Here is a 61,890-nt window from a genome sequence, read left to right as displayed (position 1 = left end):
CACCAACCTTCGCATTTTGTGATATGTTTCTTCGTGCAGTTGAGAATTTGTTACAGAACATTAGGGCTGGGTAGTGGCTTTTACACTTGAAAATGGTAGCTGTAATGTTGTGATGCTTATTCATTATCAATTGGACGAACTATGCTAGGTGGACTCCAGCCTACATATTGGATATGTTGAATCTGTCTGAAACGGTAAAATATGTCTTTATGTCAGGTGAGTTTTCAATAAGACATAAACATGGAGCCTTAAATAGTATTTGAAGTCATATGGCTACAGAGAAAACTAGTATCAAATATTCTGAAGGTTGTATGAGTTTGACTGTCCCTTTGGTATCTTTCGTCCCTCTTTTGTAGATGTATCATATAGAACTGACAAGGACAAAACCGCTGTACTTGGATCGATGCTTACAAGACACATCCAGATCGGGATTAGCCACAGATGCATCATTTGAACACGAAGAAAACAAGCCAACGACAATGACACGAGACGAGAAGAATGTCTCTGATTTGATAGGGTATATGCATTCGAATATGACCGATCCATTTAACGTTGCTGATCATCCTTAATCATTGATAAATACTAGTATTTCTACAGAAATAAAGCCTAAATAAATGTTCATGATTCTCTTCCTAAAATTTCTTGAACGTGGCAACTACGGGGCACCGAATGGGACTCTTGTGGTTTTGTACTCGAAATTCAATTTTGTATGGACAAAAGTGAGTTTTGTTCACCAAAAATGAGTTCAGTTTAACAAAATTTGTAGCATACCATTTAAAATTTTGTCATACAAAATTATCTTTCAGTGGACAAAAGTTATTTTTGTCACAAAATAAACACAAAATTGAATTTTGTAATGACAAATAAAGGCAACAGCAGTATTCCGCTGTTCAAATCTCGTAAATCTATGGACAAAAAACAAAATTGGGATAACAAACTAAAACTGAGGGAAACGCATTAAATATAAGAGGAGAACAACGACACAACATTAAAATGTAACACAAACATAAACGAACTAAGCATTAGACAAAATCCGATGAGAATAAAAAATATAACACCAAAACCAAATACATGAATTGGGGATAGAAAAGTACCGTGACACGTCTTATAGTAATGTGAATTCACACTCAAATATAAGAGAAAACAAACGACACAACGGAAACACAACGTTAAAATGTTACACACACAACAAACGAACTATAATATAACAATGGCCATTTTCCTGACTTTGTACAGGACATTTTTAAAGATAAAAATATGGTGGGTTGAACCTGGTTTTATGGTATGCCAAACCTCGCACTTTAATAGCAATGTTAAATATAACTTTGAAATGACAACATAATATTACAGGACTACAATACAAATAAATAGGAGAACGTATTAGACAAAGAAACACATGATTGATAGATAACAAAAGGCATCAGGTTTAAAATTCAATACGCCAAAAACGCGCCTCTTCCACACAAGACGCACCAGTGACGCCCAGATATAAAAGATCGAAAGTGAAAAAAAGTACAAAGTTGTACAGCACTGAAGATCAAAAGTTGAAAAAGGTTGTGTCAAATACGGCTATGTTTTTATGCTTGGGATAAGAACATCCTTATTATTTAGAACAATTTATGCTATGCAAACAGTAAATTTTATCAAATGAATATAAAAGATATACATAATGAAACTGAAGTTATTAACTAATTACAGAAAACAAAACCCGAATGCATAATGCAAAGACCAACACAGAAAAATAGACACACCCGACTTAGTCCAGGCCTCAACGCAAAAAATTATAAAAAATGACGTCACATACGAATGGTGAAAAGGTGCAAAAATTACGTCACATGAATTTCTGAAACATCACAAAAATGATGTCACATTTGAAAAACTATATCTCAAAAGTAAGATAGAATTTGGATTGATTTTAAAAATTCATTTTTGTCATGACAAAATTCAGTTTTGTGTTTATTTTGTGTTGACAAAATTGACTTTTGTGACACATAATTGAATTTTGTAAATGACAATATTTATCAAAGGTATACAAAGCTTATAACTTGATACGCCAGAGGCACGTTTCGTCTACTTAAGACTCATCAGTGACGCTCAGATCAAAATAGTTGGAAAGCCAAACAAGTATAAAGTTGAAGAGCATTGGGGACAAAAATTCAAAAAAGTTGTGCCAAATCCGATAAGTTTCCAAACGGGAGATAAGGAATCGCCGTTAACACTGGAAATGCATTTATCGCCTCATTGTATGATCCGAAGGGAAAGTACAGGTATCTTCACGATGATCTAAACAAGCTAAGGGTGGAGTTTGCCGCCACAAAGGATGCCAGTCTTGTGAAAATTCATCCAGGTGAAAACACGGTTTTTACAGCACATCCTACACGCAAGTTTAGATAAACTCTCATATTGCTAAACCAGTGAGCATACTTCCAAAGATTCTGATTGGTAAGAGGGTGAACACGGTTTGCTCTCGGTTTTCTTTGGGGGACCTATGTCAGTAGAGTCCCTTCAAGACGTTGTTTGTACGTATACGGACAAAGGAAAACAGCTTGCAATAACAACTACATGTGTATGCAACCAACAGAAATCCGCGTATATCAATATTTCTTCATGTGAAGGGTCTGATGGTTGTAGAAATTATTTAACTTACCGAGCAATATTGGAAGAAGACGACGATGAAAACGACGACTGATGTCAAGTTTTTGAAAGTTGTCATGCCCTTTGTTTGTTAACCCATACAACCACTCTTTCTAAGTGGTCCATGTGTGCAAAGGCACATAAAACCTAAATAATTCATAGAGCTAGAATAAACGCTGAAACTTTAGTCCATCATTAAACTCATTTGATTTAATCAGTGCCTTGTGAAATATTTGTGACTGGCAATAAATTTACATCAAAGCAAGAAAAAACAAATTGACTTTTTATGAATGGATTCTTTTTATGAATGCCGTAAAATTCAGAAATATATCTTTAGAAGTACATGCAATGTGAAAAAAAATTAATTGAGATTCGGTTGTTCCATCTTCCATTTTGTTGCTAGTCTGATTTCCCTATAAAATGTGCATTTGGTGGTTTCATTTTTTTCTAATAAAGTTGAAAATGAAGTATTACAGTTTATTTCATTATGAATTTCTTGTTTAGTATCAATTCAGATATTTGGAGACTTTTTATAACCTCTTGTGAAATAAATTGACAATAGTGAAAAACTCAATCCCTAACAGTAGTAGGGACGGTTCAGTTTGATGCACCCCCAAAACACAGGGCGCTAGGGCGCTGACGTCATATGCGTATGCCCCGCCCCCAATATTATATATGGGCATATACTAGCCCTAATGACGTCAGCGGAAGTAAGGAAGATGAGTCACGACGGATGGACGCAGGACCATATATGGACAGCAGGTCACGTGATCGTATCGAGGAACGTTAACTCTGGTACAGAATAAAGGGAAGCAACTCTGTATATATATATATCTCGTGGAGTGACAATTCAACGAGGCAAGGTCACGTGATCGTATCGAGGAACTCTGATACAAAAAAGGGAAGCAACTCTTCATGATGTGAACATCAATCACCGATTAATCGTATCGTGTTCGGGGCAAATAGAAAAAATACCAACGCAGATGTCAGTTTCATATATATTTATTACATTCATTCGTACAATGCAAGCAGTTTGTCGTCGTTACTCATCAAGTCTCTAGACGAAAAATCTTTCACAATGTCTTCCATGCTAATGTTTCTATATCTCATCTTCACGAAATGTACACAATAGAGTCCGCACGTATCGGATGATCCCGGTTGCACTTGAGTCGTACTGAATCTGTATTGAGGTCCATTGGCGATGAGCACGTTCCTGAAGCGACGAAGGTAATACTCCGGAGAACGTCCGAACGAATCGAAAAATTCGACGGGTCCCTCTCGCGGGAAGTGGAACGCCACCCAGTGAATGCCCTTGCCGTCGCAGTCGTCCGTGTTGACGACGAAACTGCGGGGCCTGTTCGAGACTTCATCCGGCAGTTCATCGGCACAACACACGGTCGCCGGCAGGTCTTCGAGATAACACTCCAGTTCGTATCCGTAGGTTCCCTCCACGCCGTCGTCTTCCGTTCTGCATCGTTTGGCGGATGGTTCTTCGCCACAGTCCCTCTCTTGATGGATCTCGAGTCCCCGGGCGTGCGCAAATACCAGTCCGCATGCGCGGCAAGCCATCAGGTCCGATTCGCTTCCGACGTCTTCTTCTCCGAATTCCATGGTGTCCGATTCGCTTCCGGTGAAATCGACGTCTTCGTCCTCGGCTTCGGCGTCGTCCTCGCCTCCGCCCAAGACGTCGCTACGTAATCTCAAGTGTTCGGGTGTAGCGGCCTTCAGATCCACCTGAAGGTATCCGAAGGGTCTCCTCGTGGCCTCTCGGAACGTTTGCATCAAGAGGTGTCTCTGACTCGGATACATCTGTCTACCTAGCGTGGCGACGGGCTGGCGATCGACTGGATTGTCGAAGAGGACCAGGTAGTGATAGTTTCTCCTCTGAGTCGGATCCTTCCCGAAATACAGGTTCTGATTCACAGCTACCACCGACAGGTTACGATGATGCGATCCTTCCGTGAACAAGTCGTTGATGCGACGGTCTTTAGCCGAGGTCGACATCAGGTCGTCCAGCACGAGTAAGTTTCTGGTCCGTGCATCGAAGAAGTGATCGGCTTCCAACTCGGTCGGGATACCGCGAACGAATTCCACGGTGGGCACCACCATCTTTCGAATCTCGTCGTAGAGGGGTTGCCATCGTCGGTACAGCCAGACGATCCTCTCCGGTACCGGGTTGCACGTGGATCTTCGCAATGCTTCCTTCACGAAAAACGTCTTGCCGCAGGAGGTCGGACCGGAGACGATCATGGTGAACGGGTGTTGAAAACGAAAACTTTCTTGCGTCGCATTTTGCGGTGGCGGTGGCGGCGGCGGCGGTGGCGGTGGTGGTACGCCAGTACCATGCTTATTTCGATGATGCCTCAACATGACGTCTCTTCTCGAAAACATTCTTTGACAGCTAGGACACTCCATCCTCACTTCGAGGGTGGAACTTTCCCTCTTATAACTTTTGTCGGAAATGAAGCAAGCAGAACACGTGATCATCTTTGCAACGGCACACGCGAAGTCGATCGTCTCTCAAGGTGATTTCTAATATTTCCATCTCGCCTCCCCTCGACGCGAGGTAGAGAGGTCTCTCGAAAATTATCTCCGTGGTCTCTTCTTTTCTGATGGCTACGGATTGAAGCAGTGGCAGGTAAGTGTCTCTGACGTAAGATTCATCCCTTACCAGATCGCAACACACGTACATTCTCTGCGTAGACGTTTCAAAAGCCGGTACAAAGGTCATCTCCAACAGAACACACTCCCACGTTCCTTTCATTAAGTGTGATCTAGGTAAACGTATTCTGAACTGTCCTCCCCTATTCTGGGGGAAAAGTTGGAGCGAGTCTCCACTATTGACGAATAAGTAAAACTCGTCCATGGTTTTGATTAAGCATTCGATCCTCTTCCTCTTATAACCATCGCCGCCGCCGCCGCCGCCACCGCAAAATGCGACGCAAGAAAGTTTTCGTTTTCAACACCCGTTCACCATGATCGTCTCCGGTCCGACCTCCTGCGGCAAGACGTTTTTCGTGAAGAAAGCATTGCGAAGATCCACGTGCAACCCGGTACCGGAGAGGATCGTCTGGCTGTACCGACGATGGCAACCCCTCTACGACGAGATTCGAAAGACGGTGGTGCCCACCGTGGAATTCGTTGGCGGTATCCCGACCGAGTTGGAAGCCGATCACTTCTTCGATGCACGGACCAGAAACTTACTCGTGCTGGACGACCTGATGTCGACCTCGGCTAAAGACCGTCGCATCAACGACTTGTTCACGGAAGGATCGCATCATCGTAACCTGTCGGTGGTAGCTGTGAATCAGAACCTGTATTTCGGGAAGGATCCGACTCAGAGGAGAAACTGTCACTACCTGGTCCTCTTCGACAATCCAGTCGATCGCCAGCCCGTCGCCACGCTAGGTAGACAGATGTATCCGAGTCAGAGACACCTCTTGATGCAAACGTTCCGAGAGGCCACGAGGAGACCCTTCGGATACCTTCAGGTGGATCTGAAGGCCGCTACACCCGAACACTTGAGATTACGTAGCGACGTCTTGGGCGGAGGCGAGGACGACGCCGAAACCGAGGACGAAGACGTCGATTTCACCGGAAGCGAATCGGACACCATGGAATTCGGAGAAGAAGACGTCGGAAGCGAATCGGACCTGATGGCTTGCCGCGCATGCGGACTGGTATTTGCGCACGCCCGGGGACTCGAGATCCATCAAGAGAGGGACTGTGGCGAAGAACCATCCGTCAAACGATGCAGAACGGAAGACGACGGCGTGGAGGGAACCTACGGATACGAACTGGAGTGTTATCTCGAAGACCTGCCGGCGACCGTGTGTTGTGCCGATGAACTGCCGGATGAAGTCTCGAACAGGCCCCGCAGTTTCGTCGTCAACACGGACGACTGCGACGGCAAGGGCATTCACTGGGTGGCGTTCCACTTCCCGCGAGAGGGACCCGTCGAATTTTTCGATTCGTTCGGACGTTCTCCGGAGTATTACCTTCGTCGCTTCAGGAACGTGCTCATCGCCAATGGACCTCAATACAGATTCAGTACGACTCAAGTGCAACCGGGATCATCCGATACGTGCGGACTCTATTGTGTACATTTCGTGAAGATGAGATATAGAAACATTAGCATGGAAGACATTGTGAAAGATTTTTCGTCTAGAGACTTGATGAGTAACGACGACAAACTGCTTGCATTGTACGAATGAATGTAATAAATATATATGAAACTGACATCTGCGTTGGTATTTTTTCTATTTGCCCCGAACACGATACGATTAATCGGTGATTGATGTTCACATCATGAAGAGTTGCTTCCCTTTTTTGTATCAGAGTTCCTCGATACGATCACGTGACCTTGCCTCGTTGAATTGTCACTCCACGAGATATATATATATACAGAGTTGCTTCCCTTTATTCTGTACCAGAGTTAACGTTCCTCGATACGATCACGTGACCTGCTGTCCATATATGGTCCTGCGTCCATCCGTCGTGACTCATCTTCCTTACTTCCGCTGACGTCATTAGGGCTAGTATATGCCCATATATAATATTGGGGGCGGGGCATACGCATATGACGTCAGCGCCCTAGCGCCCTGTGTTTTGGGGGTGCATCAAACTGAACCGTCCCTACTACTCCTAACCTCTGCAAAAAATTGCACCATGTTTCAATTCTACGACCAGGCAAAAATTAAAGAATAAACATTTCTCTTTCCAAAATGTCATATTTTAACCTGCAGGTATGGTGGTCCATTAAAGATGAAAAAATGTTAGCTTGGTCACTCCACTACTATGATCTACTATGAGTATGTTATAACGCAAACATATTGGAAGAAATATAGAAAAAAAATTGTGTGGCGCTAGTATAGATTTCCGTACAGGTGCATGTGCCATTAAATACATTTTACTTGCATGTATATGTATCACATGTAAACGAAGAAATAAATGACAAACAATCATATCGATTTAAAGTGTAGGAAAGTTTTACAATTACAAAAATCAACAAAGTCAAAGTCTAATTGATATAAAATCTGGATCATGATTAAATACAGAACAATCATTATTCATTATTGATATAATACTGTACAAGACACAAAGCAAACGCATGTACATTTTCTCCTTATTTGACATGCTATATACATACTTTCAGCCACTTATTACTGTCTATATCATATAATTATCATATAATGGTTAATTGATAAGTGGTTGCTTAATGTCCAGGGACAAATACTTCATTCATGTTCATGGCGAAAACACACTGATTTGAAATACAATAGGTATCTTTTTAATAGAGGCCGTCCGGGATAAAGGTCGGGAATTTTTTTAATGGCACTAGAAAAGGGGAAGTCTCGATCACCCAGACGCTTGAATTTTACAAATCAAACGTCTGGGTTTTCGCAATGGTAAAAATTCTTATGTCAGATTTCTGTCAGAGACTCGAAACATTTTGGATTTTTCGTAGACTCTATGAAAAGTAACGATAGTATCCGAAATAATATTTTGACCCACAACATCCAAAATGGCAGCCTCCATGAGTGCTTGTATTTTTTATCGACTTCAACCATTGAAAGAACATCAACATGCAGCTAGCATATACGTGTTAAAGGGTCATGGTGTAATTAATGTGTTGTCAAAAGGCAGTAGGTAAATAGAAGGTTATCATTACAAGTTGATATAGGTTTAAACAAAAACAGTAGAGTCGCGCAACATAAATTTATTGAAGTTGAACATCTGAGCACAGGGTCAATAATTTGCATGACTCAGTGTCGGATCCAGAACTTTTCATAAGGGGGGGGGGGGCGCTGACTGACCTAAGGGGGGCCCGTTCCAGTCATGCTTCAATGATTCCCTATATAATCAACCAAATTTTTCCCACAAAAGGGGGGGGGCGCCCCCCACCCTGGATCCGCCTATGTGACTATCCCTTTTATGATTAATACATTTCAAGTGATTTCAGTTCAGTTTCTTGTATATTCCCCCATTAATTGTGGAGCACTACCCAAAGGGTATAGTTTTAGCAACTATGTACACCTTAAAACATAAGGAAACAAATAATTATATACAGATGACTGAATTTGGTTATAATAATCACTAAATGACAAATATCATAATTAATTCATAGGATTGTCATCATAAAGTTTTAAAAGATATATAATAATTCATATATGCTGGGTTGTAAGAAAATTTTAAGAGACAACTGCATATGTTTACAAATAAGAATTAAAATGGTCTCAAATTAAATTTACTTATAATTATTAGTTAAGAGTGCTATAAATACATTGGGAACTATAATGAAATTTTTTTTTTTTTTTTTTTTTTTTTTTTTTTTGATGAATATTGTTTTTGTTGTATAAGACACTTTTTAGTACAAAATTTATGTCAAATGAGCATATATTTATATTTAATACTTGAAGAAATGTTTCCCATTGGCATTGTAAGAACTATTTTATACATCTATCTGGTGTTGTAAGTTCAAAACATGTCCACGACTGGCACAAGTTTTATAATAGGCTTGGATTTATATCTTTTGTTGTTATTATCAAATATAATGAATGTTTCCCCTCTTAAGTTAAAAATCTTAATTTTCTTTTTTTCTTTTCTTCAACAGTAAAATGACCCCTTGCCCTCATTTGGAGGGTTCTTCCCAACATGCAGTACAAGAATTCATGACAAGTCGCCCCACTGGCAAATCGCCCCACACCTAATCGCCCCACTTTAAAAAAAAAACGCCCCAACCTGGATTACCAAATCGCTCCACTTTTTAAAAAATCGCCCCACTTGTGAAATGTGTTAAATCCCGTTAATATTACTCCTGAAAACTCGCCCCACTGAATGGAAAACGATAAAATCTAGATTAACATATTATTAACCAGGATGAATTTAGTAAAGCCAACTCGCCCTACAGATATTATCCCGTTGTATATAACTTAAATTCCGTGAATATTACTCCGGCCAACTCGCCCCACTTATGGAAACGGATGTTATCCCATTGAAAACCTTATACATGTTATAGAAACTTCTTATATTATTCCTTTTTTTTTTAATATAGCAGTAAGAAGTGAGTATTAATATTTCGGTAACGTGAATGTCAACAAGCCCCACTTATGAATAGTACATGTATGAATAGAGTTGAAGGCTACCAACTAGCCCCGCTTACGAATAAAATAATTAAACTGAAATGTGTGTTGGCTTTTTTCGGTTTGTTTGTATTCTGTGTAGATTAGTTTTCATTTAAGTGGGTCGAGTTTTAATTTTTAATTTTATATTAATCTAAATATTACCGTTTTCCATTAAGTGGGGCGAGTTGGCAGGAGTAATATTAAACATGATTTAACCAATTTCACATGTGGGGCGATTTTTTTAAAAGTGGGGCGAGTTGGTGATCCAGGTTGGGGCGGTTTTTTTTAAAGTGGGGCGAGTTGGTGAAAAAGTGGGGCGATTAGGTGTGGGGCGACTTGCCAGTGGGGCGACTTGTCCTGCTTCCCAGTACAATACATGTAGTCCAAATAATTTTGACACTTTGAAGGACTTTTTTATATTTTTTGCTTTGATGCAAAAATTATAGGACGAGGCTAGTCCAAATAATCATGACGTCTTGAAAGGCTATTTTATTTTTTTCTGTGATGCCTTCCTTCTCTAAACATTCTTTTTTAAATTTGTATGGATCTTGTGTACCTTATTTGGTCTTCTGTCAGTCCTCTTTGATTTGAAGTCTTTAATATTGTATTTCTTTGTTACCCTGGAAATTGTTTATAATATGAATAAAACACTGCAAGTATACAACAGCTGTTAAAGGTCTTATTTGATTGTGTCAGACCTCAGACTTTTATTATAGACAATTTTTTACACAGGTGATTCAGTATTTAATGTATATTAATGCATTTGTTTTATTTTGTAGAGCAAAGCAGTATTGCATTGATCGATTGCTGTCAATATTCTTCTATGGATTTTTGCAGGATTAAGATAAAGTAACTCGTGATTTTATGTACATTGTACTGTGCATATGTGTGAATTGTAGTCGTATGCCTTTATATAATATACTGAGTTGCACATCAATCAACAGAATTTCACCAGATTTTTTAGCTGTGAATGGTTTTAACTAAAAGAACAGGAAAATCTGATTATTTTATTTACACAAATGAATTAAATAAATCTACATACATGTACATATATAGCCACATCATACGAGATAGTACTTGTTGACCTACTTTCCACTGTATTGTTATTCATTGCAATTTTATTTTAACTTTACTAAGTCTTAAAAATACTACAACATGAACAACAAGGATTAGAGGCTTGATAGACTTACTAATTCAGTTTACTAGGTTATTTCTTTTTCCTAGTATTTATAGTCATAAAGAAGGACACAACACAACAACAAAACTAAAGAAAGCAGCACAAACCCTACCAAAAAACCAGGGTTCATCTCAGGGGCTCCTTTATTGTGTATTTTCTGAGGAGTCAGTTGTTTGTTTGGTCAAGTGTTTTCACATATATTTTCAGTATCATAGTTCCTGATAACCTTTTATGAAATATTACAATTTCCACGATTGGCAATTAGATAGATAGCTGAGTATTTACAAATAAAGCCATAAAAGGTATTCTTTCAAATTAATAGTATTATTTAACCCTTGTCCAGTCTTATGCCTTAAGCTTTAGTTCAGTGGTTGTTGTTGGTTTTTAATTTTCGATATTTTTGTTTTGTAATAAATTAGGCCATCAGTTTCTCATTTGAATTGTTCATATAATTTATGTCTGGGCCTTTAACAGCAGACTATATGATATGGATTTTACTCATTGTTGAAGACTGTACAGTTGCCTATAATTGCTAACACCCACTTTATTTGAACTTTGATTGAGTTGTCTCATTGGCAATCATACTCAAATGTACCTTTGTTGTTGGGATAAATATATACAAGTACTCGGCCACGTCCACTCTATGTAGTATTCCTTTTTGTATCCAGCTGATGACTTCAGCCTTTTTCAACTGATTTTTTATAGTTCGTTCTTATTTTGTACTGTTACACCACTGTCCTAGGTTAGGGGGAGGGTTTGGATACCGCTAACATGTTTAACCCAACCACTTTCTGTATGTATGTATGTATGTGCCTGTCCCAAGGCAACAGCCTCTAATTCAGTGGTTGTCGTTTGTTGATGTTTGTTTTTCCTTCATCTTTATACAACTGTATATTGGTATTACGTTGTATGGGTTTTGCTCATTGTTGAAGGTTGTACAGTAACCTATAGTCGTTTATTTTCTGCATCATTTCGGTCTCTTGTGGAGAGTTGTCTCATTGGAAATTATACATCTTTTTTATACTCATCTTCTTATTTTTATACTTGTTATGTAGCCTTGTAGGATTTTCAATTTTAGTTCATTTATATGTTTTGAAGTTTTGTATGACATTTATTTTCACTGAACTAGTACACATTTAGTTTAGAGTCCAGCTAAAGCCTGCCTGTGTGAGCTGGATATTCTTCGCTGTGATGTAGACGCATTGTTGTCCTTTTGCTGTTTTCTTCTCCTTAGTGGTCTCTTTGACACATTCCCCATCTCTATTCTCAATTTAATATATTCAACACTAAAGTAGATTCTTTAATTCCTACTTGTTGTTTGAATGTCCAAAGTAGGCATTTGGAAAACTCCTAGATGGTCTTTAGTGTCCATGACAGAAAGATGATAAACTGACAGTGTAATGCCACTTATTTTCTCCATCATAACAATTGAACATTCAGTAATTTAGAAATATCAGTTAGATAAACAATGTTTTTTTTACCATGTTAAGAGCCTTTTAAAGCTTACTATAGGCTATGGATTTTGCTCATTGTTGAAGGTTGAAAGGTGAACTACAAATTGAATGCACAATATTTGAACTCTGTTGGATATAAATCTCAGTGGCAATCATACCATCTCATTATTCTGATAATTATAAGCATTCAATGTAATGATTATTTTTTAGAATCATATTAAGGTACACTTGATAGTGCTCTTTCTTCATTCTCATATTAAAATGCAATTTTTAGGATAAGTGTTTCTAGTTTCAAAATGTATTTTTTTAAGGGGGTTTTATGTCAGAAATAAACAAAACGAAATACAACAAATAGCTACAGCAAATTTATTTTCATGGTATTGTCATAGGTGGATTTAGAGGGGGCCCAGGCCTCCCCTTTTCTGGAAAAAAATTATGGTTGATTATATAGGGAATCACTGAAGCATGACTGGAGTGGGCCAGACCCCCTCTTAGACATTCAGTGGGCCCCAACTTATGAAAATTTCTGGATCTGCCACTGATTGTCTGATAAAGTGCTTATTAATGTACTGGAAACAAATAAGAAATATCTATTTTACATCGCTCAAACACCATACCAATTGTCTATTTAAAACTTTAAAAAGGTACTTGCACTTCATTCAATAATGATCTTTGTCATTTTTTTTTCAACATTCTACTCCATTAATAACAAACAAGTCTTTTTAGAAAATCATACAATCAAAATAACAAATGCAATTTATTAAGAAATAAGAGGCATTGACAACCAAGATGATAATTCTGTGGATGCTGTAATGTATTAACATATGATACTACAATGTAGTATGGACATCAATTACAACTATTTCAGAGGTATTGTAAGCACAGTTGGTCAAATGGTGTCTACTCTTCTTTCTCGATTTCTTCACTAGTATCTGAAAAGCAATGTAAATTCTGTGGTTATAATCAGGCTACACAACATTTTTGGTAATGGATATCATGAAATGGCTTATTTTTATTACATTTACAATTGTTACAGAAATATTAAGTTAATAAAGTCGATCAATAATCAACTGATAGAAGCCAATTGAGAATTTCACTAACATTTTCATTGCAATTAATCCCACCCCACATTGTAACTTTGGATCTCTAAGTCTCTTCCCTGGTCCCAATATGCATGCATGTATGTTTAAATGGAAAAGCCTTAAAACAATATGTTATGTATGTGTTACCTGTTAGATTAATTTGACCTGTCACCATCATCAGGACTGTTGTTCTTTTTCTTCCGAGATGAAATACATGTATTGGATGGCAAAGCCTTTTGCTGAAATATAATTTGCCCTAGTTTAATAAAATGCAATTTGTATGAGACCAATGTCTACAAAACTATACATTTGTTTAGAAATTTTACTGAATAAAGTAATTTTGCAAAACTAAGAAACAAGTTCAAGTAGATATGCAGGGTTCAAAAACATTTAGTCTGACTTCATGTATCTGTATTGGAATAAAATCAAAGAAATTATTTTTCTTATTGGTAATTCATGTCCTATCGGTATTAGGGTACAAAAAAAAATATTCTTAAAAAAACCATTGGTACAATATATTCAAGATATATTTCATATGCTAAAAAAAAAAAGTCAAAAAGTGAAAAACATATATAGTGTAATAATGTATGACATTTAGTTAAGTTCACATACATTTGTATGTCTGAGGAACATGTCAGTAACTGCTAGTAGTCCTTTGTAAATTTATGTATCATAATTTTGCTTAGTTTGTTTTGTTTCCTATTCTGACATAGGACTAAACATGACTTCTCAAAACTGAGATTTACTGTGCCTATTGTTTTTGTTTTTCTACAATGACTAGCTGGATACGTTAAGATCTTGCAAAACATGTTTAACCCCTACGCATTTTTGCGCATGTCCCAAGTCAGGAGCCTCTTGCCTTTGTTAGTCTTGTATGATTTTTAATTTTAGTTCATTTATATATTTTGTAGTATAGTATAACATTCATTATCACCTAGACCCCATGTTACTAGGAGTAGTACACATTTTTGTTTAGGTGGCAGCTGAAGCATGCCTCTGTGTGCGTGATTTTCTCAGTGTGTTGTAGATCTATTGGTGGTCTTTGGCTGTTTTCTGCTCTTTGGTCAGGTTGTTGTCTCTTTGACACATTCCCCATTTCCATTCTCAATTTTTTATTAATAATAAAATTACCCAATGACAGTCAGTTATATGTGAGGCCACTTCATTTCTCTGTATACATTTGTACTAGGTTTGTATTCTCCAGCCATTCAATACAGATAATTGACCTGGAAAAGATATAATATATAAAAAAGAAGATGTGGTATGATTGCCAATGAGACAACTATCCACAAAAGACCAAAATGACAGACATTAACAACTATAGGTCACCATACGGCCTTCAACAATGAGCAAAGCCCATACCGCATAGTCAGCTATAAAAGGCCCAGATAAGACAATGTAAAACAATTCAAACGAGAAAACTAACGGCCTTATTTATATAATATGTCAGTATTTTACTATTTCAGATGCAACTCAATGCAGATACTTTATACATAGATTACAATGTACATAGATTATAGATAGTTATAATTCTGTATTCTGTTGGACATATTTTATTATTTCATTCTCAATACTAATCAGCCTTTTATGGCAATCAACAATTGTTACAACAGTAATCCTGTATTTGTTTAATTGTTAGTTTCATTAAGTGCATTATAAATGGCATAATTTATATAGCATGAGGATAAATTGTCTTATTGTAAGAAGAATTTCATATTCTCTTGTACCGTCTCTTGATGATCTTTGCTGGCTGGACACAGAATCTATTATCTTTAAAAATATGCTTTTAAAATATATTTTAAATAATTTAGGAGTTTGACTCATCTGCATTTAGTACAAGAAGGGACTTACCTTTAAGCATCAATTCTTGGTGCTTACTGCTGATTATTCATATTAAATATCTTTTATTAACAGTAGCGGATCCAGAGGGGGGGTTCCGGGGGTTGGAACCCCCCTTTTTTTGGTCGATCAATGCATTTGAATGGGGACATATAGTTGGAACCCCCCTTTTTAAAATGGCTGGATCCGCCCCTGATTAAGTATCCTTGTGATTTGCAGTATACCTCGAGACTCAAGAGTCAACTGTGTGATTTTTTTTTATATTGAGATTTAAGCTGAGACTTCTGTTTTATTATAGTTAGTCTAAGATTTCAGTGATTGATGCATGAGGTAAAATATTTAAAACTACATACCTTATACAAACTGTCAAACATTTTATTTTATGATACTAGTTGTTACAAGGATTTTGCAATTTTACAACCTACTGTTTTTGTAACAAAAAGGTGTACAAAAACAGTAGGTTGTAACAACCAAGGATTAATTTAGTTTGCAATAACAACAACCCTCCTTTCTGAGTTAGGTGTCAAAAACTACCTTTTCCCTATCCTATTAAATCCTATTAATATCCTATTAAAAGACACATTCGTAAACATGAACCTTGATAAGTTAATTGTCTAGTTTCCATGCTGTTTAAACGTTTCATTTTACACTGAAACTCACAACTCTGGTCAACAACTGCCGCATGTTTTTGTCCATACTCCTAAAGTTTTTACCTTCAGGGAACATGACCACAAGGTCAATACCAAATTTTAAAACGCCATCTATGAACGAAATCCGAAGACACAAAAATCCAGACGCTATATTCATAATGTGTCTGGGTGATCGAGACTAGAAAAGGGGGTGTATTCGATAATTTTTAGAACAGAATTTTTTTACTTGTACAACTCGTACATCCAGCAAGGGTTTAGCTGTCGGTCTGAAGAAGATCAAAGTGACCTATCAGTATGGTGTAATGAAGTGTGTATGTCTGATAAGGATTGTGTTTTCTTCAAAACTAATCTGGTTTGTTCCAAATAAAATATATTTTATGGAAAAAGAAACCAAGACATTTTCAAAAAGCGGATTTCTAAAATTATGTAGAGCGGATATTCTAAGAAAAAAATGATTCGAATCTTCTAATGGACATCCACATCCATAATTTGCTTCATTTACTACGTTGATTCTGTTTAAATCAGCTTTTAACGGACTACATCTGTGTCATAATTCTGTATGCCATATATTTATATCCTATTTCCAATAAGGTAATATACAGGTATCGCAAGTGAAATGCCATTATCCTGGATTGTATTTTTGAAATTTGGAGACGATTACTAACGGCAAAAAAATCCATGCATTTGCACGAATTGAGGTAGTGAATTTTTTTTTTTTTTTTTTTTTTATATGCCAAATACTGCATCTCGGTACTTTATAGTAAGAAGGGTTTCTAGTAGTATATATATGTAGGACTCTAAAGTGCGATGGGGACGCTAAAGTGCGATGGTCTTCGCTAAAGTGCGACGGTCCGCGAAAGTATAGACGTAATAAACGTACTATGAATTATGAGGCGAACAGTCTTTTATACAAACAAAGAAATGAACATGCCGAAAGATAAATGTGAAATGTTTGATTAACAACTTTTAACCAAATTGTAATGACTTACTTTATTTAAACCTAATCGTGCTTTGTTGGCTTAGGCAAATACGTTTTTCTTTTCTTTTCTCGAGTGCTGGAAGAAGGACTTGTATCCTGCAGTCGACCATTTTACTATACAGATACAAAAGTATACGCATAAGTATCCTTTATCTTGTTTCTATTAGAAGCTAACGGATACATTGAAATCACTGTTTATGTTGCAGTTTACTTTGTGGTCCCAGTTAACATATTGTCGATTTTAAAAGTCGGTAAATAAAGGTCCATATTTTTATGCGTATAATATGAATTGTCAGCTATTAGTTTGTACATTGTATTACGATGTATTTGTACTTGCTGCAAAAAAGGAAAAAGGTCGGAGAACATTGCATTTCTTTCTCGTTAAAAATTAAGAACTAAACCAATAAAAGTTACACGATGAACAATTTGTGTATTTGTAATTTACAATGACGGCTGTAAGGAAGATGTTGACATTAGTGATATATATTTATACTGTGTGAACGGCAAGTTACGCCAATTATCCAAATACTTATTTGATACGCCCGAATTTAAATAAAAAATCATATACAGGATATATAGATTTTTGTCACACATAAATGACCATTTTAGCAAATATCACGTGGTCTTACTTTTAAATTAAGAAACAATCACTTTAGCCTACCGGTAATTGTAAAGCCTATCACATATGCTTTTAAACCTTAGCATACAAGCTTTTGCAAAAGAGACTGTTTATTGAAATTAACGTTTTAATTAAACCATTTAACATTACCCCTCTGCATGGTCCATCGCACTTAAGCGTGATATTCCATCGTACTTTAGCAAACAAACAACCATCGCACTTAAATAGCGTGATACAAAAGCGTGATACACCATCGTACTTTAGCGTAGACCATCGCACTTTAGCGTAGACCATCGCACTTTAGCGTAGACCATCGCACTTTAGCGTGACCATCGCACTTAACAGTCCTACATGTGTATGTATATACACATGGAAACAGATGTCCTATCTAGTATTATAGACATGTACACATGAAAACAATTGTCCTATCTAGTATTAAAACTTTTGTCGCAAGCTCAATAAAAATAAACGCATTGAATATATCTAAAAATGAAAAGTTTGATAAAATGAAACTGTAGATACTAGAAATTCCTTTAATATACAGCGTGAATTATTGTCGGAGTAATAAACTTATAATGTATACACGTACAAGTGGAAAGTAAACACTACATGATAGATAGGTAAAGTTTAATGATAATTTAATAAATACTGACCTGTTACAATAATAAACATGTTTCAGCACATTTTAAAATCATCAACTATTTCCTTCCATTTTAACAATGACAAACTCAGGAGAACCCCTATTTTCCGTTCATCAGTTCATTAAACAGCTAAAAGATGATGTAAACGGAAACCTTAAACACTATCGCCATTTTCAGGAAATTTCTAGAAGCGTATTGACTGCCGACATTGCAAGTATTCCTATTCCAAGTAGCCAATCGCCGATTCAGAAATTTATTCATGGAGATTTATTTGAATACGCAGTACAACAGGCTGCTGGACATACGTCACAGAAGGATGACCCTTGGAAAAAGTTCAAAGAGTTATACCCAAATATCAAACCGAAAGAGAAGAAACAATACAGCCTCTTTATGGAAAAAGCTGGAGACGCTGCATGGGAAATTCTTAACACAAATGTAAAAAAGTTATACGGCCGGAAAAGTAAAACCACAACTTACTCATTCGGACATCATATTAAAAACTACGACATTTTCCCGTTCTTAACAAAGAAGTTAGAAGCTGATGTATTTGTAACATCATCGCCGAGTGTGGTCTGTGATATCAAATACTCAACAATGAAGAAAGAGAAATACGAAGAGGATTATTTAGTTCATGCTGTAATACAAGTTCTCATCTACTCCCTCGCTCTTGATTTGGATCCATTAACATTACAGCTGATGGTTCTCGTTTTCTATAGCAAAACGGCAGAGGCAGTGTTATATAAATCAGATATTCATAAACAGGAACATTTAGTAAATGATATTTTAAAGAAGCTCACAAGAAACAAAGCTACGAGGAATCAAACGCAGCCTCGTAAGACGGGTCCCAAAAAAGAGACGACAGCTCCCGATGAAGTCAAAACTGTTTACAAAAAGACGACAGCTCCCGACGAGGTCAAAACTGTTTACAAAAAGACGACATATCCCGACGAAGTCAAAACTGTTTACAGGAAGATAACAACAAAACGTGTGAAGATCTACACTGATGACAATGAAAATGGCGAGGAGTTTACAGATGACGACGAAATTATCGATGAGTTAACGTCTGTCCATGTTGGGTATGTTTATATTATATGTCGTTGATACATATGAAGATATGTTTTAGTGTATACTGGAACCAATGGTGAAGCACCAATATAACAATGCAAGTATGTGCTCACAAATAAGATAGAATATTCTTTTTTCTGGTAAGATTTTTTCTATAATCGTTCAGCGTCTGCGGGCAGCAGCACACAATCTCCTTTTTACAATGTATTTATTATTTATTATAAGGGAAAGGCAGTAGCTATTTTGCCGGCTGCAGCAAAAAAACTCTTATAGGCTATTTTATTCTTTACTATAATAAAGTCTTTTAAAAAACATTTTGTACAAAGCATGAGTATTAAAATCGTTATTTTTGGTTTAATAAGAAGTATGTTTAAAAAAAAAGATACCCATTAAGCAATGTGTACAAAACCTTATAAACAATCGACATAATAACTAAAACTTATACTTATTATAAATACATGTACACAGGCAAATTTCACTCACATCAATAGCACGTGAAATACACGTGAATTTCTCCTCAAACGAGCTTATACGTGAAACTCACGTAAAATCGGTTTTTGTGAGTTTCACGTGAATCTCCTGTGAAACTCGTGCGAATTTCACATGCAAACCACGTAAATGTTTTTCATTTGAAATTCACATGAATTTTTGAAATAGAGTAATTCAAATAACATCTAAATTTCCAAATTTAATTAATATCATGAAAAATATCAAATTCTTTTTTGTAAATTTCACGTGAAATTCATATGAAAAATTTCACATCAGATTCATGTGAATCTCAATTCACATGATAGTCACACGAAAATTTGTACGCGAGTTTCATGTATAAGCTTGTTTGAGGTGAATCTCGCGTAAAATTTTTCATGTGAATTTCATGTGAGATTCATGTGAAATTCAGTTGAGCCAATTTTGTCTGTGTATATCTTATTAGTTTTGAAATAAAAAGTAACGTTCAACATTTAGCTGCCACTGCAGACATGAACTGCACATAACACTGGTTTCTTTTACGTCGGCATCACATTTGCCAAAATTGCAGATATAAACATTATATTCAAATATTGTAAAATAAATGTAGTCTAAAAAATTCAATTGTTCGTTATTAATCTTGAGACTTTTAAATTACACTTGATTATGTGCTCTGGTTAACCGTTTTCGTGAATGTTATAATCGACTCACATTTCCACAGTTGTACATAGTTGTTAAACGTGCCACAAAACTGTAGCTGCAGCAATTAAGTTTGTTTAATAACAAGTTGTAGTCTTCCATTTCTAGTCAATGTTCCACAGCAATTAACATACGTACATGTTATTAAATGAGTACTGCAGTTCACCGAAAGACAATAAAACCAGAGCCCGATGACAAAAGGTGTACCAAAAGGTTACTGACATCTAGCCGCACGTGTCACAAGTTTCTTTTTATAAAAGTCGATAAACCCAAGGGTTTGTAATATACAAATCTCGATATATGTAAAATATGTTGTTTTTTTTTTTATTTCTGTTAGTATATATATGCAATAACTTGTTCCACAAATTTCAGCGTGTCAGATATATTTACACAATTGTTCAGTTGTATTAATTTGCATATATTTTTTTTATCAATACCATTTTTTTTTTAGATTCCAGAATGTGAAGACATTAATAGTTCCAGTGTTTGTAGCCATCATTGCTGTTCTAACAGTTATTATTATAACAAAATCAATAGATTGAGGAACCGAGCAAATTAATTAGATTGTATCTTAGCATATATTACATCGATAAATTTCTGGAAATGTTCATGGATAGTATGTAAAGTCTAAGAATGTTATGATCAATGCACTATATTTTGTGTATCAAAAAATGTAGTGATCAGCCTTGGAAGATTTAGATATCAAGTCAGTACTATAAGGTTTTGATTGCATAGCATGCAATCTTTAACTAAAAATCAAATGGTAGCTCCCTTAGCTAAACAGATTTTTTTTGTTTTATGGTCATATGGTTCGTGTAACCTGTAATAGATATATTAAAAATATGTATAGGTATATTTCATTTCATTATGTGACTGTGGTATCAAACCATTGTGTAATAAAAGTGAGAATGGATATGGTGAATGTGTCTAAGAGACACCAAGCCGACCATATAACAGACAACAGCAGAAGGTTACCAATAGGTCTTTTATGCAGCGAGAAACTCTCACAACAAGAGGCGTCCTTCAGCTGGCCCCTAAACAAATATTTTTTGTTAATGTGAATTTCATGTTGACCAAGATTTTTAATACTGAAAATAACTCGACACCATATACAACTTGAACTGAAAGTCAGGAATGCCAAGAATAACTGTTACTTTACTCACAGAATATTGAAAAATATTTGAAGTGAAAAAGGAATTAACAAAAAGAATAACCCCAAGGTAAAAAGAAAAAGGTAAATTTCACAAAAACTGACAAAAGAGATTAATGAAATTGAGAAAGGAAATGGGGAATGTGTCAAAACGACAACAACCCGACCACAGAGCAGACAACAGCAGCCAAAGACCACCAATGGGTCTTCAATGTAGCGAGAAACTCCCGCAACTGGAGAAGTCCTTCAGCTGGCCCCTTAATAAAATGTATACTAGTACAGTGATAATGGACGCCATACTAGTATACATTTTATTAAGGGGACAGCTGAACTCCGAATTATACACAAGAAACTAAAATTAACAAGAATGTGTCCCCAGTACACGGATGCCCCACTCGCACTATCATTTTCTATGTTCAGTGGACCGTGAAATTGGGGGTCAAAACTCTAATTTGGCATTAAAATTAGAAAGATCATATCATAAGGAACATGTATACTAAGTTTCAGGTTGATTGGACTTCAACTTCATCAAAAACTACCTCGACCAAAAACTTTAACCTGAAGCGGGACAGACGAACGAACGAACAGACGGACGGACGCACAGACCAGAAAACATAATGTTTCTCGTTTTTTTATATTGATTAGACTGTTGGTTTTCCCGTTTGAAAGGTTTTACACTAGTAATTTTGGGGCCCTTTATGGCTTGTTGTTCGGTGTGAGCCAAGGCTCCGTGTTGAAGGCCGTACATTGACCTATAATGGTTTACTTTTTTAAATTGTTATTTGGATGGAGAGTTGTCTCATTGGCACTCACACCACATCTTCCTATATCTATTATGAGATCTCAACCCTCCCTCTAAACCTCTAGCCAATATAGAAAACTAAACGCATAACAATACTCACATTAAAATTCAGTTCAAGAGAAGTCTGAGTCTGATGTCAGAAGATGTAACAAAAGAAAATAAATAAAATGACAATAACACATAAAAAACAACAGACTACTAGCAGTTAACTGACATGCCAGCTCCAGACCTCAGTTAAACTGATTGAAAGATTATGTCTTCATCATATGAATATCAGGCACAATCCCTCCTGTTAGGGGTTTAGTATCATACTATTTTTTGTTTGCCAACAACTGTCTTTTTTTAAATAAATGTGTTTTAGTTCCGATGCAAAGACCCTATAAGTTAATCAATATTAAAGCCAAAATATGCAATCTTTAATGACCTGACAACAGTATCATAACTATATCCCTTCTTAAAAGCTTTTGAGGTGAATACTGACATTTTTGCCCTTTGTAAAGAATATTACCATAAAAGATTGGATGTGAAATACCTGAACGTATAAGATGTCTGCATGTCGAGTTATATTTACGAATTATTTCCTTATACCGATGATAAAATTTAGTAAATGTTTTGACTAGTTTGTGAAATCGAAAACCCTGGTGTAATACAATGTAATTTTTCAGTAATACATAAATTTCTCTAGCTAAAATCTAATACGCTGTTACATACACAAGCGAATGGTACAAGTTGAGATATATAAACACCATAAGATGGTGACAAGGGAACGTCACCATCTAAAAATGGATAATTAACAATAGGAAATGAAAAATCGTCTCTTATATCATAAATTTTTGTATTAAGCTTCCCGTTAATGATATAGATATCAAGATCGAGGAAAGGGCAGTGGTCATTGTTAGTATTAGCTTTAATTAAAGTAAGTTCAAAAGGATAAATTTCTTTAGTATACATACTGAAGTCGTCATTATTGAGAGCCAATATATCATCTAAATATCTAAAAGTATTGTTAAATTTTTGTATCAAATGTTGTTTGGATGGGTCTTTGCTAATTTTAGTCATAATTTGTAACTCACAACAATACAAAAAAAAAAAACCAGGTCCACAATAAGTGATGCACAGTTAGTCCCCATTGGAATTCCAATAACTTGACGATATACAGAATCTCCAAAGTGAACAAAAATGTTATCAAGTAAAAATTCAAGCGCATATATAGTAACAAAGCATGTCCAATTGACAAAGTTCTTTTGTTTAATGCTCCTAAAAAATGACATTAAAGAGTTTGAACATATGTACTGGCAGTCTGACATTTCAAATAACCTTACTAACCCACACAACTAGGAAAAGACTATTTTCAACTTGTTTTTAACTTGGTAATCTTGGTAGTCTTTTTTTTATGAAAATATCTGTTGTACAGTAAGCTTAACTTTCTACTTGTATGACAGAGCTGTGTTAAAATCAAGTTTAACAGTGAGCTTAACTTTCCACTTGTATGACAGAGGTGTGTTAAACCTCGTTTAAGAGTGAAGTTAACTTTCCTGTTGTATGACAGAGGTGTGTTAAACCTAGATGAACAGTGAGCTTAACTTTCCACTTGTATGACAGGTGTGTGTTTAACCTAGTTTAAGAGTGAGCTTAATTTTCTAGTCTACTTGTATGACATAGGTGTGTTAAACCTAGTTTAAGAGTGAGCTTAATTTTCCACTTGTATGACAGAGGTGTGTTAAACCTCGTTTAAGAGTGAGCTTAACATTCCTCTTGTATGACAGAGGTGTGTTAACCCTAGATGAACAGTGAGCTGAACTTTCCACTTGTATGACAGGTGTGTGATTAACCTAGTTTAAGAGTGAGCTTAATTTTCCACTTGTATGACATAGGTGTGTTAAACCTAGTTTAAGAGTGAGCTTAATTTTCCACTTGTATGACAGAGGTGTGTTAAACCTCGTTTAAGAGTGAGCTTAACTTTCATTTTGTATGACAGAGGTGTGTTAAACCTAGTTTAAGAGTGAGCTTAACTTTCTACCTGTATGACTGTGGTATGGTAAACCTCGTTTTCCACTGATATTAACCTAACCCTTTGCTGATATAGTATTATAGAAATGGAAGACTACTATTATAGAAGAGATCTGTTTATAAGAGTCTTATGAATAGTGTTTTAATATTACATGCTTTTATAAATATGTTTATACATTTTACATAATCATGATAATTGTATCAATACAATCACAACATTGAATAATAAAAATCTAATATAAAATCAGAAAAATAATTATTACTAAAATTTACATTGACTAATGAACCATGAAAAGGGTTAATGTCAGACAACACTGTCAGACAGACATGTTCATCCAACAATCATGTTGTACACCAAATTACGTTGACCTATTGCTTATAATATCAGATAACAGACATAACCATGAAAATTTAACTTTGACTAAAACTAAGGTCAAGTTCAGATGAAATCTGCCCACTGACATGACTGACAGACATGTAAACATTACAATAATTCAATTCACCAAAAATAATGGCCTTATTACTTATCACGCTTACAGTACCTGAGAAATAAATATAGAACATAAACAGGAAAAAAACTAACATTGTCCAACATGCACCATGAAAATGGTAAAGAACAACAAGCCAGAGAGACAAGTACATCTTACAATCATTTCTTAAATGAGTAAAGAACAACCAGCCAGACAGACAAGTACATCTTACAAGCCAGACAGACGAGTACATCTTACAATCATTTCTTAAATGGGTAAAGAACAACCAGCCAGACAGACAAGTACATCTTACAATCATTTCTTAAATGGGTAAAAAACAACCAGCCAGACAGACAAGTACATGTTACAAGCCAGACAGACAAGTACATCTTACAATCATTTCTTAAATGGGTAAAGAACAACCAGCCAGACAGACAAGTACATCTTACAATCATTTCTTAAATGGGTAAAGAACAACCAGCCAGACAGACAAGTACATGTTACAAGCCAGACAGACAAGTACATCTTACAATCATTTATTAAATGGGTAAAGAACAACCAGCCTGACAGACAAGTACATCTTACAATCATTCCAGATACAGCTGATCTCCTACTAATAGTATCTAAGAAATAGACCAAAGCACAATAAATTAACTTTGACCAATGAACCATAAAAATGAGGTCAAGGTCAGATGAAACCCGTCATTTGGACATGTACATCTTACAATCGATCCACATGCCACATATAGTTGACCTGTTGTTTATAATAGTATATGAGATACAGACTTCACCACCTAAACAAACTTTAACCTTGATCGCTGATCTGTGAAATGAGGTTAACCAATAAAAAAAATCTGTGCCATGAGAGCATGATACGCCAAATGCATTTTCAAAAAATACAGTTCCAAAACTTCTCAATGTCATATCAGAAGTTTATAAAAAACCAAAGGGAGGTTACTTTCATAGATATATTCCAGTAACCACTGCAAAGATTCATGAAAACTGCTCAGAGAACTTTTGAGTTATTGTCTAAAAACTGGAAAATCCTCCCTTTTTTATGAATAAAACCCCCTAACTCAGATATAGCTCCCATTGAGATTGTATTAACAATTCACCAAAATTTCATGAAAACTGCTTTGAGTTATTTTCCAAAACTGGAAAATCCCCTTTTTAAATAAAACCCTATAACTATAAAAGAAGTACAAGTTGGTAGACATGTAGATATACTGCAGATTCATTAATAGTGTAGAACAAAAAAGCTGTTTTGGTAAATACTGTTATTTAAATGCAAGAACTCCCAAAAAACAAAACACTAAAAACAACATAAAAACTAGCAAAACAAAAACAATGAACTCCCTGATATACTGTTAATTCACAAATTATTGAATGCATTTATTATAAAAATTAATGCTACATGTAATTTTGAAAAATTGACAAAACTGTGAGTTTAATTATTATAAATTTTCTGAAAAATCTGGTATCATATATCAAAAAATGAGTTCTTAGTATTGCAATTACCACACACTCACATAACTCCCATTATAAAAAACATTGCAATTTTTTAGAATTTTCAGTACTTTTATGGAAATAAAATCCTTACATCTCATATGTTTGACATACTGTATGGTGGTGGTAGCCTATACTGAGGGGGGTCTGAATGTTCAGGAGGGATATAAGATGGGGGACTCGTTACACTTCTCCCACTAGATGATAAAAGTCCAGTGTCAAAGTTGTCAATAATGATTGGAATCTGTGGTCGGAGAGATGTTTCTTCTTCATTGTATTCATTCTGAAATATGACAGGTTGTCGATCTGTAAGATAAACAGGTTTCTCAGAGTGCATTACATACTTGTTACGTTTGGTACATTTTCTAACTAGCATTATAATAATGATCACTAATATTACAATTGTTAAAACTGCAACAGGGATCAAAATATAGAACAAATACATTTCATCATTGTAGGATTCAGTGTTTGAATTTGTTGATGTCCACAACAGGTCTGTCATATTACAGACATCTTTGAAATCAACAAATACTCCAGTGACATTGAAAAACGGTGAAAAATAACAACTGAATTCATCCAAGATTGTACCATTTACATCTGCCATTTTGTAGTATGTGTCTAAAATTTGACTTCTTTCACAGAAATCAGTGGATAAGGATTTGTCTATCCAAGATATAATACGAAGTTCTGGATCCACATTTGAGACATACATCTGAGTGGAATCTGTGAACTCTAACCATTGACTAAGTCCAGTAATAAATTTGTAAACATCAAAACTAGAAGGACTATCATCATGATCATCTCCAAAATAAATAGTAAATTCATGGCTGTAGGTTTGGGAATTTTCCTTCACTTCTAACCTAATGGAATCAACAACACTTTGTTGACATGTATCCATGGCAACGAGACTGACAACATACACATTATCATTGTTTAAGGGAATTCCATAAAGGAACAATCCTGTTTTATCCAGTTTTAACCAAAAATTATCTTCCAAATCAAAGTTGAATAATGCCTTCAAAGTAATCTGTAGGTGTCTGGCATTTCCATCCTCTTTGTCAACAAAGGTCAGAGGGTTAAGGTCAAGCTTGAAAACATCACCAACTGTAGTCTGAATGTGGTTTACTGGATTGAAAACTTCTGGAGGACTGTCACATGAATCTGAAAAATAGTAACATGTTTGTCAAGTGTATGAAAAGATCTTTATACATTTGGTATGGTATCATATAGTAACTTGTTTGTCAAGTGTATGAAAAGATCGTTATACATTTGGTATGGTATCATAGCTTTCATCAGTAAAAACTGAGTGATGGAAAAAGGCTGTATATAATCATGTTCCTAGACCATCCAAATTCTACATATAATTTGTCTGTAAGAAACCCCCATTTTAAGTATATGTATATCATATTATGTAAAATAATATTACATGTATTATGTTCAGAAAGTAAAAGACAAGTTAGATCTAAAAAACGGTCACACTATGTAACATCACCAGGTGCTGTTAATTATGTGTATTGGCATATACTATATTTTTATGCCAAAAACAAAGGTTAGTCTTTAGGCAGTGGATAATTTTCATTTCCCTTGAAGTCATGGAAGTAGGAAGATATAAACATTTGATTACCTCTAGAACTAAGAGTTTCCAGAGGTTAAGCAATAGACTATGATTCATACCAGTTAAGGAAACAAGTACTGTGAAAGTACTTTTATTCGTGGGGTACCAATTTTCGTGGTTTTCGTGGATGACTTTATCCACGAATTTAAGTGTCCAACGAAATAAAATAACCATTGTCTAAATCAAGACCTGGAAAGATCCCAATCGGTAGGTTTGACTACTGATATGACATGTATGATCTAGTCTAAGAGAAGATATTGAATAGCACCAACTCTGAGAATACTTTAATAGCAGTCACAGAACTACAACCGCATGCAGGATTATACCCATTTAATCTTTAATAACCTAAAATGTACAACTTTTGTTTTTGATCAATGAAAGTCAGATTTCCGGTATTGATATGCTAGTATGATAAAGTGTTCATTTTATATCCTCATAGTTCTCGTACATATAAGCAATAAAAAAATTATGCTGGTCTTGATTTTGATAAGAATTATTTGACAATTCATAGCATTTGTTTATGTTACTGTTTTCTTTAGGTGACATGTTAATGGCCTAATTAACACCTTTGATGGTCTTTAATCTGTTGATCACTTTATCATGGGTTAATTAGTGTTGTCACTACGATTTACACGGGTCAATGTTTACTTTGCAATTTCCTTCAATCTACACTATTTGTAACCCTCGTTTCTAAAGGCTTCAATTTTTCAATTTTATTTTTTTTAGAAAACTAAAATCCACGAATTTAAAAACCCACGAACATGTAAATATTGCTCAAACCACGAAAATTGATACCCACGAATTAAAGTACTTTCACAGTATACTAAAAGAATGGCACAATTAGTCTCCATTATCATGATAAGAATACCATTTGTGGCTGATTTGAATATAACTTTTTTGTTTGATGAATTAAATGTTTTACTAATTAATATAAGCACTTGTTGCTTGTTTCTGAATCCTATTTGTGTATGTGTTTATAATTATACTTGAATCATTCATAATAAAAGTATTCTTTACAACAAATGCTATACTGTATGAACACATACCTACATACCAGTAGTGACTGCACTGCATTCTCATTCTGTAACACTCAGCATGCTTCTATATCTATCAATATTCTATTTATCATGCTTCATTCAAAATACAACAAGAAATTTCTGAAAAAAGAATCATGCCCTTTAAATCTCTATCATGTCTATGTTAATGTACATATATTAAGCACAACACATAAACAAGCAAGAATGGAAACAGGTTGACGTAACACCAATTCATTTAACATCTGTCTTCTCTGTTATCATATATATGTCATATATAGATATAGTCAGGTATGAATGCCAATGAGACAAATATCCATCCAAGTCACAATTTTATAAAGGTAAAGCATTATAGGTCAAAGTATGGCCTTCAACAAGGAGCCTTGTATGTATGACATTTATGTTTAATTAACATGTAGAATTGAATTGAAAATTAAAATAAACTGTTGTTACATAGATGTCTCACGCTTTATAATTCTGATAGTATAAGCTAACAAATGTTGAAATAAAAATCTCAATATTCAAACAAACTTATCCTTGTAAACCTTAAGAAAGTTTAAAAGTTGAAGAACTGTGATCAAGAGGTGGGGCCATATAATTCCCAGGAAATTCAGACTTGCAACTGTGTACCATATCACATGTATCATTAGCTTAACATAAGTATTTTACCTTGAACTGATATACCCAATAACATTTACATGTAAACTATGCATAACATTCAAAGTAATAAGACCATGGCTGAGGCAAAATAATCTCCATGGAAATGAAATGTGCTAATGCTAATAATCTGGATAGAAAATATAGTTGATCTATATGATCTACAACTAAATGGTTCCCCTTAAACTGACCTAATCATAAAGTAAACCATTGGTACTAAGCAAAGGTTTCAAAGTCAATAGACCATGACTGTGAAGACCAAATAAAATAATACCTATGGAAATGAGATGTGCCAACCGTATTTAAGTGCATACTATATATAATTGATCTACCAATAATCATTACGGTTCCCCTGAGATCTTTTTTACAAGCAGTCAATGAACCATGAAAATAAGGAAAAGGACAATGGACATATGTAAGACCTAAAGCATCCAGGTATTCTACCTTTTGAAATATAAACCTTATAAACAAAAAGTTAACATCACTGCAGCAACCCTAACAGTGGGACAAAGATCATGCATAGATGAGTTAAATATATAGTCTATTACATGCATTCATTCAATCATTTTATTTTACATTCTTATTTCAAGAAACTCCTTTCATCATGTTCATATGACTTTAACAAAAATAAACAAGAGTGCACACGCTGAAATGTCTCGCCTTCTATACTAATCATTGATATTATGTTGATAGTCCTAAGTATAAAGCTTAGTTTTATTACAACTGTTTCATAAACTTAACATTAACCAAGATAACTAAACAAAGACCAATGAACCTTGAAAATGAGGTCAAGGTCAGATGAACCATGCCAGGCAGACATGTACAGCTAACAATGCTTCTATACAACATATATAGTTGACCCATTACTTATAGTTTAAGAAAAATAGACCAAAACACAAAAACTTAACACTGTGCAATGAACCGTGAAAATGAGGTCACCGTCAAATAAAACCTGCGCGACTGACATAAAGATCATAAAATATTTCCATACACCAAATATAGTTGACCTATGGCATACAGTATTAGATAAAAAGACCAAAACTCAAAAACTTAACTTTGACCACTGAACCATGAAAAAGAGGTCAAGGTCACATGACATCTGCCCGCTAGACATGTACACCTTATCATCATTCCATACAACAAATATAGTAGACCTATTGCATATAGTATGAGAAAAACAGACCAAAACACAAAAATTTAACTATAACCACTGAACCATGAAAATGAGGTCAAGGTCAGATGACACCTGCCAGTTGGACATGTACACCTTACAGTCCTTCCATACACCGAATATACTAGCCCTATTGCTTATAGTATCTGAGATATGGACTTGACCACCAAAACTTAACCTTGATCACTGATCCATGAAATGAGGTCAGGGTCAAGTGAAAACTGTCTGACAGACATGAGGACCTTGCAAGGTAGGCACATACTAAATATAGTTATCCTATTACTTATAATAAGAGAGAATTCAACATTACAAAAAATTTGAACTTTTTTTCAAGTGGTCACTGAACCATGAAAATGAGGTCAAAGACATTGGACATGTGACTGACGGAAACTTTGTAACATGAAGCATCTAAATACACAGTATGAAGCATCCAGGTCTTCCACCTTCTGAATTATGAAGCTTTTAAGAAGTAAGCTAACACCGCCGCCGCCGCCGCTGTAGCCGCCGGATCACTATCCCTATGTCGAGCTTTCTGCAACAAAAGTTGCAGGCTCGACAAAAACCCAAACATTGAACATTTTCCATGTATACCCTGAAAAGGCCTGTATAGTCTGCCATTTTATTCTCAAAAAATTGATCATGCCAGACAGGGGTGCCGACTATAGATTACAATAAGCAAAAACTTGAGAAAAAAACGATTTTCCAGGTGGTTTATATACGTTCCATAATGTTTGTTATTGATATTGTGGTCACTGCATTACTTAAATCAAACAGGAATCCGACATACATTTTGGGGAACTACTAGTATATCACCAAGGACTGATTTACATAAAAAGAAGCTTGATCACTAAGGCCTGACATACACATGATACATGTAGGAATGATTTATCACCCAGGACTGACATGCATGTAGGGATGATTTATCACCCAGGACTGACATATATGTAGGGAAGCTTTATCACCCAGGACTGACATGCATGTAGAGAAGCTTTATCACAGAGGAGTGACATACATGTAGGAAAGATTTATCACAGAGGAGTGACATACATGTAGGGAAACTTTATCACAGAGGAGCAGGGTTGGCAAAAACCCAGGTTTTATGAGTGTTGCCCAGCCCAGTGGGAAATACTGGGAAAACCCGGGTTTTACTGGGTTTTACTGGGTAATATTGGGCAATACTGGGTAATATACGTTTCTGGCCTGAATTTCAAAGAGGATTCAGTAATCAAACACAAATGCAATACATTTAAGATATATGTAAACCTATTTTTATTTATAAATAAGTTTACTTGTTTGAGAGTCTTATGATACATACATGTACAAAAGTACAAGAGTATACATCTGAGAAAGAATTATTCTAACAACTCTGATAAAAAAATATTTTTTCAAATATATAACTAGTATAAAGAATTTAAGGATTACATGTACATGTAAATGTGTAAGAAAAAATACTTTGAAATAATTTATATATGTACAAATGTACAAAACTAATTAATAAGTAATTATTCAGATTAGAACACAGATATGTTTATATAACAATAATCAGTCTTTTCATTTCTATAAGAGTTATTAATGACAAGACCATGTAGGGTGTTTATTTAGCAATCATGATTGTGTATACATGTATAGCAATTTACTTTACAATTCACTTAAACACTGCAATAAAGTGTTAAGATTATTGAAACAATGCTTGGAAATTAATGAGGAGTCCTAAATTGTGCAAATATTGTATTTTGCCTACATAAAATTATGTGGAGAAGAGAATGAAATTGAATTTTTGATGACTCTCAATGGTTATCTGTATAAAATGTATATATTTAGCTACAATACTATAAGACTACAACAAGTCTTTACTATTTTATGTTGAAATAAGCTTAAAAAATCATATTGCCCAGTATTACCCAGTATTACCCAGTATTCCCCGTTTCAGGGAGTATTGCCCAGCACGGGAAAACCCGGGTTTTCCCGCCCAGTAAAACCCGGGCGGGTAATACTTTGCCAACCCTGCAGAGGAATGACATAAATGAATAACATGTAGGGAAACTTTATCACAGAGGACTGACATACATGTAGGAAAGCTTTATCACCCAGGACTGACATATATGTAGGGAAGCTTTAGGCAGATTTTACAATAAGAAGGAAATATTGTTTTTTTGTATCCATCAAAAAAGCAGTTGCTGAAACTGTGAAACAGACTGTGTAATGGAGTAATGCATTATGTTATTGAATAAAATGTGTCTTTCTGAGTAAATAAAAATAAAAATTACTCTGTGTTTGTGTTTTTTGTTAGAATTAGAGGGTTTTCAATTTCAAAATATTGGACATGGAATAGACATCATGACCTACTTTACTGACATCCAGCTTATTTGGAGTGGAATTTTGAAGTATTATTTATAAGTGGAGCCTAATAACATGGACTTATATTTTAATAAAAAGTCTTCTTTTGTGTTTTAATCATAACTTTAAGGCAGATTTTTATTGGTAAAGGCTAAAAAAGGTAATTTAATAATATTGTTGCTAACGTCACGTCTTTTCCGTCCATTGTGGTATGTCACGATCGCAATTTTCTTGATGGTTCTCAGATAGCCCATTGTAGTTATTTTTATCCCGGGTTTTATAAATAATTGAAAATAGCAATCATATTAAATTTGGATGACGTAAGGGGTTCAAAGGACTTGAGGAATCAATATCATTGGCTGTTTTATTTTTTGCGAACGTTACTCTCGACGTTTCCGTCCAAATCAGTGTCACGTGAGCAACATATATTTAGATCTGTAACTCACCTGTATAGGAGTTACGATATTGCCCTTTGCAGAAATAGATTCGGAGTCAGTTCCTTCACATGATGGGGAAGCAAAGATGGTAAGTTATATGTAATATCGTTACAAGAGGACCTTAAATGTATTCCGTCCACCAAAAAGACGTTCGCAACAAAACGTAATGTCATGATAGTAGATGTTGCTAATGTTACTATTACGAATTGGTTTCTTGTGTATTCATTTGATATAAAGTACACCTGCAAATGACATTCTGTATATTTAGAAATTCTAAACCAGACTGTACAATTTTATTACTCCAGGCGTATATTAAACATCACTGTGTGCATACATTTTAACTTTTAAAGATGTTGTTGCTCATGTGACATGTCCAAATGTCGCTAACGTTACTCATTTTTTGGTTTCTTGTGTATTCATTTGATATAAAGTACACCTGCAAATGACATTCTGTATATTTAGAAATTCTAAACCAGACTGTACTATTTTATTACTCCAGGCATATATTAAACATCACTGTGTGCATACATTTTAACTTTTAAAGATGTTGTTGCTCATGTGACATGTCCAAATGTCGCTAACGTTACTCATTTTTGTCTCTGTCACGTTAGCAACATGAAAGTAGGAGACAGAACACAATACTGTAAAATCTGCCTTTATCACCCAGGACTGACATACATGTAGGGAAGCTTAATCATAGAGGACTGACATACATGTAGGGAAGCTTAATCACCCAGGACTGACATATATGTAGGGAAGCTGTATCACCCAGGACTGACATACATTTAGGGAAACTTTATCACCAAGGACTGACATACATCTAGAGAAGCTTAATCACCCAGGACTGACATACATGTAGGAAAATTTATCACCCAGGACTGACATGCATGTAGAGAAGCTTAATCACCCAGGACTGACATACATATATGTAGGGAAGCTTTATCACCCAGGACTGACATACATGTAGGGAAGTTTAATCACAGAGGACTGACATACATGTAGGGATGCTTTATCAGAGGACTGACATACATGTAGGGAAGCTTTATCACAGAGGACTGACATACATGTAGGGAAGCTTTATAACCCAGGACTGACATACATGTAGGGAAGCTTTATCACATAAGACTGACATACATGTAGGGAAGCTTTATCACCCAGGACTGACATACATGTAGGAAAGCTTTATCACATAAGACTGACATACATGTAGGAAAGCTTTATCACATAAGACTGACATACATGTAGGAAAGCTTTATCACAGATGACTGACAAACATGTTACAAATCTATATATACCTGCTGTGGAAATGTGTTGGGGAAATTCTATAACAAATGTTACTGCCACTCTCCAGGGAACAGTTGATGTACAATGTTTAGATCTAAGCTTAATCTTAGAGGACTGACATACATGTAGGGAAGTTTAATCACCCAGGACTGACATATATATAGGGAAGCTGTATCACCCAGGACTGACATACATTTAGGGAAACTTTATCACCAAGGACTGACATACATCTAGAGAAGCTTAATCACCCAGGACTGACATACATGTAGGGAAATTTATCACCCAGGACTGACATGCATGTAGAGAAGCTTAATCACCCAGGACTGACATACATATATGTAGGGAAGCTTTATCACCCAGGACTGACATACATGTAGGGAAGTTTAATCACAGAGAACTGACATACACGTAGGGAAGCTTTATCACCAATGATGATTGACATATATGTAGGGAAGCTTTATCACCCAGGACTGACTTACATGTAGGGAAGCTTTATCACCCAGGACTGACATACATGAAGGGAAGCTTTATCACAAAGGACTGACATACATGTAGGGAAGCTTTAACACCCAGGACTGACATACATGTAGGGAAGCTTTATCACCCAGGACTGACATACATGTAGGGAAGCTTTATCACCCAGGACTGACATACATGTAGGGATGCTTTATCACAGAGGACTGACATACATGTAGGGAAGGTTTATCACAGGAGTGACATACATGTAGGGATGCTTTATCACAGAGGACTGACATACATGTAGGGATGCTTTATCAGAGGACTGACATACATGTAGGGAAGCTTTATCACAGAGGACTGACATACATGTAGGGAAGCTTTATAACCCAGGACTGACATACATGTAGGGAAGCTTTATCACATAAGACTGACATACATGTAGGGAAGCTTTATCACCCAGGACTGACATACATGTAGGAAAGCTTTATCACATAAGACTGACATACATGTAGGAAAGCTTTATCACATAAGACTGACATACATGTAGGAAAGCTTTATCACAGATGACTGACAAACATGTAACAAATCTATATATACCTGCTGTGGAAATCTGTTGGGGAAATTCTATAACAAATGTTACTGCCACTCTCCAGGGAACAGTTGATGTACAATGTTTAGATCTAACTGTGATAAATATACTAGAGCTGCCTACATCCTCCTTTTGAGGAGCACCAACAATCAGCTGATCTGTGCTTTTATATTCCAACCAGTCTGTACCATTCCTATCCTGTAATAATCAACAAATATAACATCAATATTTACAAACTATCATGACTATATATAGATACAAGAAGATGTGATATGTGTGTCAATGAGACAACTCTCCATCCATGTCACAATTTGCAAAACCAGACCATTATAGGTCAAAGATAAACCTTCAACACGGAGCATTGGCTGAACAGCAAGCTACAAAGAGTAAAGATCACAAACAAAAAGCTCATAAAATACTTTAATATGTCATCAATGATTATTTTTTCTTTTCAATATATACATTTGTATTACCATGATTAATAAGTGGCTTAAAAATGCCATTTAAATGATCTTTGTTCATGTTGTTTATAAATGTCTTATTTTCTTTAAAACACAATTTTTTAAAAACAAAAGGTCATTTTACTCCTTCATTTTTCATATTTCATGTATGTTCTATTTTACTCCTACATTTGTCATATGTCATGTATGTTCCATTTTACTCATACATTTGTCATACGTCATGTATGTTCCATTCTACTCCTACATTTGTCATATGTCATGTATGTTCCATTTTATATTTCATGTATGTTCCATTTAACTCCTACATTTGTCATATGTCATGTATGTTCTATTTTATATTTCATGTATTTTCCATTTAACTCCTACATTTGTCATATGTCATGTATGTTCTATTTTATATTTCATGTATGTTCCATTTAACTCCTACATTTGTCATATGTCATGTATGTTCTATTTTACTCCTACAATTGTCATATGTCATGTAAGTTTCATTTTATATTTCATGTATGTTCTATTTTACTCCTACATTAGTCATATGTCACGTATGTTCCATTTTACTCCTACATTTGTCATACGTCATGTATGTTCCATTCTACTCCTATATTTGTCATATGTCATGTATGTTCCATTTTACTCCTACATTTGTCATATGTCATGTATGTTCTATTTTACTCCTAAATTTGTCATATTTCATATATGTTCCATTTTACTCCTACATTTGTCATATGTCATGTATGTTCTATTTTACTCCTACATTTGTCATATGTCACGTATGTTCCATTTTACTCCTTCATTTGTCATGTCACGTATGTTCCATTTTACTCCTACATTTGTCATATGTCATGTATGTTCCATTTTACTCCTACATTTGTCATATGTCACGTAAGTTCCATTTTACTCCTTCATTTGTCATGTCATGTATGTTCCATTTTTTTCCCACATTTGTCATATGTCATGTATGTTCCATTTTACTCCTACATTTGTCATATGTCATGTATGCTCCATTTTACTCCTACATTTGTCATAAAAAATTATGTCATGTATATTCTATTTTATATTTCACGTATGTTCCATTTTACTCCTTCATTTGTCATGTCACGTATGTTCCATTTTACTCCTACATTTGTCATATGTGATGTATGTTCCATTTTTTTCCTACATTTGTCATATGTCATGTATGTTCTATTTTATATTTCATGTATGTTCCATTTAACTCCTACATTTGTCATATGTCATGTATGTTCTATTTTACTCCTACAATTGTCATATATCATGTATGTTTCATTTTATATTTCATGTATGTTCTATTTTACTCCTACATTAGTCATATGTCACGTATGTTCCATTTTACTCCTACATTTGTCATACGTCATGTATGTTCCATTCTACTCCTATATTTGTCATATGTCATGTATGTTCCATTTTACTCCTACATTTGTCATATGTCATGTATGTTCTATTTTACTCCTAAATTTGTCATATTTCATATATGTTCCATTTTACTCCTACATTTGTCATATGTCATGTATGTTCTATTTTACTACTACATTTGTCATATGTCACGTATGTTCCATTTTACTCCTTCATTTGTCATGTCACGTATGTTCCATTTTACTCCTACATTTGTCATATGTCATGTATGTTCCATTTTACTCCTACATTTGTCATATGTCACGTATGTTCCATTTTACTCCTTCATTTGTCATGTCATGTATGTTCCATTTTTTTCCCACATTTGTCATATGTCATGTATGTTCCATTTTACTCCTACATTTGTCATATGTCATGTATGCTCCATTTTACTCCTACATTTGTCATAAAAAATTATGTCATGTATATTCTATTTTATATTTCACATATGTTCCATTTTACTCCTTCATTTGACATGTCACGTATGTTCCATTTTACTCCTACATTTGTCATATGTGATGTATGTTCCATTTTTTTCCTACATTTGTCATATGTCATGTATGTTCCATTTTACTCATACATTTGTCATACGTCATGTATGTTCCATTCTACACCTACATTTGTCATATGTCATGTATGTTCCATTTTATATTTCATGTATGTTCCATTTAAATCCTACATTTGTCATATGTCATGTATGTTCCATTTTACTCCTACATTTGTCATATTTCATGTCAGTTCCATTTTACTCCTACATTTGTCATATGTCATGTATGTTCCATTTTACTCCTTCATTTGTCATGTCACATATGTTCCATTTCACTCCTACATTTGTCATATGTCATGTATGTTCCATTTTTTTCCTACATTTGTCATATGTCATGTATGTTCCATTTTACTCCTACATTTGTCATAAAAAATTATGTCATGTATGTTCTATTTTATATTTCATGTATGTTCCATTTTACTCCTTCATTTGTCATATTTCATGTATGTTCCATTTTACTCCTACATTTGTCATATGTCATGTATGTTCCATTTTACTCCTACATTTGTCATATCATGGATTTTTCTAGCATTCCACTGAGTCCGGTATTCGGACCCATTCCCAATGGCAAAACCCCTATATTTTTCCCAATTTCAGGTGTAAAAATTCCCAAACGTAGTCAAAAAGTCTGAATTGAAATCCGCAATTTAACCTTTCCAAAACTACGCTCTTCACTTTAAAGGTAAAAAAAGCGGGAAATCCTTATCACATGTGCGCTTTAAGAAGCCCGCATTTTGATAATAAAATAAAATATTTTTTAACTTCTTTCCTTTTGTAAACATGTCGTCTCACAATAGTAAATACTATGTGAAGAAATTGAAAAACACCGACGGCAACAAATCCCATAAAATCTTATCTTTTTTCAAACCAAGAGCTGTAATTGACGATGCCGCAACTGCATGTAATGAGTCAGAGGCAGCGTTATCTGAGACTGAATCAATTGAAAATGTTACCGATGTTGTTGATGTTTCTTCCAATGACAATTTAATTTCAAATGATGATCAAAGTCAAACCAATACCGATTCGCTACTGATACAACCTGAGGACCAAGCTTGTAAATTCCAAACTCAAACTGAAATCTGTAAACCAAATAATGAAATACCAATGAAACCTAGTACATGTAGTAGTAAAGTCATGACTGTGTTGGGTAGTACTGACAGTAAAACTGCTCTTAATGATAAATTAAAAGTATATAATGTATCAGACAGAAGACTTTTTGATGCAAGGAGGTATGAAATGACATATAAATGGTTATACTATAATGAATCCTTAGAGGGATACGTCTGCAAATATTGTGAGTTATTTCCGTTTGGTAGTACTGACTTTAGTAGTAAGGGGGTAATTTTAGGGGATCATCCTACAAGACAATTACAAAAACATGAGATGAGCAATAAACACCAGCAGTCATCTGAAAAATCGTCTTCTTGAGACATTTAAAAACAAAAAGGACAGAAAAATAAAATTATAAATGACAATGAATCATGTATTGTAGTTTTTCTTTATTTTCACAAAAAAAAAATTTCTAATGAATTATAGTATGATACATACTAAAACTGACTTCTGGTTTATTTGTAATTTTCCCAATTTCTATATAAATCGGGTAAAAAAATTCCCAAAAGTGGCCACGGTCCTTTTTCCCAAAATACCCAGATAAACCCCTGCATATGTCATGTATGTTCCATTTTACTCCTACATTTGTCATATGTTATGTATGTTCCATTTTATATTTCATGTATGTTTCATTTTACTCCTACATTTGTCATATGTCATGTATGTTCCATTTTATATTTCATGTATGTTTCATTTTACTCCTACATTTGTCATATGTCATGTATGTTCCATTTTACTCCTACATTTGTCATACGCCATGTATGTTCCATTTTATATTTCATTTATGTTTCATTTTACTCCTACATTTGTCATATGTCATGTATGTTCCATTTTACTCCTACATTTGTCATACGCCATGTATGTTCCATTTTAACCATAGTGGCTATGTTTCTCGACATACATGGAAATTAAATACACAAAATTTAATTTATACTACATACATGTACTCTGAAAGTTATTTTGCCCAAGTTTGGCTGAAATTGATTCAGTAATTGTTTCAAAGGATACCATTTTTTTGTAAAGTAAGCACACTAGAAATGCACTAGATGAACAAGTTGTCTTTAGATATGTTAGAGGACAATAACTCCGTTAATAAAGGGTCAATTGACAAATTATTTGTCATGTTAGTAGATCATTTTTGCTGTTTACAGTTTATCTTTCAAGTCTTTATATAAATCTAAAATACTAAATGTATATTCAAAATATTAATAACCAACAAATGCAAAATTTCCTTACAATTACCAATTTAGTTGCAGCAACCCAACAAAGGGTTGTTAGATTCATCTGAAAAGATCAGGGTTAATAGAATTTGACTTCATGAGCATTTTACCCCATGTCAGATTTGCTCTAACATGTCTAAGTGTTCATTTTATTATGAGTACTAAATATTTTCTCTTTTCCTTGGACAGTCTCTATTTATACATAGAATGCATAGTTTAACTTACTATATTAACAGTGTAAACATCTGACTTCAATTTTTCTATCTGGCAAACCAGTGGTTCTCCTGCTGTCCAATATAATACTGTTCTTTCATCAAGTCCTATCAAACAATCAAATTTCTTGTTTTCTGAGCATCTTACTCCTACCATTAGACACACCACAATCATTGTCATTACAGCTAACTCTGAAGACATTGCACCTGAAAACAAAAGAAATATATATATAACACATGTAACAATTAAGATGATAAAAATGGGGATATAATTAAGTGCAAATGCCACAAGTCTGAAGAGTGGTTAATTAGAAGGCTTTTTTTATGGTATAACATGTCTAAGGGATTCAAAAGCAAAGTCAGAAAATTGCACTTGACACAGAACCCAAGAATTATTGCAAAAAGATGTTGGAATATCATCTGAAAATTTATTGTGAAGAATATATATGTAACTTAATTAAACGTGTCCTTCCCGTAAACTTGTCTTCTACTATCATGTCTATGGTCCTTAAAATTACAAATCCCAAAAACCTTCGTTTTTACCTCGCCCAAATCTTACCCAACATTTTTTATCATGTTTATCAAAGTGGTGTGTATCTAAATACTTGTCCACCATCTCCACTGTAAGCATGGTAAGACATCAAAAGTTGTCAAAACTTTTAGACAATATAATCCTTGGTTGGGACCCTGACCAGGTGCTCTGCAGGGCACAGCTTTATACGACCGCAGTGGTCAAACCCTGAACAGTTGTGGCAAATTTGGTCACAATATTTAAGCTTGATAATGTCTGAATTTGGATTGTGATCAAATTTTAGATATAATATAGGTTTTTGTCACAATATAAATGTTGTCAAAGATCTAACAAATCTATTGCACAATACTCATGATACTGTGCAATTGAAGATTTCTTCTTTTAACTTTTGAAAACAAGCAGTGTTAGGGAGGTAATCAAGTAATCAAACATATATATAACAGTATTCTTTGAATTTTAATTGCATTACCTCCCTTACACTGCTTTTAAATTGTCGAAATTGTCCTTTAACCAGAAAACCCTTGTTTTCCCCCTTTTTTGCCCCTAATCGCTTAATGATTGGAGCCAAAACCCCCCATGACCATCCCTTTGTAGTATGGAAACTTGTGGTATAATTTCAGAGAGATTTATACACTTTAACACAATTAATTGACTCGAAACTACAAAAAGGCTCATGTGGGCCCTTTTTTGGCCCCTAATTCCTAAACCTTTGGGACCATAACCCCAAAAATCAATTACAACCTTCCTGTTGTGGTTATGTTCCGGACCATATGAGTATTCACTATTTGGACCATATTTCATTTCATAAATTGTTATTTGGACAGTCAGAGCTCAGACATAAACAAGTCGATTTTTGTTTTTGACTTACATGACTTAAAGAAGTCAAAACATGTATTTATTAGAAAAATGTGTTTTCAATTTTAGACTTATCTAAGTCAGAAAATGACAGATTTGTTTAGGTCTATTTATCATGTTTATGTTGATGAAAAAACTTAATTTTACTTGGTGGCCAAAGTACACAACCTATGACAGCAAAAACCTGTTTGAGAGTTCACAAGGACTTGAGCCATCTATATTTAATTATCTAATTGAACATCCTTACTAAACACAGATGTTTTACCTCATTAAGTGTGGTTCCAGTTGGTTGCATTGTAAAGTTAATTAACATTATCTCCGATTTTTTAGACTCTCATTCATATTTTTCTTTAGAAGACAAAGCATTGTCTTTCAATGTTGTCATTATTTGATTTAGATGCATGACCTTTTTATAAATATGCATGGGTCTTGAAGTTAACCAATTTTGATAACTTATCGACTTGTAGGACTTATTAAAGTCGTATTTTGTCTTGCATTAAAGGTAGACAAATCCTAAAACTTACAAATTTAGACCTCTATGAGTCAAAAGCAGATTCAGACTTATTTATGGTAGCACAATACAAAGATTTTATAACTCCAACTCCCAAGTTTTAAAATACTGTAACTTTCTTAATAATGCTTGAAAATTTATAAAAGTGGTAGTTTTGGATAGCTAACAGATTACTCTTTGAAATTAATGCAATGTTAGTATTATGCAACAATTATATAACCAATTATAATGTTAACTGTGTCTAAAATATTTTTTACCAAATTTCCACTTTCAAATGAAATTAGCTTCTGCATAGGTATCCCTAGAGGGTTGATTTTATTATATGTTGTTCCTATGGCCATCATCTACAAAAGGGTGTCTCAGATTTCAGATAGAATGTATAGAAAAAATTTTACACCTAATTGAACATTATCTTCTTTTATGTGGTTAGGATGTTTACACTCATTAGAGATTTATGAGAGAATGGAACACAATAGAGACAATCTGAGACACCCTTTTGAAGCCCATGATGTGTTGATTAAGATTCCGTTAAAATTTTCTGTATAGTTAAAGAGATGATAGAGCTAAATTCATTCAAGTGAACTTACCTAGGTTTTGCCACTAATTACATAATAATTGATTACATAATGATTGCATAATAAATATATTGCATAAATTTAAAAGATTAATCTTTTATCTATCTATATATACCTCTTTTATTATTTTCTATGCATTAATAAGAAAGTTACAGCATTTCAAAGGTTTGTGATTGGAAGTAAAAAAATCTTTGTATTGTGCTACCTTATGTCTGAGCTCTGACTGTTGGATGGAGAGTTGTCTCATTGGCACTCTGTAAAAAGTAAACTGTAACAGAGTGTTAATTACCCCGACCATACGCGTACGGTCGGACCATGTGCGTATGGTCGAACCATGTGAGTATACATGTATACCCATATGGTCATGACCATACGCGTATGGTCCAAATACTCATATGGTCCGGAACAGTTATAAACATTGCGTTAAAATTTTATTGATTTCTAAGTTTAAGTTTAAACAATATTCTATTCAAATAAATTGAGCTAGATTAGAATATTGTTTAAACTTAAACTTAGAAATCAATATAGTTTTAACACAATGTTCATTGATTTCTATTTACTTATACTTAAGTCATTATCATGATTATCGGAAACCATCTGTCTTCAAATGACGGTGACGACAATGACGACAACGTAATACCTATAAACAACAAATTTTTGCGGTCGTATAAAAACTTAGTTCATATAGTTTTTTCCCTGACCTCCCCTCCCCCTTCTACATTCCCCTCTTAACTTAATTTGGGAAAAATTGATTGACCAATAAGGATATATAAAATCATTATCATTTACCAAAGCTTGTAGCAATGTTGACTCCCTTCCCCCACCCCACCCCCAAACTATTTGAATTAAGCTTTTTATCCTTTATTGATTTTTTATGTCGTCCCTAATACTGAAACGGCTAATATTTGCCTTAATCTAGAGCACTTTAATCCAAAAGAATTGAGATTTTTTTACTCACTGATTCAAGTAACATTGTCTTATAAATTAAACATGTTAAAGAAAGTTTGTGATCATTCTCAAGTTTATGAATAATTTCATTATATGAGCCTGGGATACAAAATTCAAGATTCAATATAAAAGTTTTTCAAGAAAGATATTGTTACATCGTCTGCTGAGCCGGTTTCTTATATTTCATCGTATTTAATTACATGATTTATGAACAACTTCATGTTTAGACCTTTTCTTACCATTTCTTACATTTCGTACAGAACATGCAGAACAATCTCTTCTTTTCGAATCACTAATTTTTACAAATGTTGGTTGTTTGTTACACCATCATGACCATGCATATGCCAGACCCTAAGAGTAGCACGATTTTTTATTATATGATCTTTGGCATGTTTGGAAATGTCACCAATTGATTAATTGTATAAAATGAAGACCAGATCTAACATTGTCAGAGTTCTTTTGTATATGAAATTTCTATTGTCCCTAAATGGGAAAAAACAATGTGTTCATTAATTTTTGACAACCGTACAATAATCAGTCACTGTGATTTTTATTTAAAATTTATAATTGTTCACTAAGTTCTCAGGTTGTGTGCGGTTTTGTTTTCTTATATTTCGGAAGAAGGGACAAATAATAAATAAGTACAGACATGCACCGATCAAAGAACATGTATTTTACTAGGGAAAATGTTACATGTATTCATTAAAACTGTTATGTTGACCTAAAATTTGACCAGCACAATCTGGCAAGAATCCTTTTTTACGACGCAAAACAAGACATTGCATTTTCACACGATAAATACAATATGAAATATATGATGAAATCGAGTGCATATATATCCTGAATATAGCACTGTATCTACAATGTAGCTCTGTTCACGTGTTGTGTTTGCTCTTGCTAGATATTTTATCTTGTATCTAATGTATACAACCCATTGATTTATTCTGTATGTTTAACTGTTTTGCCTTTTCTGTAAACGTATTCTGTACATTGCTGTATAAAACCTAAAAAAAATAAACGCAGCAAAAAAAAAATAACCAAATTTATTCCATGCATTAAATTTCTCTGACCATCTCATTTTAATGGAACATTGGCATACCTGTATGATATCAAGACAAACTTCTTCGTCGAATGAATATTGTGAAAATCAGCATGAAATCAATGGTTTTCATTGGTTTTGAAATTTCTCAGTGGTTTACTTTTATAAGTCCTACATTCTGGTTAAATTATGTGCGATCCCTCACACAGGAGGATAAATTTGAGGATTAACCACAGATAAGGATTAGCCATAATCAGATGGATGCATTAACAACATGTGTGTCAATTGATTAATTATGTCATTAATGTGTACAGTCAGAGCTCAGACATAAACAAGTCTATTTCTGTTTTTGACTTAAAGAAGTCAAAACATGTATTCTTTATAAAAATGTGTTTTCAATTTTAGACTTATCTAAGTCACAAAATGACAGACTTGTTTAGGTCTATTTATGTTGATGAAAAAACTTAACTTGACTTGGTGGCCAAACTACACCACCTTTGACAGTAAAAACCTGTCTGAGAGTTCACAAGGACTTGATCTATCTATATTTAATTATCTAATTGAACATCCTTACTAAACACAGATGTTTTACCTCATTAAGTGTGGATCCAGGTGGTTGCATTGCAAGGTTAATTAACATGATCCCCGATTTTTCAGACTCTCATTCATATTTTTCTTTAGAAGACAAGGCATTGGCTTTCAATGTTGTCATTATTTGATTTAGATGCATGACCTTTTTATAAGTATGCGTGGGTCTTGAAGTTGACCAATTTTGGTAACTTATCGACTTGTAGGAGTTGATATTTGCAACTTTTTGATTCTGGTCAATCATTTCTTGCTTAACAATATTTGACTTATTTAAGTCGTATTTTGTCTTGCATTAAAGGGAGACAAATCCTAAAACTTACAAATTTAGACATCTATAAGTCAAAAGCAGATTCAGACTTATTTATGTCTGAGCTCTGACTGGTGTAGTGCACTTTTTGCATACTTTTTCATCTTTTTACATGTTTTAAGATTTGGATTTTTGGGGGGGTTTTCTCTAATCCCTACTTTGTCATGTTTGTCAAAGTTTGTAAAGGTATTTTGTCCTTATTTGAATAATTTTTATCTTCTACATTTTATGTACAATTTTTGCACAATTTTACTTATGTTATATTCTTACAATGTTTGCAAAAGTACATGTAAACTCTTGATAATTTAGCCAGTTTAGGAAAGTAAGCCTGAAATACATAAATATACATGATATACTAATAATACTGCAATAGCGTTAGGAAAAAAAGAGTGGATTTGAGACTCAATAGTTCTATAAAATATTATAAATATATAATATTTGCCTTAATCTAGAGCACTTTAATCCAAAAGAATTGAGATTTTTTTACTCACCGATTCAAGTAACATTGTCTTATAAATTAAACATGTTAAAGAAAGTTTGTGATCATTCTCAAGTTTATGAATAATTTCATTATATGAGCCTGGGATACAAAATTCAAGATTGTGTAGTGCACATTATGTCTGAGCTCTGACTGTTGGATGGAGAGTTGTCTCATTGGCACTCTGTAAAAAGTAAACTGTAACAGAGTGTTAATAACCCCGACCATACGCGTACGGTCGGACCATGTGTGTATGGTCGATAGTATATATATTTATAAACGCATCCTTACATAATTTTATTTTCATAAATTTCAAAGCTCCCTTTCATCATGTTCATATTTTTTAATCACAGTAAAAAATGAGTGACAGTTTCAAGACCAGTCAGGGATATAACTCTATAGGGTTATTACAGGAAAATAACATACATTTGTTATTGTGGACTAAAAAATCAAAGAACTGTGGTAACATATGTATGTTACATGTTTCAAAGGGACAATACACATCATTAGTTTAGTTAAAATGTATAAAAGTTCTATTGATATTACTTTTTTCTATAATATATTACGAGGTGTCAGATTATACATGTAGCTACAATCCCGTCTGAAAATTTACTGTACTTTGGCTCTTAAATTATTTATTTTTTTAAAAGTGCAAAGTTTTATCTACGCCCTAAGACAAAAATTATAATAATAATATAATTTGTAAATACTGCGATATTTGCAAAATCAACAAAAAGGCTGATATGGATAAGCATGATGCTTTCGGGTCGATCCGGCCCCACGTCGATCCGGCCCAAGTTGATCTGTCCCACGTCGATCCCGCCCCACGTCGATCCGGCACATATGGAAAGTCGATCCGGCCCCAATGAAAAAAAATATTTCTAAGGAATAAAAATAAATATATATTAATTGTAATTCATAAATGTTTATTATTTTTATTATAATGTTAAAGGTATACGGTAAACAAATTAAAAACGACCTTTGAAAAATATTTTCCTTAAATGAGTATAAAACGACTAGGTTGATTATGTCTTTATTACAAGTTTTCAAGATTATTGGGTATAATTATATGAAAACCTATATAATAGAATTCAGACATCAAAATTAATCAGCAGTAATTAGCATTTTCTTTCAATACACCTTATCGCTAATCCCGGCTGACCCGGCCGCTTGAACTTTTGACGTCAACAACAATCACTTGTTCATTGTGGCGTCAGATATTTTGTTTTATGACGTCAAAATATTACAGGAACCTGTGTGATATCCAGTAATGGCGGACAAATAGCGATAAGGTGTATTGTGATCCTAACAAGTCTTTCATCTTGTGTAACATGTAATAACAAATAGTTACATAGTCATACATCGATCGGACACTTTTTTCAAATATATACTGTTAAAATTTGTGACAAATTCCTCCAAAATCAATATAGTTAATTCATATTTTATCATGGGGCCGGATCGACTTGGGGACGGATCGACGTGGGCCGGATCGACTTGGGCCGGATCGACTTTGAGCCGGATTGACTTGGGGCCGGATCGGTTTGGGACCGGAACGACCGGATACCAGCATGATAAGAGTCCTATGATTAGGAGATATGATTACATTTTGAATAGTAACCGATCCCTTGTGTTTTGTGCATGTGTATGTTGATGTTCTAGAGACATCATTTACCTCTCATATTACTCGTCCCTATTTGTCTACCTTACTGAGATAGGATTCCAGATCTTCTACAGGTTACTGTGTCGTGATAAATATAACCACAAGAAAACAAAGAAATATTCTGAAACCAGGTCATATGAAATTAAAGTTAAAATCAATCTCGGACTAGATCCGGAAAAGAAATATAGTTTTTGTTTTTATTACAAGAGGGTGGTAAAGGGGGGTACGGAACACGGAAACACGTGAAATAAAAATCGCAAAAACGTAACACGAAAAATAAAAATCGGGAAAAACGAAGCACGAGAAATAAAATCGTAAATATTAAGAAAAAAAGTACCAGAAGTTATTACACAGCCGTTCTTGGAGATCATGTAGACATTGTTAGTGGACATCAAGACCTTGTGGTCACCTTTTAGCGTATGCTACTTGCATCTGATTTGAAAAAATATTATTATGATGGACTTTATTACATGTATAGCATATATATACAATAGAAAGTAGAATGGTAAAAATATACATCAATTTCTATTATATTACACAAGTTTCAAAAGGTACTGTAACTCACTGACTTTGAGTTACTTCCAATTCACTTTTTAATCAAATGCGGAACAATGCAAGAACGAGAAATTAAGAGCACCGACACGAAACACGGAACATAAATAAGGGGAAATACGAAGCACGCACATCGAACCAAACACGAGAAAACGAGGAATAAAACACAAAATCACGAAAACACGTAAAATGAAAAGGCCGAAAACGTTGCACGAAAATAACCCTTTACCACCCTCTTACAAGTGTGGACACATATCAGTGTGGATAGTATACATAGATGTTTGACAACACTTAACTAGCAGTGTCATTTATTCCAGGGACGGATTTAGGCGGGGGCGTGGCGGGCGTGCGCCACCCTAAAATTTGCAAAGCATGGGTTGTCTTCAACTTGTTTGAGTATCAGAAGAGACCATTCCGTTCTTCACATTCAAAGTATATAAAACAGACAGTTTAACCAGGGACTTTCTATACAAAGTAACTTAGTAACATAATCAACGTGTAACTAATCAACTGACCTACGATTTATTTAAGTTTTATAAATATTATATACTTCAAAGGAAGGTGTCAAACGCAGAGCTGCGTTTGATGAAAAATAAAATAAGTTTTTAGCAGTTAAAGTATTTGCCGTTTTTATAATCAATTTCTTTGATATTCGAAGTGCCGAATTATGTACCGTATTACATGCATGGCCGGGATCCTCACAACATAAACTTCGTAAATGCATCTCATTCTAATTTTAGTGGTTTGTGGCGAACACAGTATATATAAAGTCTGGCACGACCTCCGAAAACAAAAAAGTAAAAACAGATATTAAGAAAGGACAATTGAAAATCACGGCGAAATGTAGAAATTTTCGTTTGCAAAATCTAATACTAGTATCTAGTATTGGTCATGTGAGCTGATGTGATCTGTCTTGTCTCACTTTGCTTCCGTCGGTCTGCCCGTCTATCTGTCAACTCTCCACATTTCCATCGTCTTTACCAAATTTGTCAATGGTGGTGTTATGGGGTGTTAAGGTAATTCTTAAGAGAACCGGTTCATTTCACATAATTGATACCATGTACAAATGGATAAGACACATTGACGATCTGCAAACAAGGGCTTCTTATTTTTGTGATGTTTCTGTTTTTCTGTCTATCACACTACCAGCACCAATGTCTTTCAAGGATTGGTTGCCTGGATATTTATTACCTGATATTAATATATAGATTATTTTACAACAAGTGCTGGTGTCTTGATTGTAGATTGGTTTGCATAGGAACACAGAATCAAAATAAAATGTTCGCATGATCATCAGTTTCAAATCTGTCTTTTGGGCTGCAGCTTAAAAACTATGACTGCTTCGTCATGTTCGTGTAAATAATATGTACGTTCCTGTAATCAAATTTTGTGAATTTAAAACTTTCCATTCGGGAATTTCATTTGGAATAACTTCTTTTTGAATACATTAACATTTCAAGTTATTAACAATGATCATGTAAGCTAACTGAGTGGGCTCCAACTTTGCAGAGATTTACGTTAAGATTGCATGTATTACTACATGATTCCGAAAAAATGTTCCACAATTTTTATTTCGCATAGCAGGAAACGCGCAAAATAAGACGAGGATCACATTTTCAGGTGCATTTCTGCATGATGTGACTCTAATATGCGACATGGCATCCAAAAACATGCAAGTATGTTATATTTATATGGTTCTATTTGTGCTCCTTTGAGGTGTTAATGTCTTACTTGGCCTTGTCCACAAAAAACTGTACACTGATACAAGAGGTTGAAGAACATAAACATTTAGGGTTAATTTTTTCAAGAAAAGGATTGTTGGGGAAAGTCATGATAACTATATTATTGATAAAGCTACGCCGCGCTTAGATCTTATGAGGAGTTTAAAGTTTAAGTTATTGCGTAAAAATCTACAAGTTATATATATCAGCTTCATCAGGCCTATTCTCGAATATGCGGACACTGTGTGGGATAACATACCAATTTATTTAAAGGACAAGCTAGAGATACTGTGTGGGATAACATACCAATTTATTTAAAGGACAAGCTAGAGATACTGTGTGGGATAACATACCAATTTATTTAAAGGACAAGCTAGAGATACTGTGTGGGATAACATACCAATTTATTTAAAGGACAAGCTAGAGATACTGTGTGGGATAACATACCAATTTATTTAAAGGACAAGCTAGAGATACTGTGTGGGATAACATACCAATTTATTTAAAGGACAAGCTAGAGATACTGTGTGGGATAACATACCAATTTATTTAAAGGACCAGCTAGAGATACTGTGTGGGATAACATACCAATTTATTTAAAGGACAAGCTACAGATACTGTGTGGGATAACATACCAATTTATTCAAAGGACAAAATAGAGAGCATTCAAATAGAAGCGGCTCGTATAGTCACAGGTGCCACTAAACTTTGCTCTTAATCTAAACTTTATAATGATACTGGTTGGGTATCTCTGAGTGAAAGAAGATCCAGACATAAAGTTATCAAATTATACGAAATGTTTCACGATCAAGCTCCTAATTATCTTTGGAGTCTCGTACCTCAACAACTTTATCAAGTCTATAACTATAGGTTGCGCTTTGTAAATACAGCTGTTTCTCAAAACACGCCTCTTTTTGGGAGATCTTGAATATTCATAGAAAATTAATTTTGTTTACATACTGGTTCCAAGTTATGCTCTCTGTGTTCCATCTCACAGAGACATAACTTGGGAATGTTACCAGGAAATAAACCTGTGCATATTGTTTACATTAAAATCTGTGGGAACCTTTTATTCGAGGTAGGGGTAGTTAAGAAAATTAGAGTAATTTTAAACTCTGGGAAGTTCAGGGCATATAAACGTTGAAAATATGCCGCACAGCCCTATATTTTGACCTTTGAAAAAAATGTGGTGCATATGAACTTTCAATTCTAGGATAAAATTTTTTTCAAAACTTCATAGTAAAAGTGGTACAGTTTTAGCCGTAAAAGGAGGTCGATTTAATGTTTCCATTATGTCGACTTGTTGAGATAATTAAGTCGACATGTCGAGATGATATATCGACTTATCGTGATTATATATCAATTTGCCGTTATAATTATCTGGGCAGGTCAATTCGATGGCAGCTGTATGCCACCATACATTTGTCATTTAAATGTTATATTTTTATTTAAATGTAGTGCTTGTGGTATAACCTAGTTTTGTATTCTTCAATATAAATTATATTATGAACACTAGTACAGGCGAGACTTCAATGTGTCCACTCTTGGTGAAAATCGGACTTAAAATTTAAAAAAAAGTTATTTTTGGGGGGTTTGATCCCAAATGTATGGAAGCGCATATGGTACACCCCTTGTAAAGTTATTTTGTTGCTAATAAGTCGGAATTATTAGTCAAGTTGTGTGTTATAAGCTGGAATCTTATCATCAAGTTGAAGTCAAGTTGTCGGAATGATGTAGAAAAATTGTTTTACAATGTCGACTTGCTGATATAAATATAATGACATAGTAATAAGAAGCCGGCATGTTGAATTCAACTTGTTAATTGATTAAGTCGACAACTTGTTTATTTGATATTAAATCATCATGTTGAAGTCAACTTGTCGGAATGCTACAGAAAAAGTTTTAATTACAATGTCGACTTGCTAATATAAATGTAAATGACATAAAATAAGAAGTCGACTTGTTGATTAATTAAGTCAACTTGCTTATTTGATGTTAACTTTATTCGTTCTCACGGTCAGATTCCCACGGTCCGTATTTTACTTCCTGTGCTGACACATTAAAGATGGAGATCGACAGCAACAACATCAGCGGGAGCAGTGGAAACGAGTCATAAGTAAGTTTATATTTGTTTTCTTTGGAGACTTAGCGTTATATTTTAATATGAAGCAATACTGAACACAAAATGAAAAAGATCATAGGGAGAAAAAACGTTATTGTTTGAATGAAAGGGCATTGAAAAGTTACAGTTTAACGTGACCTGTGATAAGATCTAGAGTAAGACGTCTGCTATTATTAAAGATATATTCTACTTAAAGGGTTTCACCCCTCTCCCCACCATCCCATCACAAGTACACTACCCGTTCTGTACGACTGTCAATGAAAAATGGAAAAAAACTGAATGGTCCCTCCCTTTCGCCTTTCAGAGTCCTTTGTAGATCAATCTCCATGACTCATTTAATTCATAACAGCTAAGCAAAAAAAAAATTAGTAATCTAAACAAATAATTTGATTCACAACTAGCAGGGTGGATCTTGTCATTTATAAGGGTTGGGTATGGGGATCCTAGCCCACGATAAAGGGGAGTTCCAACTATATGTCCCCATTCAATTGCATTGATCTTCCAAATAAATGTAAAAAAGGGTTCCAACCCCGGACCCCCTGGATTCGCCACTAATGCCAGGTAGAAAAGCATGATGCGAAACGAAATATGTGTTCACTTTATTTTGATATTGACCGATTAGAAGATTTTGCTATTCATTAAACATTTCAATTGACGAAATATCGTCTATTTCAGCTGCTTGGTCACCTACCCGTCTAATAAATGGTCAAAGACTATGGAATCAAGCAATATTTTAAAGGTAATGTTGAAAGTAAAACAAAGAAATATGTTGCTGACATCGAACATCAAATCAACACACTTTGGCTTAAAAACAAACAAAATTTGTCAAAACTTTCTTGTATAGTTTTTATAATGTTTTTCTTCATTTAGACTAATCAGCTCCATCTTCGTGGAAAGTATGAAAAAGGTTTAATACTGTATTGTGATTTATTTTTTGTAAAAACTGCACCTTAAACGGCCAAAAATTACAAAAAATAAAGGATTACCAAAATAGGAAAAATGAGCACACATTTACACGGCTCTAGCGAAAAATATAGTGAACCATGATATAAAGTTTTCTTCATATTTTGTCTAGCATGCGCAGTAAAAGCGAGACATGTAGGTACGGTTTTACAGGCGACGGTGAATATATGGCGTTAACATTGCAACCAAGTTTTTGTTTTTCATGTCTTTATCTCGTGAAGCATAACGAGTAAGGTTCTTATATTTAGGATGCAGATTTCCTACATATTGTTCTTGCCAGTCAGTCATGTGCCATTTATCTTTGACCTATTTTAAATGCTTGAATGACCCTAAAGAACTCTAATAGTCAATTTTGCAACCGAGTTTACTGCTTAAGTCCATATCTCAAGAAATAGAAGTCTAAGGTTGATAATATTTGGCATTAACGTCTCCAACTACAAGGGGATGATAGTCTGAAGTGTAATTTTAGCTTTGACTTAGGTTGATGATATTAGACAAGGAGGTTCCCCACTACCAGGGGATGTCATTTTGATACCTGTAATTTGATCTTGGCCTTGTTTTTATGGTTGATTGACTTTGACAATATGCGACCAAATTTTATAAATTAGTCAATGATTGATAAAGAACTAGATATCATGTTTAAGGAGGCATGATGTTACAACAAATTTAGCAAAAATTGAAACATATTTTTTTCATAACAAATTTTATTCATTAGGTACACTATTCGTTGTTTCTTTAAGATATGGTACAAAAATCAACCAAACAAAATACATTCGTTTAGGCATCAGATGACTTTTAAAATGTTTATTCGATTGCAATATGCTGGAAGAAGATATGTCCTCTTGTTTGAAAATGAAAACATGTTCAAATGTAAAAATATCATATGCTTATACCTGATACCTATAACGGGTAAATTTAAAAATGAAATATGTTATAAATATCGCCATGAAGATTTATTTTGGATTGTCAAAACTTACTGTGTATTTTTCCATTTCGTATTCCATTAAATGTGAAGGCGCAGCGCATTTCCTAGTAGTTTTATAGTAAGCTGATGACGTCACAGTGAACACCCTATTTAGATATCAAGCCAATCGGATTTTTCATTTTATCATTACATCATACGTGTAATTTCTATCTTTATGTTTCAGTTACTCTGTTGTCTCCTTTGTGTTGCTGATCATGACGTTACAGGAATACCTTACCCAGGCGATGATGCTTCTGTGCCTGAACTAGTCCAAATACTATCATCAATTATGCTACACGTCCCTTCAAATATGTGGATTTCTCTTGTTTGTTCACGGAACATTCATGAGTTGTTCCATGTTAAAAAGACTTAAGAGAAGATTAAATATAAGACGGCGTAACAACCAGTCGCCATTACCTACAGTTGTAAGGACAATCCTGGCTTTACACCGTAATGGCCTGTCTAATGTTGGATACAGGTATATGTGGAGGACTCTGAACATAGGCTTTGGACTTTGCGTCACACAATCAAGAGCAAGGCTTTGCTTAAGAACAATAGACCAACAGGGTGTACTTAACAGATCGCATCGAGTTCTTCGAAGGAGAGTGTACTACAATAGAGGACCAAACTATCTGATTCATGTCGATGGTTACGATAAATTAAAACCCTACGGCATAGCTATACATGGGGCAATCGATGGATACTCTCGTAAACTTTTATGGTTGATAGCAAGTCCCTCCAACAATAACCCCAGATATGTCGGTTACTGGTATCTTAATTGGATCAAACAAAGAAAGATGCTTCCAAGGGTTGTTCGATCGGATGCAGGAACAGAAAACGTCATAATGAGGGATTTACAAAGATCGTTGCGACATAATCAAAACGATGAAATGTCGGGACAAAATTCTTTTCTCGTCGGCAGATCTGTTGCAAATCAAAGAATAGAAAGGCTTTGGGGTACACTAAAAACGAGTTTCACCCAGTTTTGGAGAAACCGTTTCCAGGATTTCCAAGACACTGGACTTCTTAATGTATCGTGTCCAGTACATAAAGAATGTGTTCGATTTTGTTTCCTCTCCGTTATCCAACATCAATTGGACATGTTTGCTGAGAACTGGAACTCACATAGAATAAGAAGACAACGTGCTGAAGTTGTAACACCAAGTGGTATTCCAAATATGTTATACTATCAGCCAGAGATCTTTGGTGGAAGAGACTGTTCATTTCCTTTACCATGTAACTTACAAACAATTGACAATCTCATAGAGGAATATACAGAGAACTTTCCAGAGCATGGCTGTAGCAATGAATTTATTAACATTGTCGAGTTGCTTACTGGGAACAGACGAGATCAGTTTCCCATCATCACATCATACGATGACGCAGAGCTATTGTTTCGGACATTGATTGCTGCCTTACCGAATTGAACATTTGCTATACATTTTTTATACAATAATGATTTTGCATAAACATTTTTTTAGAAATTAATTATATATTTAATATAAGTAGGTTTGATATTTGGTTTTACCATACAAGAATTAAATCAAACAAAATTACTAGGAGTTACTATATACTGTTTCTTGGTCTAGATTTTTTGTTGTTGATTATGGTAAATATAAAAGAAAATACTCTCTACGCCTAGTGCAGCATGATACGATCACATTTATCAAGGGAACAAACAATAGGGCAAGTGTTGACACAAAGCTCATGCCTGATTTGTAACGCCTGGTCTCGGCACAAAAAAGTTTGCCAATGGGATATGATATTCCTATGTTGATCGCATTCGTTTGAATGGTTTTGTTTCTACTTTCTTGTACTCAAGGATCTAGTTTAATGACAATCTTTTTGCGCCAATACTTTAGGATATGAAACAAAAGACTATTAAGAGGCTGTATCGCTCACATCAACCGTGGCTACATAAGCCAGCCCAATTTAGACCCCGATATAATAGGTATGTTCCCCGTTATTGCCCATCAAGGATGGATATAGCACTGCTTGAAAAGTGTTCATACAAAAACAAATGTTATCAAGTTTGGTCTCAGTAGTTTTGTTTAAGATCTTTGATCCCCCTGGCCCTCAGCTCAGGGTCCAATGTTAAACTATGTTGTTAGTAATTCCTGCAATCTTGGGTTATAGTCTTGAACCTACCAGACATAGTTTGCCTGTGCATTTTAAAAGATCATTGTGACCAAGTTTCATTGTAATTTGCACTGTACTTTTAGAAAATATCTTTCAATAAATTTCGCCATATGGTATAATCTCAACTACGTTCGTCACTGGCAATCAAGTTGGATTGTACCCTGTCCTGCCGAACACAATTTTGCTAGAAGGCCATCCAATGATAAGTTTTGCTTCAATTTGCTTAGTAGTTTCTAAGTAGAAGATCTTTCTATGCATTTCCAAATAAGATGCACTTACACTACGTTTTCCGCGGGCGGCCATCTACGATTGGAGACATACCTGACATATATATTTATTGTAAGGATTTACTAGTAGTTTGTTTGCAATTAGTTCTATAAATTCTGTGTAAAAAAGTAACGACCGTATAAAGGGTACATTCGGGTAAGTGTTGACACAAAGTAAATGTAGACATATTAAATTGCTAGACTCCATCCAATTCAATCGCCCCGAAAGGGCCAATCACATCTCTAGACCCGATTTGGGCCTCTTGTTTGTTGGAAACGATAAACAAAAAAATTAAAAAATTAAGTAAAACACAATGTATGAAATCTACAAAATAAAAATATAAATCTATAAAGTATACACATGTCGAACAACATTTTTCGTTTCATCAAGTTGAAGCATTTTCAGTCTAGATCCTTTTTGGTACTCTTCTTTTTCAAAACCGCCAACAAATTACATAATCCATTAAAATACCTTCATATGATTTCTGTTCCAAACATCTTCATCAAAATCGGACAAAAAAAAATTGATTTCCAATTTGTTCTTGGTTCACCCCTTTTGGCCTTGTGTTTCTCAAAAACGGTAAATTCAACATCAAATATTTAAAACTATCTCCTACAGGGTCCAATGTGAAATCGTTGTTCCCCTCGGAGGCCTTGGATCAAACCAAAACCGGCCGGAAACAATTTGCAAAGGGAACTAGGTTTTGTTCCAATTGGTTGTTTTGAGCAACTGTTTAACTATGTTCCCGCTATGCCAGATCGTTTAAAAAGAATCAATACAAGAACCAATGTAAACAAGTTTGGTTCCAATTGACCTATAATTGTTAATGTTTGTGTCATTTTGGTCTTTTGTGGATAGTTGTCTCATTGGCAATCATACCACATCTTCTTTTTTATAAGTAAGTTCAGAGAAGATATTTGAATGCATTTCATACAAGTGTGGCAGTTAGTAGATAGATATAGGAAGATGTGGTGTGAGTGCCAATGAGACAACTCTCCATCCAAATAACAATTTAAAAATTAAACCATTATAGGTTAAAGTACGGCCTTCAACACGGAGCCTTGGCTCACACCGAACAACAAGCTATAAAGGGCCCCAAAATTACTAGTGTAAAACCATTCAAACGGGAAAACCAACGGTCTAATCTATATAAACAAAACGAGAAACACGTATATATTACATAAACAAACGACAACTACTGTACATCAGATTCCTGACTTAGGACAGGTGCAAACATTTGCAGCGAGTTTCTGATTTAGGTCTGGCATATCCATGCCCGCCGTCATTTTACACCAAATTTATGAAATTTTGGAAGTCTTTTCGAATATTCTCTAGAAAATCTTCAATGGGTTTTTAAATCTTTATTGTAAATATACACACTGCAGTTTAATATTCATAGATCAGTAAAAAAAATATATTGTACTCTTGCATCCAATCACGGCGTTTCTAAGTTGACTTCCTTCATCTGCCTTGGGTACACAAAAGGCCAACCTAATGTTGGGGAAATGTAATATATTGTAGTACCGGTTTCCCTTTAAATGATGTTTTAATTTATTTATTTTTTTTATTTTTTTTTTACAAAACTTTGGAATTTGCCCAACAAATTTTGCATGCAGTATCACAATAATAATGATTTGTCCTCTGAAACGTCAAATATTACTTTTGAATCATATATTTTCTTGTTTTCCAAAAATAAATGCGTTAAATTTCCATCTTAGAAACTGCCAACTTTAAGTTTGAGAGCTTTACTCGAGGATGGTATTAAATTTATGTCTTCATCAGTCCAATGATCCTTGATTATATGTGCATCGAAAATTTTAATAAAAAGAGTCAATAAATAACAAAATGATTTTGGTTTTGGGATTTAAAGGTGACTACTAACACCGTAAATTGAGGTGTATACCCAATTAAAAGTGCTAAAATACAAAAATGTGACCACAAAACTTTTTATGAACAGAAAGAAATTTAAATCTATATACTAGTCTATCATTTAAAACAATTTGCAGCCGTGTTTTATTCCGGAACTGTTATATTATAAAAAAGAAGATGTGGTATGATTGCCAATGAGGCAACTATAAATATCCACAAAAATGACCCAAACATTAACAACTATAGGTCATCGTACGGCCTTCAACAATGAGCAAAGCCCATACCGCATAGTCAGCTATAAAAGGCCACGATAAGACCGGTAAAACAATTCAAACGAGAAAACTAACGGCCTTATTTATGTAAAAAAAAATGAACATTAAACTGTTAACTAAGCGTCTCTTTTGAGATCAGTTGCAGTACTGTAATGCCAATTATATAAAGAGGCACAGCCTGGACACTGTGTTATGTCTGGACGACCTGATCACTATAAGGCATCAGCCACATTTTGTAGCTGGGTCCTAATAAACCAATACATAACTGAACATACAAAATGCGTTTACAAAGAAAGATACAAGAATAACAGATACTAATAACATCTGTTTCATTGTTAATTTTGACTCAATCAGTGCCCAGATGAAGTATAAAGTCAAGTATATTCAACTTTTTAAAATGAATACTTGAATGTTTTGATAACCCAAGTCAAAGTGGACAGCAGTTTATTAGCATTCACAGTTCTAACTAATGACAGCAGTTCATTAGCATTCACAGTTGACAAATTCAAGGCAATGGCTAGTTTGCATAATAGGCATTTCATAGCAGTTTATTTAGCCTTCACAATTATAAGCAGGTTTTTGTGACGAAAATTTTAAATGAGATACATGTACCCAAAAAAACTGATGTCAGCACTGAATATTCATGAGAACTGGTATACTAACAGCTATCAATAATGCATATTCATACAAAGTGCTAAGTTGATTTTCTAAGCTGTACATCAGAGAAACAGATTTCACCACTAATAACTCGTGTATTACAATATTTCTCCATTCTCCACAGTAAAATTTAAAAAAACTAAGAAAGCCTAGCACTTAAAATATTGAAAATTGACTGTCTCCAGTGGAGAAATATTGCAACACACTTGTTGCAGTGGTGAAACTATATTAATTCTCTTTCTCTTTTGGATTTAAACAAAAACAAAATAATACACGTAATAATAATGTTATGTATTATGTAAAACATTGTATCATGTTTCCAAAATTATGTTTCCAATTTTGGAAACAAACTTCAGTAACATACATCAACTTCATTAAAAGAGGGACGAAAGATACCAGAGGGACAGTCAAACTCATAAAATGGATTGTTTGGTCAATATTAACCATAACCAATCGGCTATTTGCAGCCTATGTTTACCTAATACTCCCTCCCCGTTTTTCAAGTCTTGAATAATGAATATGATGTATTTTTGTTTTTAAAAAAAATCATATTAAAATAGTCGTATCTTCATTTTCAAATAACATCTTGCACTGCAAGTATATGATATTAGTTTATTACATTCCTGCCAACATCAACTATTCTATTTGAATAAACCAGTATCCCCCCTTTTTGGGCTGTCTGTGTGATTTCTGTTTTCCCCTACAAATTTATGTCAGAATATACACATACACTAACTGTAACTTCAACTTACTGTACTGTGGGTTTGTGAATGCATTCCATTTAGCCTAAATTATAATTTATAATTGACAAAAATAGTTTTTCACTAGCAAGAATTTACACACAGTTTGGAGCCAAAAATGCACATTTGATCATTCAAATGAAGGTTTACTTTCAAGCTGAAAACACAAGTCAGGTCCAAGCATTTTTATAACAAAGATTAAAATCCAATCAGCTATCTAACTGCTATGGAACTGCTGTCATAACTGTTGTCCAATTGACAACACTTTAAAAGGTACCATGACTGCTAAGAAATGGTCAAATTAGACAGTTTTTTCAAACTGGTATTATATGGAATGCTAAGAACAGCTAAAATAATGCCAAAAATATGAAGAACTGGTAAATAACAGCTATTAGCTAACAATAGCAGTTCAGTTTGACTTGGTAAATTCATAGTTTGGGTGGAATTAATAAAGTGATGACTTCACCGAATATTAATCACATTTTTCTCAGCAACTACCCATCTTTGAATCCTGATGCACAATTCATTATGTATTAATGCCATACCCTGGGTGCAATCAGAGAGCAATTAAACATTCACTTCCTCTTTATCGTGGACTTCATTTTATATGGCCTCAAACAGTTTTTGTGGTTGCATATTGGTATGGCATGAATTGTGAGATCTGTTCCTTCCTATGCCAATTAGAACCAAACTCTATCACAAGTATTCACGGATGGCGTCCTTTAAAAATTGTGTCTGGTAGGTTCAATCTATAAGATTACTGCCAGCATGGAACATAGTTAAACATTGGACCATAAGGAAAGTCTTTGAAACTACTTGCCAAATTGTAACCAAACATGGTCAAAATGGGTATCCAGAAGGTTCGGGTCCGATCCAAGATGGTTAACAACATGCCACAGATCTTAATTGAACATTTGAACTTAAAAGGGATACACAATCTAAGATAGCTGAAAGTATTTGGCCAATAAGGATCAAAATTGATCATGGTGGTCCTTGGAATGTAACCTTTTTATGCAGTTAAGCTGCTTTATGCAAGCACCCTGGATTTGTGTTCTACCCAATAAATGCTGAAATACTTGCCATTGTTCTTATCTAGCTGGTAACTTTGCTATTTATAACTTAAAGGATAGTTTTTTCATACTTTTCGTTCTGGATTACAAAAGATATGACCAGAAAAACCTTAAATGATCGATTTTCCCAAAAGTTTTGAAGTTGCACATAG

At 34.5% G+C, this 61,890-nt stretch overlaps 1 protein-coding gene and 1 long non-coding RNA gene across 6 annotated transcripts; both read right to left on the bottom strand.

Annotated features, from left to right (window-relative positions):
- Window positions 1-13,133: 13,133 nt before the first annotated feature.
- Window positions 13,134-15,992, bottom strand: LOC143066650 (uncharacterized). The gene is made up of 4 exons (XR_012975719.1): window positions 15,908-15,992; window positions 14,603-14,697; window positions 13,619-13,710; window positions 13,134-13,321 (listed from the first exon to the last, which is right to left on the bottom strand). It is a non-coding gene; the product is annotated as an uncharacterized LOC143066650 (long non-coding RNA).
- Window positions 15,993-24,490: 8,498 nt separating this feature from the next.
- LOC143069462 (uncharacterized) lies at window positions 24,491-48,517 on the bottom strand. 5 transcript variants are annotated; one of them, XM_076244108.1, is made up of 5 exons: window positions 48,415-48,505; window positions 40,923-41,116; window positions 35,958-36,147; window positions 29,032-29,138; window positions 27,389-27,527 (listed from the first exon to the last, which is right to left on the bottom strand). In XM_076244108.1, exons 1-4 carry the CDS (start codon window positions 48,419-48,421, stop codon window positions 29,107-29,109), a joined length of 423 nt encoding a protein of 140 aa, XP_076100223.1. In that variant the 5' UTR covers window positions 48,422-48,505; the 3' UTR covers window positions 27,389-27,527; window positions 29,032-29,106. The 5 variants fall into 5 exon arrangements, with proteins under 5 accessions (XP_076100220.1, XP_076100219.1, XP_076100223.1 ...); XM_076244107.1 differs by having other exon boundaries at window positions 27,391-27,527; window positions 29,036-29,138; XM_076244106.1 differs by having other exon boundaries at window positions 27,394-27,527; window positions 29,028-29,138.
- Between the last annotated feature and the right edge of the window lie 13,373 nt (window positions 48,518-61,890).

This window comes from Mytilus galloprovincialis, chromosome 3 (genome assembly GCF_965363235.1).
Source record: "Mytilus galloprovincialis chromosome 3, xbMytGall1.hap1.1, whole genome shotgun sequence".
Taxonomy (NCBI): Eukaryota; Metazoa; Mollusca; class Bivalvia; order Mytilida; family Mytilidae; genus Mytilus; species Mytilus galloprovincialis.
Note: the sequence above shows the minus strand (reverse complement) of the source record. Positions and strands in the feature narration are given on the sequence as shown.

What these genes read in the sequence shown, in the direction of transcription:
- LOC143069462 (XM_076244104.1), bottom strand. An exon ending in ATGTTTACACTGTTAATATA is followed by an intron (nt 36,148 to 40,922) that starts GTAAGTTAAACT and finishes TGATTATTACAG; the next exon opens with GATAGGAATGGTACAGACTG. An exon ending in CCAACAGATTTCCACAGCAG is followed by an intron (nt 27,528 to 35,957) that starts GTATATATAGAT and finishes ACTATTTTTCAG; the next exon opens with ATTCATGTGACAGTCCTCCA.